The sequence below is a fragment of the Hibiscus syriacus genome, unplaced genomic scaffold (genome assembly GCF_006381635.1).
Source record: "Hibiscus syriacus cultivar Baekdansim isolate YM2019G1 unplaced genomic scaffold, ASM638163v2 tig00002793_pilon, whole genome shotgun sequence".
Classification (NCBI taxonomy): domain Eukaryota; kingdom Viridiplantae; phylum Streptophyta; class Magnoliopsida; order Malvales; family Malvaceae; genus Hibiscus; species Hibiscus syriacus.
Window position 1 is genome coordinate 503,295 of NW_024061944.1, and position 72,089 is coordinate 575,383.

Here is a 72,089-nt window from a genome sequence, read left to right on the forward strand (position 1 = left end):
AGAAGCACAAAAAAGAAGGAAAAAAAATATATTATCAAAATGCTGTAGCTAAACAACAGCAAGAAGATGATGAAATGAGCGGTGGCGTGCAGTGCTATTCTCCGGTAGCTTAAAGTGTTGATTTTATCACACAAAGCGTCCATGCAACAAACATTATCAGCACAAAGGGAGAAAAAAAGTAGGAAAAGAGCATCAACACAAAGACAAAAGCAAAATATTTCTTACAAGCAAGAAGCTAAGCTTTCTACTTCTTCTTATTAAAAAAAGAAAAAAAAAAAGAGGGAACTTTACGTGTGTGATTGTGTTGTTGTACTTTTTCACAATGAGGGGAAGAACAGAGATTCTAGCGTTGTTTGCTTTTTGTTTGGTTACTGCAACGACGTCGTTTGCATCCACCATCACGTACGATAGCCGAGCGATTGTCATCGACGGGAAACGCCGCGTTTTGGTATCCGGCTCCATTCACTACCCTCGCAGCACCCCTGATGTAAGCTTCAATTTCCTTTCATTCTCCCATCATTTTCCTTTTACCTGTTTTTGGAAGAGGAAAAAATGTCTGTATAATCATGGTTTCATGTTATCAGATGTGGCCAGACCTTATTAAAAAATCCAAAGATGGAGGATTAGATATGATCGAAACTTATGTTTTCTGGAATCTACACGAACCAGTTAGAAATCAGGTTCTGCCTTCTTCTACTTTTCTCTTCAGTTGCTGTGATAAAACTATTATGAAGTTATGGACTAAAAATGAATCCCATTGATTGTTTTTCTGAGCTTTGGTTATTGATATTTACAGTATAATTTCGAAGGAAGAAACGATTTCGTTAAATTTGTAAAGTTAGTTGCAGCAGCTGGTCTTTATGTTCATCTTCGCATCGGACCATATGTTTGTGCTGAATGGAATTATGGGTAAAGTTTTATTTATTTTTTTTTTTTTTTCTTTTTTGGGTATGTTTTAATTTTCTTTTATTTGTTGATAAAATATTTGCAGTGGATTTCCTCTTTGGTTACATTTTATACCCGGAATCAAGTTCCGAACTGATAACGAACCATTCAAGGTAATATATTTAACCATAAAAATATTATTACTTTATTAATTAACCTGTTCTTTATACATTAATCTCTTCTGTTTCATTAAGTTTACTGAAATTGTTGGAAGGACTGTTGGCTGAAATGATTAAGAACAACCGTAAAAATGTTGTTTTTGTAGGCAGAAATGCAGAGGTTCACGGCTAAGATTGTGGACATGATGAAGCAAGAGAAATTGTATGCATCACAAGGAGGACCCATTATTTTGTCACAGGTCTACTTTAAGTCTGCTTTTTCTTCCCCCACTTTCTTATAAACAATTCATACTGTTTTCGGTGCTATAATTTTCCCCCTAATGGTTTTTTGGTTTTTTCTTCAATACAGATTGAAAATGAGTATGGAAACATTGATTCAGCATATGGGGCAGCTGCAAAACCATATATTAAATGGGCAGCTGATATGGCTGTTTCATTGGATACTGGAGTTCCATGGGTCATGTGCCAGCAATCTGATGCTCCTGATCCCATTGTGAGTTTGGGTTTTCCAGATTTAAGCTTTTTAGTTTCGATCATAGTTCATTGTTTCGCTTGGAATTTGCATGTTTTAGTTGAAAGAGGTTTCGGTTAATCGGTTTCTTTCTTGTTTGTTTTGAAAATCTGGGTATTGGTTTGGTTTTTGATATATAATTTCTTCTTTTATCTTGGCGTTGACAGATTAACACCTGCAATGGATTTTACTGTGATCAATTCACCCCAAATTCTAATAAGAAACCGAAAATGTGGACCGAGAATTGGTCTGGATGGTAAGGTGTCCAACTCGCCATTATAATTAACAATCTGACTTCTACTTAGTTGCTTTTTTGGTTATATGGATTAAATGTCACCATCATAATGCTGATTGCTTGCTTCTCTTATTCAACTTTTTATCAAAGTGTTTCTTTCTCATTACTTCCCAATATATGACAAATGCTAGGTTCCTTTCATTTGGTGGTGCCGTTCCCTACAGACCTGTACAAGACCTAGCATTTGCGGTTGCACGATTTTATCAAAGAGGTGGAACTTTCCAAAACTATTATATGGTAATGATAATTGGAGTTTCAAATGCGTTTGTGCATTGGTTTTTATAGTAATAAAATTCAATCCTAGAATCAAGTACACAGTCGCATTTCGAACCGAACTTACGTGTCAAATCTGTTCTGATTTTCTTAAAACAGTACCATGGTGGAACAAACTTTGGCAGGACTACAGGTGGACCCTTCATTGCTACGAGTTATGATTATGATGCTCCGATTGATGAGTACGGTATGTCTTCAGCCAATCTATTAAAAATTGTTATCACTTCTAAGTATCTACTTGACCCTATAAGTGCCTGTATCATACTTGAGGTTATCATCTGTATGCAACTTGACTCGTATTGGTGGTTATTACGATAGAATGAGATATGCAAAACCATGATTATTCGGTTTATAATTTCGTATATGGCATCTTCTAAGTTTCACCTGTCTTCCAATTCACTGTTTTTTTTTCTCAGGACTTGTTAGACAACCTAAGTGGGGCCACCTAAGAGATGTTCATAAGGCTATAAAGCTTTGTGAAGAAGCACTGATAGCCACTGATCCTACCATTTCCTCCTTGGGTCCAAACTTGGAGGTATTTTCCATGTTTATTGTCTCTTCTTTTCTCATTTTAAAAGAGAGCCCTATTTCTTGGCTTCTATGTTGGTTATGAATAAGAACTCAACTAGGGCTGCCTCTTCGTTCCTTCTTTGTCTGATTCGCGAGCAAGGGTCTCACTGAAATCTTAAGGATCATAATATTTTGTACACATAAATGACAAAAGATAAATCACTTCTTTTCCGATCATAAACTCTTCTTAAGAATTTTAACGAGAACAAAATGTGCTCAGGTCATTGACCCATTATTGAAAGATATGGCTGAAAATCAATTCATAATGGTCAAACAGTTCCTTCTGCCTGATCTTGTTCAAATTAATCAGTTCATCGATGTATTTCCTTCTTCCCAGGCTGCTGTATATAAAACAGGATCAGTATGTTCTGCTTTTCTTGCCAATGTGGACATCAAATCTGATGCAACTGTTAAATTCAATGGCAGTTCATACCTTTTGCCTGCATGGTCTGTCAGCATTTTACCCGACTGCAAGAATGTGGTTCTGAATACTGCCAAGGTATGCTTCATTACAACATTCGCTTCCCACTTCAAGTTTTGGTTAGCTTCATTAGCAGCTTAACCAGTTTGCTTGTTGTTTTAGATTTTCATGCCATAACTAGTCAAGATTCTTGTTGAAAAGTTTCTTTGAAACAATTGAATGTATAACTTAATTACGTAAAGCTTGTCTTTTCTATCTTCTCTTACATAAGGATCATAGTTGGAAATTCAAATTGTCATTATTTTTGGGTTCATAGAACCTAACTCTGCAAAAGAGGCTGTCTGAAAACCTCCCTCGCAGTAGTGCAAACAAGGTAAGTGCAATGAACCTGCCTTATCGGTTGTTAAGTGTGCTGAGTTTATGATTATTTTCACTTCAGAACACTAATCGGATCGTTTCTCTAGACTGTGCCTGCTTCATCTGCTATGGATTGCCTGCATTTATATTTAATTAATTATGTCAATTTGTACTTCTTGTAAGTTTGTTCTTTCAAGTAACTCGTATAGTTTTATTCTTCACATGACAGATTAACTCTCAGACTGTGATTCCTAGCTTCATGCATGAATCTCTGAATATCAATGCCAACTCAACTGACTCAATCGGGACAGGGTGGAGTTGGGTAAATGAACCTGTGGGCATCTCAAAGGCCAGTGCATTTAGTAAACTTGGATTGTTAGAGCAAATCAACACTACTGCTGATAAAAGTGACTACTTGTGGTATTCGTTAAGGTATCCTGGTGTTTTATTTCAGAAGTTGTTGCCTAAGGGAATAAGTGCTACCATTCAAGTTTATACCATCCATAATATATATATTGAGGAAACTATTCACAATATATTTAAAAAGAATTGCTAATTGCTTTTGGCAGCATGGATATCAAGGGAGACGAGCCTTTCCTTCAAGATGGATCTCAAACTGTTCTCCATGTTGAATCACTTGGGCATTCTCTTCACGCTTTTATAAATGGGAAACTTGCAGGTAGATGGAAACAATATGTTTTTTCAAAGCATAATATCTTAGATTCCCACATATATATATTATGGTCATTTTCATCACAATTTATATCCCCTTTTGATTTGTCCTAGAGTTCTGCTCTGATATAACTATGAAAGGAATGGCATTTTGAGTAAAGGTGATATAACCATGGACCGTTAAATATTGATTGTTTGTGTGCTTCTTTTGAAACTTTCCACAGGAAGCGGAACTGGTAATAGCGGTAATGCTAAGGTTAAAGTGGATATCCCCATCACAGTTGTACCCGGGAAGAACACAATCGATCTGCTGAGTTTGACCGTGGGACTACAGGTTTAATTCCTCCTCAAGTTTTGCATAATCATTAACTGAAAAATGGAAATATTTATCTCCAAATTGTAGTGATGAAATTACTACTACTTCCTCTCTAAGTTGAATATGTTTTCTGTTGGACAAACCAGTTCCAATAAAAATAATTCGATAAGTGTATTGTCTAATTGGAGATATAAATTTCAGAACTATGGGGCCTTTTTTGACTTATCGGGGGCAGGGGTCACTGGTCCGGTGAAATTAAATGGTTTAAACAATGGTAGCAGCATTGATCTCTCCTCACAGCAGTGGACATATCAGGTCAGTGCCTCTTTTCTTTCAATATGCTCTGCCAATGCTGATCATTCTCAGAAAAACACTGCATTACTTAATAACCAACAAACTTAGAAAACATGATCTAAGAAATGGATTTGAATGATCTCCGGTGTAACTGTGAATGCAATTTATACTTTTTATTTGTGGTGAGATGGCACTTAATATAACATGCCGCACTCTTGCTGAAGATGAACCAAAACCCTGAACAAAGTTAATTCCTAAAAGAAACTCTACACTAATTTTCCTTGTTAATGTAATCATGAATATAGGTCGGACTTAAAGGAGAAGATTCAGGTCTACCAAGTGGAAGTTCATCGGAATGGATCTCACAATCCGGTTTGCTTAAGAATCAACCCCTAATATGGTACAAGGTAATTCTTAACTTTAAATTAAATATGAAACATTTGATAAGGTATTAAGTCTATCCTTTTTGCATTAGTTACTGTTATATACTTCATTTTTCTTTTTAGTCCTGAATACACACGCACATCCAGATTTTTTTCCACTTATCTATTTTGATCCAGCATGAACTTCCATGATACAAGTTAGTCTATGGTCTTTTATTATTCATAAAAATATCATGACGGATTGCTCAGTTGAATCGATTCTAAGCTATTAGTGCTCAAACTCTTGTATGCAGACAAATTTTGATGCCCCAACTGGGAATGTTCCAATTGCATTAGACTTCACTGGGATGGGAAAGGGTGAAGCATGGGTGAACGGTCAGAGCATTGGACGATATTGGCCGACCTATATCGCTCCAAGTGGTGGTTGTACTGACTCTTGTAATTATAGAGGACCTTACGGTGCAGACAAATGCCGCAATAATTGTGGGAAGCCATCTCAGAAATTGTGAGTACCAAAGAGTGTACGCTAGGAAAGCTTGAGAATAGCTACTACTTTAAAATTCTTATTTCCGTATATCCATCTCACTTGCAGGTACCATGTACCCCGTTCATGGTTACAACCGAGTGGTAACATTCTTGTATTGTTTGAGGAAATTGGTGGGGATCCGACACAGCTTGCTTTTGCAACAAGACAGACTGGAAGTTTGTGCTCACATGTATCTGAATCACACCCATTACCTGTAGATATGTGGAGTTTGGATTCAGAAACAAGAAAGGCTTCAAACTCTACTCTATCTCTCAGTTGCCCATCTCTGAATCAGGTTATTTCTTCTATCAAATTTGCAAGCTATGGAACTCCCCTTGGCACTTGCGGCAGTTTTAGCCCTGGCAGGTGTAGCAGCAGTAAAGCACGTTCCATCGTACACAAGGTTCAATCTTGCTCACTATCTGTATGCAAGTTTTTATTGTTGCAGCCAAACCATTCTCGTCCATGACAATTGTTAAAATGATAGGCTTGCTTTGGATCGACAAGTTGCAGTATCGGTGTATCAACTAGCATGTTTGGTGATCCTTGCAAGGGAGTAAAGAAAAGCTTAGCGGTAGAAGTTTCTTGTGCATGAAGAAATGTCAATAAGCATGCATTATTGGAACCGAGCGAAGCATTGTCCCCCAGTAAGTGTTCAAACCAAATAAGCTTTTCGGCAAAGGATTCTTCTCATTTGGGGGTGGGGGGGGCGCGTCTCATACCGGAAATATGTTTCTTCCTAGAACTAGAAAAATAAACGTTAGTGTAGTGGCAACGTTAATGGCATTTATGCATGGTATCTTTTAGCAGAGTACATGCCTTGTCACAGAAACAATTTCATTTAAAGAAATCAAAGTTGCTTCAGTTTGTCATCGTTGTTACTACAAAATTACATACTGACCGATTTCTCTATCATTTGATTGGCACAGCACCATTGTTATTACATCTTAGAAGTTGTAGATTCAAACGCTAGTAATTCAGGCATTGCATTAAAAAAATTATATGGAACATTTGAATTTATAGAAATGCGTAAATAGGTCTGTGATTTGAGCAGATGTCACCTAAAATGAGTGAAAAAAACTAGTCAAATAGGAACTTGGCTTTGAAACAAAAGATGAAACGTCCACAAACATGGTGGTACTATAAGTGACGAGTAGAACAAAATGAGGAAGCAAAGGAAAAGAAAACAAAATAATATCCTTGACGCTATTGATTATCGAAATATAGGAAGATCATATTTTGTTTGTGGGTCGAAACTTGAAGCCGCTTCACCGACTGCAACAATAGCATTTGAGGTTTCCTCTCCGAGGTCGCTTGCCATCTTTAGAAAGTAACTATGCCTGCACAAATACACCATTTCAACCTTGGCTTAGCAACCAAAAAGAGGAACATTTAAAACCTAAGATAATATCATAAGCAAAATTGAAGAACTCAATTGATGGTTAACATCTTTATACCATCTGGTGTCTGCAGTCAACTCGGGGTGGAAAGCAGTTCCTAGCAATTTTCCTTGCTTCACGGCAACTATCACTTTCTCTTCAGGCACAGCAGACTCCTAAAATTCCCAAAAATTAGATGACAAGAAGAGAAATAAAGGAAATAGATGGGCAACCATTTACTTGGAAATTTATAGGAAAGCATGATTAACAACAAATCTAGACTCCTTTAGTTAAAGGAATGTCTATAAATTTTTATTGTTTTTGTTTTCGACTATAGAATGAAGAATTCAATATACCTCCTGAATTTCAACGGCTGAACTCGAGTATAGCACCTTATTTGATGGGATAGGATAATCAGCAAGCACTTCAACTTCTGGCCCCACGTCAAGGACAGCAGGAGCACGGATGAAAACACCACGAAATGTCTCAGGGCCACCTTCTTTGGATGCAAGTTCTGGCACTACAAGATCTGCCTCAAAGCTTTGGATCTAAATAAAATTTGGTTTGTTTAAAAAAGAAACAATTCAGTTCAATGTTAGAACCTTAAAACAAACCCTCCAAACAAAAAGAAGCTTAAATAAATTGGGAAACAAGGATATGGGGGCATTGAAATCTTCATCACTGTAAATTTGGTTTCAGCAAGTGAAATTAGTAAAAGCAAGCTCTAGTTTTAGACTCCCGGATCATCCCCTACCTATTTGACATAAACATTTTGTACATCCATACAACACCATTATAGCATCATCATATCCATAATCATTTGAGGTTTTGGATCCATCTGCAGTGTGTGGTCTTTCTCTAAAGAACATACTTGTATTGTTAATGCTGATTAGAATACATGGAACATTTGCAATTTTTTGGATTTCCAGAATGCAAGTTCTTTATTCACCAATACCGACACACATTCCTGGACAGTAAAATATACAGTTACATAAGCATCATAGAAGTTATATGTAGTTACCTGACTCCCAAAGTAATTTCTATGGACGGTGCAATCCAGACCCCCAACCAGTTCCTGCCCCCCTTCTTTTTGTCCTGGAAAAGTTGCAAAATTTCAAATTCAAAATCTTTTATATAATCTAATTTTGGGCAATTGCATGGTGCAAAGAACAGAAACATACCAACTGCTTTGTTTGCCAAAAATATAAGACCTGCACAAGTCCCCCAAACTGGCTTTCCCATTTGCACAAACTCACGCAGCGCTGGAAACTGACCAGAAATGAAAGCAAAATATTAACCAAACAAATGCAAAAGAGACAATGGTGGAAGTTTTCAACTGAGGATGCCACGAAAACTGGCTGATAACGACACAAAGGAAACATATCGAGTTGTTTGGTCATCAGCTACTCTTTGCAAATAAGTCATCTGAACACTATAAGAACCTGAATCAGAGTTGGTTTTAGCAATTATTTCATTTATGATCAAAGTCCTCAGCTATATATCCTTAAAAATATCTAATAATGCCAAAGCATCTCAAAATCCAAAATACATATAACCAAAAACCACCAAAGTTGCACTTGTCTTTGTTTGAATTACTACTTCATTCTTATTAGTTGCTCATTCTCAGCCAAAATGACCTCAAATCTCAGCATTCGGTTTTTGCTTGAACTTCTAGCAAAAGGCAAGCAACAACAAAACAAGCCAAAGCGGCGTTCTGTGTCTTCCATGCTTTTAAAACCAGAATTATGGGAAAAAAGAAAACATTTTCTCGAAACGAGTCAGAAGTTAATCGCTTAAACTGAAACTAAAGGCAAAACAGATACATATAAAAAAAATTGAAGATAGAGAATATACAAGATTGTGAAACTCAGCAAGTTTAGCCATGGTGGTGCTTTCTCCACCAGGAATGATAAGAGAAGTGATACTTTGAAGCTGCTCTGGCTTCCTTATCTCAACTCCTTTCACTCCTAATCTCCTTAACGCTGCAAAAAAAAAAAAAAAGGTAAATAAATAAAATATAACGTTTTCAGCCAAACATGAAAACTCATGAATTAAAGGCATTTGGAATATCAAAGATTATATTGCCTGCCATGTGTTCGTTGAAAGATCCCTGTAAAGCCAGTACTCCCACAACTCCCATGCTTGATACTTGAGTCGACGAGAGAAGCAGAGACGTCGAGTAATTGTATTGTTTTCTTTACTTCTTTTTCTTTCTTTAGTTGTATTTTAAATCTTCAGCAGCCGAAATGTTAACCAATCAAAACATAATCGAAATAATTTGGGGGAAAAAAAACTGGAGGCTATTGCGCCGTTGGCTTCTTTGCCACCCCACCACCACTACTGCTTCAAATTAAGTGTTGGATAAAATTGGCAATTAGTCCTCAGATCAAAATTACCTTTTGGTTGAATCTTTTGATTATACAAAATTATAAAATAATCATCCAACTTAAAAATAACATTAATAGTTTTTATTAAAATTTTAATAATAATAATAATATGATAATGATAATGTAAATTTAATTTTAATTTAAATATTTTACTAATTTAAACACCACTTAACACATTTAATCATTCTCTCATATAAAATTCGTTAAGAAAAGCAAGTTTCATATCTTTTTCTTTCTTAGATTGTTAATAAAATTCGGAGTGACATTTTTTTGTAACTTTTTAAATTAGTTTAAAGTGATTATAGAATAATATTTATTTGAAAAAAATAATTTATTGATAATGTACATAAATACGATTATTTAAATTTAATTTTTTAAAGATACTAATATTTACTTTTACAATTGAAGCTATTCAATGGGTTCATATTGATATTGTAATGAGAAAATACAAAAAATAAAAATTTTATTTATTTTATTATTGTAATAGGTTGACTTAATAAGAAGTTGTAGGATAATTTGATGGTGAAGATTTTTATTTTGAAGTAAATTAATCAACCTAATATATTCATCTGTATGATATTGGCGAGGTTCATTTCTTCTTTAATCAAATATAAAATGTGACACACACATATATATATTTAAATTTATATAATTATATATAAACATTTTAATTTATTTATACACGTAAAAATTACATTTGAATTAAATTCTACACATAAGTTTTTTTTTTATTAAATAAATAATTTTTATACATAACATATATATATACACACACATAACATACAATAATATTATATTAATAATAAGGCTTAAATGTCCATTGTCTCTTAAATTATATCATTTGTACCGAGTTGTCCTTAGTATATTTTTCAGGACGTTTTGTCTCCTCATTTATCATTACTTCATTTGTCCCAAATCATTAACACCTCTAAATAAAAATCACGGACCAATCAGAACACACCAGATGATCCCTTTATTTTTTTTTCTTTATCTAAAAAATAAAAATTAGGGTAAAGTATAGTAATGGTCATTGAACATTTCTGAAGCTTGCATTTAGGTCCCCCAACTTTTAAAACTTACAATACAATCCCCCAACATTTATTCCGTTTGCAATATGATCCCTCAACTTAAACCACCGTTAGAAAATAAGGGTAAATTATATAAACGGTCATTGAATTTTTTAGGCACTTGAATTTAGGTCTCTCAACTTTTAAAACTTGCAAAACAATCCTCAATTTCATTCTAAACCCCAATTTCCAAAGTAATTCAATTTTATTCTAAACCCTAAATTCCAAAATAATTCAATTAAATTTTAAACCCCAAATTCTAAAATTCTTCAATTTAAGGTTTAGAATGTAATTGAATTATTTTGGAATTTAAGATTTAGAATGAAATTAAGGTGTTTTGAAATTTTGAACATGAATTTACTATTTGACAATATTTATTTCAATATAAATTTGAGGTTTGTTTAACTCTTTATATCAATTTTGAATAACAATATGCATTGATTAAACATCCCGAATAGCAAAATGGAAGCACTCTATTTGGTATTTCAACTTCCCATAAAACTCTGCTCATTTCTTCAACTTTTGACTATATGAAATTCGAAACACTCATTTAGAGCATTATGATTTAAGTACCACTATGTTCTTGCATGCTATTTTTTTATCAGATTTGAGTACCTAACCCTTTAGTGCTTTACAATACGATCATTTATGATTCACCTGAATTTGCTCATACATTGATCATTTGTGATTTAGTAGAATCAATGGTTTAGAATGAAATTGAATTACTTTGAAAATTGGGGTTTATAATGAAATTTAAGACTGTTTTGCAAGTTTTAAAAGTTGAGATACCTAAATTCAAGTGTCTGAAAAGTTCAATGACCGTTTATATAGTTTACCCTAATTTTCTAATAGTGGTCTAAGTTGGGGGACCATATTACAAATGGAATAAATGTTGGGGGACTGTATTATAAGTTTTAAAAATTGAGGGACCTAAATACAAACTTCAAAAATATTCAATGACCATTACTATACTTTACCCTAAAAATTAATAAATACAATAAAATAAATTCACTACCGAAATTACTCTTCTTCCCCACCCCAACCCAACCCAAAACCTCCATCGTAATTTTTTTTTATTCTGGCATTGCTCTGGAATGTAAAATGGAAGCTCTACAAGCAGTACCATCCTCCCACTCCATTCTCTGCAAGACCCTAAACCAAAAAGTCATCATCATTTTCACCTTTGCAAACACACCAATGCCAATTGATACTCCAAGAAAACAATTTCAATCCTCCAAACAAAAACCCAAACTATCATCTAACAATGTCAAATTACTGCAATCATTTACTCCTTCAATTCATTTTCCCCCTCAAACACCCCAACCTACTCTCCGTAGATCTTCACGTCGATCTCTCCAGTCCTTAGCTTTGAAAATCATAGACGAAATTCTAGATCTAAAATGTAAGCTCAACGAGGAGGATACGGAACACCCATTTACTTCTTTAACCACTGATATATTTATGTCCTAAAACTCCAAACTTATTTCATGGATTCACCCTTTTTCCGACCCTGAAATCCTTACCCAAAACCCTTTTCTTTCATCAAATCTTCATCTCAATTCTCAATTTCTTAGGAAGTATGGAGATTGTAAAGGAAGGTAGAGGGAGATTGGGATACAAAATGGAGAAAGGAAAAACAAAAATGTTGATTAAGGAAAAGAAAATTTACCGCCAATTTTCATTTTATATTGCTCTCTTCTCGTCCTCAGTGGTTAGGTGTTTATCCTCTCTTCATCTTTGATAAAGTTTGCGATTCCAGAACTACCAGAACTAAAAAAAAAATACGGTGGAGGGTGGGTGGGGGTGTAGAAGAGGGCATTTTTGACATATTATAGGTTTTATTTTTTAAAATTTATTTTTATTTATTCAGATAAAAAAAATTAAAACTAAAAGGTAACGTCGTGTCTTCAGCTTAGTCCGTGAAATTTTTATTTAATGGTGTTAATTATTTGAGATAAATAAGGTGTTGTTTGTTTACTGCTGAATAGAATTATTTAGTGTGTTTGATTCTCACCTCAGAATGAAGGTTGTGTTGAATGATTCAGTAAAATATTTGTTGAATGATTCAACATAAACCATTATCAAACAACATGTCACATTCTGAGTTAATTCATACATAGTCTTTGAATCATTCATGTCATTTAATCATTCAGCGTTTAATCAAACAACTCCTATATAACGATTTATACTTGAAGTGTAAATTGTCTCGAAAAATATTTTAGATAATAACTCGGTACAAATAATATAATTTAGGCGTAATGGGATATTTAAACCTAATAATAATTTTAGTGATATTTTAAAGCTAATTGAATCACAGTTTACAGCTCATCATAATGTAATTTTAATATGTATTGTTTTACATGCACATTATCTTTTTGAAAATTGAATTAGAATCTCATTATTAATTAATAGGAAGTTCTACAGTACAATACTTTTAATAAATCATTAAAAATAAATATTATCAGTTTTGTTATTATTTAAATAATAAAATTATTTAAAATATTAATGTTTTTTAATATTTCTGGTAAAGTATTCAATAATAATAAAATTGATAGAAAAATAACTAAAACGTCCAATAATAATAAATCCGGTAGAAATAATAATGTTTCTAGTAAATTTTTATTGATTTTATTATTTAAATAATAAAAAAACCGATACCATCTTTTTATAATCATATATTAAGACTGCTGCACGTGATCATTTATCTAAATTAAAAGATTTAACTATTTGAATGAAGTATCAGAATATCATACTCAATAGCATTTTCAGAACCGAATTTGGATTGCTTTATAGCCTGAACAATTTGGTCTATTGACGGACATAATTAGTCCAACGGACGGTGTTAGGGTAATCAAATAAAAAACAAAAGTTTTTTTAAGCTTAATATAAAAATAATTGATTAGGTTAAATTTAAAATTAATTTTAGGTGTTTAAAGATTTTTTTTTTGTTTAAAATAAGCACCTAATATTTTTAAAGTCACTATTTTAGAGGTTCGGACCATAACCGATGTTAAAAAACTCTATTAAAAAACTCCATTAAATAACACAAGTCATGTTCTAGTAATTTTAAGATTTTTATTTAAAATTTAACGAATTTATTATATTTAAAAAATTCTTAATTTTCTAAAATTACAAAAAAACTTTAAGTCCCTAAAATTCTTAACTATAAACTTACCTTCTCATTTGACGACCACGATCGTCAACGATGCCCTTGACATCTTTTTTGATTTTTTATCATCAGTTGATATCATCGTCGAAGTTGTCGTGTGTCACAAATTCCAATGGATTTTAAATTTTATTAGGTTTATCGTTGATTTTATCGTCTTGGTGTGATTTAAGGGTGACTGTTCTGGGAGCAAATGATTGTAAGTAGAGGCATATTAGGTTGACAACAATGGCGGCCGACGTGGGTATAAAATTGAAATTAGAGTTTTCAAAATTTTGAGATTTTTTTAAATATTTCTGAAAATTTTGATTTTACTAATAATTTTTTATTTTTAAATAAGTTTTTAAAATTACTAAAACATAACATATATCACCTATCAAAATTTTCAACAACAGTTATAGTCCAAACTTGGGGTAAGAAACATTAAATATTATTTTTAATGAATTTTTAAAATATTTAATTTTATATATAATTTAGTCATATTTTTTGCAATAAAGTTTTTTTATGCTCCAAGGAGAAAAGGAAAAACCTTGAAAATATGAAATAGCCACACTTTCTAAAGTTAACCTATTGAAATCGCATAAACTTAAAAAAGAAAAGAAAATCGTTTCTGTTGTTGGATTGTCGATACACGTCGCCTTCCATACTTTCTGAATTCAACCCCAAAAGGAGAAGAAATCGTTAGAAATTCTACGTTTTGGTTTCTCTGATTCATGCTCTGACTCGGAAAACAGAGACCGAAATCGTCCCTGGGATCCAGGATTCAAATTCCTCGGGTTAATCATATACGAATTATAGCATACTCAAAATTAGGTTTTTTCTTAATGATTGTTTTAGATATCTGGGGGAAATATTGTGAGAAGGGGTCAACTTAAAAAAACTGGAGGTTTAGCGATGTTGGGTCTCGTTCGTTGTGGCTTTGATGTTGAAAGATGTTCCTTTCATTTGGCTGAATGGCATCCTTTGGAATAGTAAAGCTGATTAGGGCTTCAAGCCCCCAATCCTTCTTTTTATTTTCAGAATCAGGTATATTTTTTTCCAAACTGTTTTCCCGTTTATTTTTATTATTTTTAATAGTGTAGCATGTATGTTTAAGTTACTTTGAATATTAACCTGAAATTTCCTTTGGCAATTTCTTGATAGGCTGCCTATTGATCTTAGCTTATGCTCTCTTTGCAGGGTTGAGAATCATTCTTCATTTGTAACTTACTACTTTCAAGGTTTCAAGTGTTCTGATGTTTAGTAACAGCTTTTCATTTGCTAGAGCAATGGGCTGCTTTGGTTGCTTCGGCTTCACAACAAAGCCCAAACAATCCCGTAGGCACAATTGCAGGCCAAATTTTCAACAGTCCCAGGAATTTTTGTTAGATGAAAAAATAGAAGAAGATGATGAAATAGAAGAAGATGATGATTTCTCATATAATGGTGATGTTACCTGCACTGTTCTTGGAGATGAGGCTGAATCTCTAGGTCGTGGCAAGCGTACTGAAGAGTTTTTGAGATCCAAACTTAGCAATGGATTAGCTTGCAGGCAGTTTCCTGTCAAGGAAACCAAACATGATTATTCGGTCCGAGGCAAGCATTGAAATGAATTATTTCACCTCATTGTCACTAAATGCTATTGTGTATGTTAATATTGTTGTCTTGTGGATGTGTGTTTCCAGCATGTGAAATATCTTTCCTGCTTTACTCTGATTATACAAGTAATCTTCATTTCATTGTTTCTGGCTCTTATGCTTATGAAGTTATTAAAAAACTAGATTCATTTTTCAGGATGAAAATGGGAATAAGATGATTAATGAGTACTTGCGGGAATATAAGATTGGTTCTGGTAGCTATGGAAAAGTGGTAATGATATTATTGAAATTAACTTTTTACATGATTTTCATAAAGGATTCAAATGTTAACTATTTTGTTTGCTTTTGTGGCAGGTTCTTTATCGAAACAATGTAGATGGGAAACAATATGCTTTTAAGGTTGGTAGCTTGTTTCAGTGGAGAAATGTGTTTTCCCTTTGAGAATAAAATGGCTGTAACAATTGAGAACAAATGCTTTCTGGCAATTCAGTTGCATTTATTTGTTTGGCAACATAGTTTTTAAAATTCAAGAAACATTTGGTTCATTATGTTCTTATAGTTATAGGTTAAATTTGGTTTCGTGTTTTTTGGATCTAGTCAATTTATGCCAAATTAAGTTCATCTTTCAATCATGGATTGTTTTTCATTGAATTACAGGTCTTTCATAAGTCTCATTTATTAAAGGCAAGAGTTGGTCCATCAGAGACTGCAATGAGTGATGTTCTTCGTGAGGTATTGTCTGGATAGTTTGTGGAGAGAGCTACGTTAATAATCTACTGTGGACATGTGAAGTAATTATTATTATATTGCTGAGTGGTCATACATATCTTATCCATTTCCCTTACAGGTTCTAATCATGAAAATTTTGGAACATCCCAATATAGTTAATCTCATTGAGGTGATTGATGACCCAGCAATGGATCAATTCTACATGGGTATTTATATTTCCTTTTTTTTTTCTTCTCTTCATCTAGCAGGTGATGTGTTTAAAATATTGGTTGAATTAGCTTTTCTTTTTGTTCAGTTCTTGAATATGTGGAAGGCAAATGGGTTTGTGAGGATTCTGGTCCTCAAGGAGGCATTGGAGAAGATACTGCAAGGAAGTACGTGCGGGATATAGTATCTGGGCTTATGTACCTCCATGCTCATGTATGATTTAAAAACCATTTTATTTTGCTTTATTTCGTTTATTTTTTCATATTTTCCTATATTCTATCAGGTGTGTGTGTTTTGTGAGTGATATGTCCTACTAAATTCATGTTTAGATAAATATGATAGCAGTTTTTTATGAACTTGTCCAGAGAAAATTTTCACCTGTGCTGCTCTTCCTAGTTTGTGTAAAACACAAAGAAAATACTTAAGAGTCAGTTTAAAGAAACATCCTAAAGAAGAGAGTTGCCTAGTTGTGAATTGTGATATCTATGATGTATATTGCAGCATATTCCTGCATGTCTGATTCTCCGTCTTTTGATATTTCTACGAGGAAATTGATTGATCCAGAAAACTTCTAATTTTCTGTGGTGTATAATTTCATTTCTTTGAGTTTTACTTTTTTATCCTTAATACTACTAGCATAGAAAGTTTTTGCATGCTCCCATTTATTTTACATTTTATATCCAGTGTCTTGTTTCCTGTGACAAACAATAAAATCATCTGTTAATTGGTGTGCTTGTGTGGATCTTTTCTTTTAAAAACAGAATATGTGCATGGCGCTATTAAACCTGATCATTTCAAATATAATATTAGACTGGCAGTTAGTGTAACTGTGTCATTTTCCTGTACTTAACCTGTCATAATTGTGTTTAAGGTTTATGTTGTATGATTTGGCACATCGTATATTTGTGTTATGTTCGTATTGTGTAATAACCAGGTTTATGTAATATGATCTAAACTACAAATTTTATGAATACTCTTTTTCTTATGCGAGCTAGGTTACTTGCACTTGAATAAGGTCATGCACATGTACTTGATAGGTGGTTACTTGCAATTGCATTAATAAGTTTAGTGCGTAAAAGATACATTTGGCTCATATATGTTTAAAATGATTTGGTTGAATTTTTTAACAGAATTTATCTGTGTCTGATGTTATTCGGTTGCAAAGTAAGTTTTACAGTTGTTTTATTTTTCAGGATGAAAACGATGAGCTTCGCCGTTCTCCTGGGACTCCTGTTTTCACTGCACCTGAGTGTTGTTTAGGTCAGTGTTCGGTCTGTTAGCTGAAACCTATACTCTAGTTTTGGAAAAATAATTTGAGAGCATAATATGCGTTTGTTTTTAACATGTTTGAAATCTATCGACAGGTTTAACATATCATGGAAAAGCTGCAGACACGTGGGCTCTAGGAGTTACTTTGTACTGTATGGTACTTGGACATTATCCATTTCTTGGTGAAACACTACAAGATACGTATGACAAGGTATGGGATTTTCTCACTGTCTCTTTTGCATCTAGCCATGCACGTGTTCTTTCTAGTTGCTCTTTTTTTTAATCTCTCCCGTGGCCAACGACAACATGGTTCGTTTTCTTTCTGCAGATTGTTAATAACCCTCTAATTCTGCCAAATGACATGAACCCGGCGTTGAGGAACTTACTCGAAGGCCTTCTTTGCAAAGGTTAGTGAAATTGTCCTTTCTGAGCTCAGGGTCCTTAATACCCAACACAAATGTTCATCTGCCCCACCACGTATTTCTCACATGGTTGTGCCGTTCTGAAACTGTGAACATTTTTTCAGACCCAAAACATAGGATGACTTTGAATGATGTAGCAGAGCATTATTGGGTTAGGGGAGAAGACGGACCGATCCCCCAGTACTTATGCTGGTGTAAGCGAAATAGCTATTATTACCCGACGGAAGATCTAATGGCAGAAGCGGAATTCACTCGGTAGATTATACTGGCGATCCCATGAATAAAGTTCTTATGCAAGAGCACTACAAAATTATTTGTCCTCCCTCTTACGATATAGGTAGTGTTTAAATATGCAAGGATGGCGAGAATGAGGAAAGCTTGTCTTTGGGTAAAACAGCCCAATGATTTAGGATTTGCATTCACATCACATGTCTCAACTAAAAGTGGTGGTCAATAAGGACTAGAAGTTACCATAGGATCTTATCATTATAATCTGATGGTTGTGAAATTTTGATTGTGGCTTGATTTTTCTGTTTATTCACCCTATTTAGATTATCATGAAAGTAAACATCGTATTATTAGTTGCATTTTCTGATGCCATTATAGCTTTTTTACTTTCATAATCAAAATGTAAAAATAAAACTGAATTCTACTATTACTAGCATCTCTTGTTATCAACTGTACTGGTTTTCTTTTACCATTCCCGATATTCAATTTGGTTCAAGAAATCTTATATTCTCAATGGTACTTGTATATCTGAAATTATGTCTTTCTTGATTCTGAAAGTGAATTTGATAGCATAAGGGGTACTCTTGATACTCTCTTCTTTTAAGTAATGTAAGACTCCACTCAAAATGATTTTTTTAATAAGTGTTTGATTTGAACCACTAGAAAATCAAGTGGGTTGAGTTTCAGAAGACGTTAAAAGAGTGAAGGAGTTGGGTAATACAGAGGAAGGATGAGGAGCCAAGGGATTTCAACTCAATGCTGAAAAATTATAATAATAAAAATAAAAGAGTAGGGAAATAGAGTATAAAAATCGGAAATATGTGTTATTAATTCATCAATACTTATTATCATATTTCCTATATCTACAGGGAACACAATCCTGTCCCTATATAAATTGTCTTTCTCCCTTTATCTCCTATTTATTTAAATTACCAAGACTAGGCTTAACATTCATACAGTCACTAAGAAGTCATGTTATCAAAGAAAATACTTGATGAACAGTTACTTGCTGCTCAAGCTTTTCTTTTAATTTCATCCAATACGTTATCTTACACAACTAGGGATTTATATATGTATACATAGGGAGAGAGTATCCTCGCACACAACACAGTCGGTCTTTTTTGTTTCTCTTATCCTCTGCTATCTTTTGCGTCAGGTTTGATTTTGTTATGTGTGATCGTGAAGAAGTTCTCCACATGATCAACGCTGGGAAGCGTGAAAGAATGCGATCTCCCAAACAAGAAGTTGCCGATGATGAAGACGATGGTTTTAGTTGCTTAATTTGCGTGGAAACTTTCTGCTATGCCGGCATATGAGAATCCATCGTGACAATGTTTTCGACTATAATTCTTTAAGTAAAGCTGAGACCATCTTCAAACAAGGGATGGGAAATAAGCAGTACATAGATTTGCAGAAAGAGATGACCATCTGGGATCGAACTGGTAAAAGAGGGTTAAGGAAAAGTGCAACCGACGATGTACTTCACGATGCAGCTTCCTTTATGATCTGTTGTGAACCTGCAACGAAGAAGAAGAAGAAGGAGAGTGAAGAGAGCGTGGGCTATCAAGTTAGCCCAATGGAGGGAGCTGGTGAGAGCACAGTGGAGTTATTACCCTATTTCTAGACGACAGCCTTGAAGTTTGAAACTCAAGGTTGTAACAAGTCCAATCAATCCTATGGAAGAAGATCAGGGAAGAAAAGCGTGCAATATTGTGAGATATGTGGCAAGCTTTTCGCAACGGGTCAGGCACTGTAACATCCTCTATACCGGGTTAGTGATTAAATTGTGAGATTTAAAAATTCAATGACCAAATGGGATAAATTGAGAAGTTCAAGGATTTGATTGAAATGTTTTGTGTAGGATCAATTAGCAAAGAAGAAGAATTACAAGGGCAAATTAGTCTTTTAGCAGGGAAGTAATTAAATATTACTTTTGAAGGGGTATTTTAATACCCACGTGGAAGACAATTGGGGAAAACCAAAGTTCTATATTTCTCTTCTTCATTTTTCTTCTCCACCGTGAAGCCAAGCTAAAGGTGAGTTTTCTTGTTGATCAAATTCTTGATGAATTTAAGGTTGCTTATGGATCATTAGATGATAACTAAGCTTAAGGAAAACTTAGGTTATCTTAAAATCAAAAGATGATGGAGTTAGGAAGGATTAAAGAAAGGAGGTGAATAAGTGAAATCTTGACAGAAAGGTATTAATTAGATTTTAATACTAAATTTGACTTGTCATTAGTGGAATTAAAGGATATGAAGTGTCAGAATTAGATTTAGAACATGTTGAATTTGAGTGAGATTCTTAAATTCTATATGGAGGATTGGATTTCTAAGTTTTAGAGGTATTGAATGGATAATAATTAGTTTAAGTAAGTGTATGCAAGTTAGGGATATAAAGGAGGTGAATTATGTAGTGTTGAAGGGATTATGAAGGGATTTCATGCTAAAAATGACATTTTGGGCTATGTGCATTAATGCATATTCAATGTGTACCGATGCATCAAGGATAAAATCCCAGAAATTGTTCAAGGTGTATCGATGCACTCCTTTAAAATAAAAACATCGAATGCCATCAGTGTATCGATGCACCCCCTTAAATACAAACATCGAATGAGATTTATGTATCGATGCATAGATAGTGCATCGATGCACCCGTCAAGGGATGCATCGATACATGGTGTAGTGCATCGATGCATACCTTCATTAAAAGATGAAAATGACTTTTCTTTTAGCCTAAGGAATGATAGTTTAGAATATATTAATTAGTATACTGATAAGTATCAATGATGTAGATACAGAGCCTACACAAGTTCCAGAGCGATTGCCCAATAAGATCGATCGAGGAAAAAACAAAGAAATATAGGTGAGTGTATATGCATAACATGATTATAGATATATATTCAGTTCTAGACTTGTGAGAAGTCTAGATTCAATACACTGATGCATGATTCATTTCATATTGTGAAGCATGATATAAATTCATACTATGTGCATTGTGTAACATGTTTTAAATGAATATGTATGCAAAGTTATATGAGCCATGTGATGAAGGTAAGGAAATGATATGTCTATGTGATATACTATGTAAATTGGGAAAAACCCATGTTATGTAGATGAAAACTATAGGTATAGTTGGCATGCCAAGAGTAGAGGGTCTACGCGGTCCTTTGGGACATATATGTATCCTTTGGAACATGTGTGAGGTCTTTTGAGACACATACTTGATCCTTGGCATATGTATATGATTCTTAAGGAATTTTCTATGTGGTCCTTAGGGACAATCTTATATGGCACTATGGTGTAATTCTACACGGCACTTCGGTGCAATTCTAAGTGGCACTTCGGTGCATTTATCAATTTGGGGTGACAGCATAGTGCACAACCTCACAGTACTCACATACCTTAGGTTCTCAGTATGGTATCATGGGCCAATAAAGTTATTGATATGAATTCATGAATGTTAATGTAATATGCTTATAGGTAAGGAACATGGTGATATAAACTGCATGGTTAAGTATTTGATTTCATCTCATTTCATCTTGTTATGGCATTTTCATTACATTTCCTTGTTGTTATTATTATTATATTGCCTCACTAAGTCGATGACTTAACGTGTGAGTGTTCCACACGTAGGATCCGAGAAAGTAGACGAGACAGGTTAAGCAGTTGGACAACACTACTCCTGCAACTATCAGATCAGAGGCGACTTAATCAGTAGGTCCTTTTGTTATGTAAATGAATGTTGGCATGTAATCAAAGAGTCAAGTTGTGTATGCTCTGAGTATTTTGATAAATTTGTATTAACATATGTATATTATTGTATTTTAATAACATAAGTTCAAATGTTTGATCATTTTTTAGAGCATTGTTTTGTATAGTTAATGTGACATCCTGGACTCGTATCCGGGTCGGGTACGGGTTAAGGGTGTTATATTTAATGATATCAGAGCTATGGTTTACTCGATTCTAGGCATAAACCAGAGTCTATAGAGTCTTTAAATGAAATACATGCAACACATAGCGAGAACTTCTGATCTGGTATAGTATGAGTATGTTGTTTTGCTAATAGAACAATGTGTTTATTTTATTAGATGTCCGGACATAATAGCTCCCGAGTGAAGCGGAAGAAGATATGCCTGCTGAAAGCAGTAATTCACTTGCCCTGGACAGACAAGGTAAAGGACATGCATATCAGGGAGTGCCTGTACAAGACCAAGACACTTTCTTCAGGACGTTGGACGCTATTCTGACGTGTCTTCAACCTCTTGCCCCACAAATTCAAAGAATGAATGTAGCAAAAGAGTTGAGAAGTTTGGGAGCTCCCAAATTTAAGGGAGAATCTGAGAAAGGTCTGGTTGCGGCAGATCTTTGGTTAAATGATTTGAAAATCATGTTAGATAGTCTCCACTGTTCTGAAGTGGAGAAGTTAGATGGGGTTATCTCTTTACTAAGGGGTCAAGCGAGGATATGGTGAACGAACGTCACCATGAGGATGTCTAGTGACCAGTTAACTTGGTCTTTGTTCTTAGATGAATTTAAAAACAAGTACATTGGAGATCAATTTATTCGGCAGATGAAGAAGGAGTTTATGAATTTAAAATAGATGAACCACTCTGTATATGAGTATGAATGCGAGTTCAACAAGCTGAGTCGGTTTGCATCTGAGCTTGTGCCTATTGAAAAAGATGAGTGTGAGTGGTTTATGGAGGGCTTACGCCCTAGGCTTAAGGAAATGTTGATAGTATTAAACTTGTCCTCGTTTCAGGAGGTGATTAATCAGGAAAAGGCTCTTGAAAGGGCTTAGAATGAGAAATTCGGGGACTCAAGAGTTCAGACATCAAAGAGGACGGGTGCTTTTTACAACTCAGCCCCACCAAAAAGATGAAGAGATTCAGGATTTCGATCACAAGTTAGATCAGAATTAGTTGCATCCTCTGCTAGAGGAGTAAGTCAGGCAAGACCTAGACAGACACAGTTGGTGGGATCTGGTGTCGTGAGATCCAATCAGGGTCAACTGAGACAATGTCAGCACTGTGGGAAAAACCATTTTGGGGCGTGTCGGATGGCTGGGGGGACTTGTTTCCGATGCGGAGATGCTAGATATTTTATTTGGGATTGTCCGTTAATGGTTAAAGAGTCTGCACCATCTGAAAGAGTTGATTCTGCCTCACAGAGAGAGGTCAGGGAAGAGGTAGAGGAAGGAACCAGTCTGAATCCTCTGCTCAACATGAAGTTCGGTCAACCGCACGGGTATAAAATTTAAAGACAAGTGAAGACCGTGATGATCCCGATATTATAGCATATACTTTCCAGCTGTATGATAAATTAGTATTGGTACTGATTGATCCGAGTTCTAATTATTCTTACATTACAAGTAAATTAGTAAAGGAATTGGGGATCCCCTTAGAAGCCACGAGTAATGAGATTATAGTAACTAATCCTTTAGGGCATAGTGCTCGGGTGAACAAAGTTTGTAAGAGGTGTCCCATAAAGATTCAGGGAATTGAATTCCCTGCTAATTTGATGGAATTACCCTTTGACGAGTTTGAAGTAATTCTGAGAATGGATTGGTTGTTCCGTTACTATGGGGATGTTAATTACAGATCGAAAAGGTAACCCTGAAGAGTCCAGGAGGAACATAAATAAGTGTGATAAGTGAAATGTTTAATCTTTTAGCAAATGTAATATCAGTAATGTCTGCTAAGAAGTTATTGCTACAAGGATGTCAAGGTTTTCTTGCAAATATGATAGATACAAGAGCTAAAGAGAAGGGATTAAATGAGATTTCAATAGTTCGAGAATTCCCTGATGTTTTTCCTGCTGAGTTGCCAGGATTACCTCCAGATAGAGAGGTAGAATTTCAAATTGAAGTAATGCCAGGAACAGTTCCGATTGCAATGGAACCTTATCGGATGGCTCTGAAAGAATTGCAAGAGTTAAAGAATCAATTGCAAGAGTTGTTAGAGAAGAGATTTATTCGACCAAGTGTGTCGCCTTGGGGAGATCCAGTGGTATTTGTTAAGAAGAATGATAGGTCAATGCGTCTCTGCATTGATTATCGACAGCTTAATAAGGTGACCATCAAGAATAAGTATCCCATCCCACGTATTGATGACTTGTTTGATCAGCTAAAAGGAGCTTCGGTATTTTCGAAGATCGATCTACGTTCGAGTTATCACCAATTGAAGATTCAGGAGGACATTCCAAAGACTGCTTTTAGAACGAGATATGTCCATTATGAATTCATTGTAATGCCATTTGGAGTAACGAATGCACCTACTGTTTTCATGGATCTCATGAACAGGATTTTTCAGCCCTATTTGGACTAGTTTGTTGTTGTCTTTATTGATGACATACTAGTTTACTCGAAGTCCATTGAAGAGCATAGCGCACATTTGAGAATAGTTTTGCAAATTCTCAAAGATAAGAAGCTTTATGCCAAATTGTCCAAATGTGAATTTTGCCTAAATGAAGTAATTTTCTTGGGGCATGTAATCTCTGCAGATGGGATTCGGGTGGACCCTCAAAAGGTAAAAGCTAATGGATTGGGAAGTTCTAAAGAATGTATCAGATGTTCGGAGTTTCCTTGGACTTGCTGGTTATTATCGAAGATTCGTTAAGAATTTTTCGATGATAGTGATGCCTTTAACGAAGCTGATGAGAAAGAATGTACCGTTTGTTTGGACTTCTGAATGTCAAGAAAGTTTTAAAGCTTTAAAGAGAATTCTGACAGAAACTCCTGTATTGGTTTAACCGGAATCTGGCAAGAATTTTGTCGTATACAGTGACGCGTCCCATAATGGGTTGGGGTGTGTATTAATACAAGAAGGGAAGATGGTAGCGTATGCATCGAGGTAGTTAAAACCACATGAAAAGAATGACCCCACCCATGATTTAGAAATTGCTACAGTGGTGTTCGCTCTCAAGATTTGGCGTCATTATCTGTATGGAGAACGATGTTACTTGTATACGGATCATAAGAGCTTGAAATACCTAATGACTCAAAAAGAGCTTAATTTGAGACAAAGGAGATGGGTTGAGTTTTTGAGAGATTATGATATAATAATTGACTATCATCCCGGAAAGGCTAACGTGGTAGTAGATGCTTTGAGTAAAAAAACGTTTGCAGCTTTACGAGCTATGGATGCAAGGTTAACTTTGACTGGAGACGGTGGTCTATGTGCAGAGTTAAAACTTAAACCATCATGGTTGGACCGAATAGGAGAATTGCAAAGCCAAGATGAAATATGTTTGAAAAGAATAGAGCAAGTAAAGAATAAAGAAATTAAGGATTTTGAGGTGAAGTCTGATGGGAAATTGTATTATAAAGAAAGAATTGTGATACCAGACGATGAAGAGTTGAAGAAAGATTTATTAACAGAGGCTCATTGCAGTCCATTGACGATGCACTCGGGTGGAACCAAGATGTATATGGATTTAAAAGATCGGTATTGGTGGCCAGGGATGAAACGAAGCATTACTGAATTTGTGTCAAAGTGCTTAATATGTCAGCAAGTCAAAGCCGAACATCAAGTTCCGTCTAGATTATTGTAAACACTTTCCATTCCACAATGGAAGTGGGAAAATGTAATGATGATTTTTTTCGGGGTTACCCCTGACTCCAAACAAAGAGATTCGATTTGGGTAATTGTTGATGGAACCAAGATGTATATGGATTTAAAAGATCGGTATTGGTGGCCAGGGATGAAATAAAGCATTACTGAATTTGTGTCAAGTGTTTAATATGTCAGCAAGTCAAAACCGAACATCAAGTTCCGTCTAGATTATTGTAAACACTTTCCATTCCACAATGGAAGTGGGAAAATGTAATGATGATTTTTTTCGGGGTTACCCCTGACTCCAAACAAAAGAGATTCAATTTGGGTAATTGTTGATCGATTGACTAAGTCAGCACATTTCCTTCCTGTCAGAACATATTTCTCTATGGAAAAGTATTCAGAGTTGTATATTAGAGAAATTATTAGATTGCATGGAGTGCCTGTTTCTATAATTTCTGATTGAGATCCTCGATTCACCTCGAGATTATGGAAATCCTTGCATGGAGCGTTGGGGACTCGCTTAAACTTTAGTACCGCCTTTCACCCCCAGACAGACGGACAATCAGAAAGAACTATTCAAATATTGGAAGATATATTGCGAGCATGTGTTATGGAGTTCAAAGGGTCATGGGAGAAATACTTACCACTGGCGGAGTTCGCTTACAACAATAGTTATCAGTCCAGTATTAAAATGGCACCCTATGAGGCGTTATATGGAAGGAAATGTTATATGCCATTAAACTGGTATGAGCTCAAAGATCGGAATGTACTCGTCTAGATTTGATTCAAGATATGGAAGAGAAAGTTCGGGAAATTCAACATAACCTAAAAGTGGCATTTGATCAACAAAAGTCTTATTCTGACCTTAAAAGAAAGGAGATTGAATTTGAAGATGGGGATAAAGTGTTTCTGAAGGTATCACCATGGAAAAAAGTATTACGATTTGGTCAGAAAAGAAAGCTAAGTCCTAGATTCATCGGGTCATATAAAGTTGTTAAAAGAATAGGACCAGTGGCATATCAGTTATTTTTGCCACCAGAAATGGAGAAAATCCATAATGTATTCCATGTGTCCATGTTAAGAAAATATAGGTCCGATCCCTTTCACATCGTTGCACCAGAACAAGTAGAAGTTCAACCTGCTTTAACCTATGAATAGGAACCAATACAAATATTGGCTCACGAAGTCAAACAATTGAGAAATAAAATGGTTCCATTGGTCAAAGTTCTTTGGAGAAATCACAAAATAGAAGAAGCAACGTGGGAACGTGAAGAGGATATGCGATTCAATACCCCCATTTGTTTGTGCAATAAAATTTCGAGGACGAAATTTCTTAAGGGAGGGAGATTTGTAACATCCTCTATATCGGGTTAGTGATTAAATTGTGAGATTTAAAAATTCAGTGACCAAATGGGATAAATTGAGAAGTTCAAGGATTTGATTGAAATGTTTTGTGTAGGATCAATTAGCAAATAAGAAGAATTACAAGGGCAAATTAGTCTTTTAGCAGGGAAGTAATTAAATATTACTTTTGAAGGGATATTTTAATACCCACGTGGAAGACAATTGGGGAAAACCAAAGTTCCAGATTTCTCTTCTTTTTCATTCTTCTTCTCCACCGTGAAGTCCAAATAAAGGTGAGTTTTCTTGTTGATCAAATTCGTGATGAATTTAAGGTTGCTTATTGATTATTAGATGATAACTAAGCTTAAGGAAAGCTTAGGTTATCTTAAAATCAAAAGATGAAGGAGTTAGGAAGGATTAAAGAAAGGAGGTGAATAAGTGAAATCTTGACAGAAAAGTATTAATTAGATTTTAAGACTAAATTTGACTTGTCATTAGTGGAATTAAAGGATATGAATGTCAGAATTAGATTTAGAAAATGTTGGAATTTGAGTGAGATTCTTAAATTCTATATGGAGGATTGGATTTCTAAGTTTTAGAGGTATTGAATGGATAATAATTAGTTTAAGTAAGTGTATGCAAGTTAGGGATATAAAAGGAGGTGAATTATGTAGTGTTGAGGGGATTATGAAGGGATTTCGTGCTAAAAATGACATTTCTGGGCTATGTGCATCGATGCACATTCAATGTGTACCGATGCATCAAGGATAAAATCTCAGAAATTGTTCAAGGTGTATCGATGCACATGAAGTGCATCGATGCACTCCTTTAAAATAAAAACATTGAATGCCATCAGTGTATCTATGAACAAGTAGTGCATCGATGCACCCCCTTAAATACAAACATCGAATGAGATTTATGTATCGATGCATAGATAGTGCATCGATGCACCCGTCAAGGGATGCATCGATACATGGTGTAGTGCATCGATGCATACCTTCATTAAAAGATGAAAATGACTTTTCTTTTAGCCTAAGGAATGATAGTTTAGAATATATTAATTAGTATACTGATAAGTATCAATGAATTACTATGTAGATACAGAGCCTACACAAGTTCTAGAGCGATTGCCCAATAAGATCGATCGAGGAAAAAACAAAGAAATATAGGTGAGTGCATATGCATAACATGATTATAGATATATATTCAGTTCTAGACTTGTGAGAAGTCTAGATTCAATACACTGATGCATGATTCATTTCATATTGTGAAGCATGATATAAATTCATATTATGTGCATTGTGTAACATGTTTTAAATGAATATGTATGCAAAGTTATATGAGCCATGTGATGAAGGTAAGGAAATGATATGTCTATGTGATATACTATGTAAATTGGGAAAAGCCCATGTTTATGAGAACTATATATATAGTTGGCATGCCAAGAGTAGAAGGTCTACGCGGTCCTTCGGAACATATATGTATCCTTTGGTACATGTGTGAGGTCTTTTGAGACACATACTTGATCCTTGGCATATGTATATAATTCTTAAGGAATTTTCTATGTGGTCCTTAGGGATAATCTTATTTGGCACTACGGTATAATTCTACGTGGCACTTCGGTGCATTTATACGAGTTGTGGTGACAACATAGTGCACAACCTCACAGTACTCACATACCTTAGGTTCTTAGTATGGTATCATGAGCCAATAAAGTTATTGATACGAATTCATGAATGTTAAGGTAATATGCTTATAGGTAAGGAACATGGTGATATAAACTGCATATTTCATCTTATTATGGCATTTTCATTACATTTCCTTGTTGTTATTATTATTATATTACCTCACTAAGTCGATGACTTAGCGTGTGAGTGTTTCACACGTAGGATCCGAGAAAGTAGACGAGACAGGTTAAGCAGTTGGACAACACTACTCCTGCAACTATCAGATCAGAGGCAACTTAATCATAGGTCCTTTTGTTATGTAAATGAATGTTGGCATGTAATCAAAGAGTCAAGTTGTGTATGCTCTGAGTATTTTGATAAACTTGTATTAACATATGTATATTATTGTATTTTAATAATATAAGTTTAAATGTTTTATCGTTTTTTAGAGTATTGTTTTGTATAGTCAATGTGACATCCTGGACTCGTATCCGGGTCGGGTACGGGTTGAGGGTGTTACACACTCGGTGGCCACAAAACGTCCCATCGGATGAAGGATCCATTCAAGGCCAAAAACAAACAAGGAGCGTGCGGTGAAGCTAGAGATTGTGTCACCAGAATGCTGTTTCCTGGGTTAATGCCTGAACAAGTTCATCCTAAGAAGATGCTGGATTTTGATCTTAATGTCCCTTATCAGGATTAATTTTTTTTCCTGTTTTAAGTTTGTCTACATTTAAACTCGTGGTTAAAAGAAACTTTTCTTTGTATATATTACGTCTTGTTATGAGTAAACACTGGTAAATCCGAATGATTTTTCAGTAATATCATCGATATTTTATCTATTAACGATTAATTCAAATTGAATCTTATAGAATCCTTTCAATTTTTTTTAAGATATTAAAATCCGAATGCTTAACATTTACTTATGAAATCTAACTTAGATTTTCGAGAGATTAGTAAAGGGACCACATAAAACTCTTTAAACTAAACCTAAAAGCATGTGTTCTTTTTTTTTTCACAAGAACAAAATTAAATATTTAATTACCTTGTATACACTCACCCAAGATTTCTTTACATATTCAATTGAAACCAAAAGTATTGTATAGTAGCCCGTAGGTTATCAAACTAACGAATTTTCCGCATCCCTACAACGGCATTTTATTGAAGGTTATAAAGTTATAACATCTGAATGTATGTTTAGTGTTTGAATAATGAAATACGAATCTTTTAATGATGTATGTTATGTGATGCATCCATGTTTGAATATATTGTTAAGTACATGTGTTGATGTATATCAAAGTAGAAGATTTATGATATTGTAATGGTCCATTATCCTAATGTAGTGATAGTGAAGCATGTTAAGTGATAAAAAAAAATATCAATACTGTAATATTACCATCCACTATGGTAAACATGATACTTTTTCTAGGTTAGGATTTGATCTAATCCGATTTGGCGGGCCAATTTATTATTCATTCATTAATTAAAAATTGTATTTATATTAATATTTGTATATATTTATTATTAAATTTAAACAAAAACTAATCATTTAGTAGTAAATTATCTGAATTTCAAAAATTAGGCATAGAATAAGAAACAATAGTAGCGTTCGTATGGTCAGAAAGAAGTATGTTTCCAGGAAATTACTTAATGAACCTCACTTGCTAATCAAGTTATATTTAAATTTCAGTGGAGAGAGTAAGCCCAGCATGACTAGGCGGTTTATCTTGTTGTATATATTTATGCAGAAAGCGAGAGAGTATACACGCCGCCCACAAACACACAGTCGATCGGGTCTTTCTCTTTCTTTCTTTCTTTGTATCGTCAGTTGATATTTCATACGTGTGATCCTAAAGAAGAAGAGCTTCACATGTCTCATAGCGCTGATTCCTTGGCCGCCCCCGCCCGTAACTGCTTGAAATCCCTCAAAACTGCTCATCAGGATTCAACGATCATATTATGTACATATTGCGGCAAAGGCTTCAAATCCAGAAACGCCTTGCACGGTCATATTCGGATCCATACTGAGTATCAGCCTAGGTCCAAACCTGGACCCCAAGATGATGGTTTTGCTTGTTTGGTTTGCAACCAAAGTTTCTCGTCGATGCAGTTACTGTGCCTGCATATGAGCCAGCATATGAGAATCCACCGCCGTACCCTTCCCAACGGTGTTCACCACCCTCCTGCTGCAACGTCCCATGAAGCCGACACCACGGTGAAACTATGGGTTGAGAGCACAGTCTCTTCACGTAATGACCAAAACCTAGATTTGCTGAAATACATGCCCACCTGCTCCCAAACTGAAAAAAGAGGTTTCAAGAGAAGTGCTAGTGACGGCCACATAATCTACGATGCAGTGCCGTTGAGATTCTGTCACGCTCGCCATCCTCAGATGAAGACTGAAGAGAGCACCAGCTATCGAGATATGGATGGAGTTGCTGATTCTGAGAGCACGTTGCTTGCCAATACATGGAGCTTGATACCCTATTGCGAGCCGATAACAACGGTGAAGTTGGGAACTCAAAATTCTAACAAGTCCAACCAATCCCATGAAAGAAGATCAATGAAGAAGGCTAAATTAGAGAAGAAAAGCGTGCACCAATGTGAGATATGTAGCAAGACTTTCGCCACAGGTCAGGCACTCGGTGGCCACAAAACAGCCCATCGGATGAAGGATCCATTGAAGGTGGAGTTAGCACAGGCAAAAACCAAACGAGGAGGGTGTGGTGAAGCTAAAGAGAGTGTCGCCAGAACGCTGTTGCCTGAACAAGTTCATCCTAAGAAGTTGCTGGATTTTGATCTTAATATCCCTTATCAGGAGTAATTCTTTCTGTTTTAACTTCTTCTACATTTGAGCTTGTGGTTAAACTAAACTATTCTTTGTATAAATTTCAACGTCTTGATACGAGTAAAAATTGATGTGCCTATGCAGTTCAACATGTTTCTAATTATATGTCAAATTTTCATATGTTGCTTTTTAATTAAAGTAGGCTATTTTCCACGGCAACTTAAACTCTTGTAAACCATTATAATAACATCTATCATATACCAATAGTTAATTTAAGTGTTTAAACTCATTATTAAATAAAATTAATTATTCTTAATTCATAAGTTAATCTTACTGGAGTGATCGAAGACTAGGGTGAGCAAAATGCGTCTTGATCTGAATTTTTTTACAATTTTGAGTTATTTTTAGTTGAGTTCTTCGAGTAAACTCGAATTATCGAATTAGTTTTTGAGTTCGAGCGAGTTGAAAATTTGGGTTGACTATTTTGATAGTTTTCTATTTAGCCCATGATTTCCTTATTCATTCAATTACTCTTTCATTTTAAGTTATTTTTTTACTAAATTTGAACCACATGCTCTTAGACCATCATAGAATAGCTATGAGATTTCAATTTCTCTTTTTGATAACAATTTTTTATTTTTCAATTTAGACCCTCAACTTTTCATGATTTCCTTATTTCTTCAATTCATCCTTCATTTTTAAGTCTACTTTTTTTTTACCAAATTTGAATCACATATACCACTATAGAATACATATACACTTCAATTCCTTTTTTTTTATTTAAAACATACTCTATTTTTTTTATTTAGTTCCTTAACTTTGTATTTTACTTAATTTAGTCTTTTGATTGCAATTGTTTGTAAATTCTTTCTTCCCATCAATTCCTTGACTCTTTTATACTTCAATATTTTACCCTCGAAATAGATATTTTTAAATATAATATTATAAATATATTTTATAATTTTAGGTTGTATTTGATATATTAAATAACATTATAATGTGAAAATAATATGAAGAAATATATGGTTAGATAAAATCGAAAAATTGGAATCAATCCTTACCATAAAATTTGCATAGAAACTTGAACAATTCAACTCTGATTTTTTAAACTCGACTCGACTTGAAAAAAATTAAGTTAAGTTCAAGTTACAAAATACGAGTCGTCAACTCGAATAACTTAAAATTTATTGACTCAACTTGATCGAATGCTCATCCCTATTAAATACGATGACCAATGTCTGATATTAAGACCCATGATAACTTCTAATTAACTTGTAATGTAGTATTACCATATCAACCTCTTTTCTTAATCATTATTTTTTTATTCATGTGAATTACCAAAATTGGCCTAGAATATGAAGCAAGAGTTGCTATAAATGCATTCACAACAAAAAAACCCAACTTAAAAGTTCATACTCAATTTCTAATCTTTCTTTTTTCTTGTTGAACCTATATTTTAATATAATAAAGAAGGGTAAAATATTTTTGGACTTAATTGGATTTAATCAAATATTTCAAATATAATTCCAAGTCCAAAATAACTTGAAAAAAATGTTTTCTAAATTGATATTTATATATGAAATATTTTTGAGTTAATTAAAATATGTTTAAAGTGTTTACAATGTCTTTAAAGCTCTTAAAATATGAAAAACAATATTCAATTACTATTTGGCACTGCTAACGACATGTTCACTTAGGTACTGTTCATGAATAGTGAGTTTCGAAACTTTACTTAAAGTTTCGAAACTTTGCCCCGTGAAACAATTTTAACGGTATGATTTTCTTCAACGTTCATTTTTAAGTAATAGTTTCGAAACTTTCATCAGTATGTTTAAAAGTTTCGAAACTTGCATCAAAGTTACGGACTCTTCTTAAAGTTTCGAAACTTTATGTGCAGGTAGCCACAATTATGAGAAATGAATGCTTCCAATGACTCTAACTCATCCCCAACAGGTCATAAACAACTAGCACTCATTCCACACTACAAAAACAACCCAATGACACTTAAAGAAGGTTACAACACCTATCCAAACAATCAATACCAAGAGAAAATCTATTTCAATCTTATTTTTCCTTTTCTCTTGTACATAGAGTGTTTTAGTGAGCTTAATTGTATACATCTACTTTGTGAGGTTTTCTTATTTACAATCTTCTCATCCTTTTGTAAAAGGGCTTTGGTTCTAGTTTAGCCATTGAAAACTAGGGAGTTGTAAAAGGTTACTCTTGAACCTAGAAAAAGAAAAATAAATTAGTAAATTTGTTAGAAATTCTTAGTGTGTAGCTAAGGTAGTGGTTGTAGGCTTCATTTGAAAAAGTTGAACCACTCTAAATGCTTCTGCAAATTTTATCATTTCTCTACATACGCCCAAAATTTTATTTGGTCAATTAAGCTCCTCTTGGAGTTATTTGGTTGATCGTTTCGAGCCCAACATTTCTATTTTATAAAACCTAGTTTTCTCTCATTGGTGTGTTATTCATCTCTTTTCTTTTCATCTTTGTTGATTGGAAACAACATCAACTTTAATGTTGGTTGCCAACCGTCAGTATTTCTTTATTGTCTTTTCCATTGTATCTCTATTTTCTTTTGTTTTTTGATTTTCAGTAAGTGCTTGTATGACACTTTTGGCACGCTTTCTTTTGTCTTTTGACATATTTTTCGGTCGCTTTTTTCATATATCTTTTACAAGGGTTGATTAGACATCATCACGACTGATCAAGATGTTACTTATCTGATATTTTATTGATCTTCCCTGCTTTGAACCCTCAGAGTGAATTTGGATACCCATTTCATTCGTGGATAGTTTTTCACTTCGCTTGAGTTTGATTCATGATTTTGTCGGTAATCTTTAATAGTTTGATCCTCTTTTGTAAATCATTTACCGATACAATAAGATCTATTAATATCTGTCTTTGTTCGAGCTTCTTAGTTAAAATTTTAATCTTATTTCGTATGGTCTAATCTTAAGTTGCTAATTTGTTTAAATGATTATAATAAATTGTCCTAATTATATACTTAATTGATTGTAAAATTTTATTGTAATTTGAGATATTTTTTCAATAAAATATCTTTATTGTAATTTGAGATATTTTTATTTTCAATAAAATTAGTTGCTTCCTTTCAAAAATAAAAATAAATGTTCATCAAACTTTCTGTCACTTAACACTAAAAAATATTGAATAGACTAAATTAAACATTTAATTATCATTATCGCAGCAACAATAAAAGTGTAAACAATCGATGAAATATAATGAACCTGAAAATTCCTTTTAAGTTCCAAAACAGAGATTAATGACTTCCGTTTCCATCTATAGAGTTGAACCGCTTATGCAATCTGCAAGGTCACTAAACCTGCTTTGGAAAACTTAAATTAAATCAAAGCATATAACGTCCTTAAATACTCAATCTAGAGCAGAAGCAGTTTCTAGCACAGCTCAAGCAAAAAACATATATTATGGAGGGGAAAGCAAGCAAAAAAGTCTATAACATTGCCAATGGCAGGCTCTTTAACGGCCGTGGAACAAAACAAAGTCGTCTAGATTTTGTTGAATGCAACAATGTCACAGCTCTGAATGTGTTCATTGCGTGGCTCCACTGTGAGGTGCTCCTCTATAAGGGTATCAACCGAAACAAGATCATCCACTATAGTAAGCATGATCTGTAGTTTCTTAATGCCATAACCAACGGCAACCAGCTTTGCTGCAAGTATAACAAAACAAATAATCATTAGGATAGGCGCTGTATGTAATCCATCCATGTTACTATGACTCTTCAGGTCATCTAAAATACCTGAGTATAGCATATTCGGACATGAATATGAATAAACAAATTATACTTGTATCAGACAATCACATCTGACAGTCACGTTAGAGTCCAAAGTAACATAGATGCAACAGATTAATAGAAATTATAAACCAAATCATACATGCTCCCCACAAAAGCCCAGGCATCTCGACAGATCGAACAGCTTCTTCCAACTTCTTCATGTCAGTCTCATCATCCCATGGTTTAACATCCAAAAGTACAGAAGATTTTCCGCCTTCAAGAATCAACCAATGTCAAAAGATTAAGATCATCAAAGCAGCAAAAATGCATCTTTAACATGAAACAAAAACACAAATACTTACTTTCTTTCTTCTTAGCTGACTTTTTAGAGGCTTCCCTCTCCTCTGCTGCCTTCTTTTCCTCCTCTGTCTCATCACCAAATAAATCCAAGTCATCATCATCTGCAGCCTGTCAGCAGAAAACAGGTAAAAACAAGTAAATAAGCAATTAAATAATAAAACTGATAATAGAGGAAGAATACTAGAGGTTATACTCTCAACATTAGCATTTTGAAATTAAAAAGCTTCAAGGTCACAAGCACTATGTTAAAGGCAATTGCTTTTCCTTTCCTTGAGATACATTTGAGGAAAACGAGGGGGGACAGAGAATTCAAAATATAAAATTTAAACCATTGAGGAGTCGAGAGAAGAGCAACATAGAGTTATCTAGATAACAAACAAAATGTTCACAATTCATAGAAATCAAATCGTAACTGAAACTGATAGAGCATGTTGAATAGATCACATAAATAGATTTTTCTTTTTTAAAACCAAACTACAATATTAGGAAAAATCTCACTGCTCTTCAACTAATTATTCAACCATCCCATAGACACACCTCTATTCAACAAACTACTTGCATATTATTGATATACTCTCAATTAACTATTCAGCGGATGATTTCACTCTAACAAACTATATCTTAAAACAGAACTATGACTTGGGTCCAATAAATCAACTTGAAACACACCTCATCTTTGGCAGATTCAGCTGGAGCAGCTTTGCCGCCAAATCCAACCCCAGCAGCTTTCCCAGGGAAGCTAAAAACCATTGAAAATAAAATGGATTGTTCTAAGACAAATCTGTAGATTTAATAAAATTTCCAAAGACAGATATTAACAATCAAAGAAAAGTGTATCATGAACAACACAATAAATAAGAAACATTACCTGGTGGCAAGTTGAGATGAAACAGAATTATACCACTTGCTAACATTGAGAAACGCATCACCAGGATTATTCAAAACAGCAGCGTAAACTTTTATGTCATCCTTGCTCAGCTTATTCCTGGAAAAGAAAAGAAAAACATAAAGATCTCATTGTTAGTGCTTTAAAAATTGAGAAACAACTATTGAGTTCTGGGAAAATAGTAAGATAATAGGGGTTTACCCAGAGATGTAAGATTTGCCAGAGAGGAAGTCATTAAGGGATTTAAGGCCAGACTCAGTGTGGAGGTTAGAGAAAGTGACAGCCATTTTTGGGAATTCGAAGGACAAAAAAAGAGGGAGAGAAAAGGAGATGAGATCTCAGTAAAAGTTGAGTAAAGCCGGATATACGAGCTTACAATGAAATGGGTGGTATATATATGGCGGACTCACTTTGTGAGGGTGTACTAAAACCCTAGATATTGCAATGCAATGGCATATTCCCATTTTTAATTAAAGGCTTAATACCTCTTTTGGTCCCTTTATTATAGTTAGACTATTATTTTAGCACTTGTATATTTTTTATTTCAATTTAACCCTTATATTATAATTTCGTCCATCAATTTAACTCTTGTTCTCGTACAGTCGGCTTATTTTTTTCCTTTGGCATTCTTTTCCTTTTTGAACAATGGCAACTGATTTTAATTAATAACATAAGGAATCAAAATTATAAAACATTAAAGTATTGAGAGAAAATTAGATATAATAGTCATCAAAATATTCATACAAAAATAAAAAAATAAACATTTCATTGAGAATGACAATCAACATCAAAACTCAATAACCTTTATAATAACTCATTATCTTTGTCGAATGATACGCTTTACGAAATGATAAAGAAGCAGTGAGCGAACCAAACAATCTGATAGACTGCTTCGTTACACAATTTCGATTAGATCGACAAACTACGTTTTACTAAAGAGGGATCTGATTATACATGACTACCGACAAACCAATTAGAAAATAAATACCGTGATGATTTTTGTACGAGTACTAAAACGACATCAAAAGTATGTGAAAAACATACCAAAAAGTAATAAGGATCGTGCCACAAGAGTGGAGAAAACGTGTGCTATAAGAGTAGAGCAAAACATGTCACAAGGATAGAGATTCTTATTCAAATTAAAAAAAAAAATAATAAAAAATAAAAGACATAATATAAAAAATAAAATAATAATAGTCTCCGACTATCTACCACCAATATTAAGATTAATGTCGTTGCTGGTTAAACAAGAATCAAAGAAAAGAAAAAAAACACAAAGATATTAAAAATTAGATTAAAAAATGGGAGATGAGGCTTTCCTTTAGCATTCTTAACTACTAATATGATTACATTTACGGATGACAAAAGTATAAGCCTATCATTCTAAATATATTGATGTTTGGAGAAACAATTGTTAATTATCTCTTGAATGTATATTACTTCTCGAGGAAATATAATTATAAATAGATTTTGGATTCATTCGTGCAAGGATATTGTTGCTTACATGCATCATGCACATTTAAAACAACACTAATGTTATTCATCATTCTATCATGTTTGATGTTTAAGCCAGGATTTAAGAAAATTGTTATATGTTAAAGTTTTTTCTCTGTAATTACTGCAGCGATTAATTAAACAACTATCTTGTTTAATTTAGGTATTGTAATTACATTTCAAAGAAAATATCATGAGAACTAGATTGATTTATGTTATTCTTAAAAAAGGGTTCACTTTATGATTTATGATTTAGAGGGACATGGACTACTTAGTATTTTCACCTAATAATTTTTATATTTTTCATTTAGAGAACACCAACAATATCAGTGGACGCCAACAATATCAGTGGGCTTTGTTTAATTGGTAAGCAACTTGATATCGTTTAAGTAAGTCTTGAGTTCGAGTCTCTATGTATGTAGAAAATTCTTATTGAGATGTTCACCCACTAAAATTAAATATACGATACGAATCAATTAAGATGACCGGACAAACTCGGGAAACCGGGAAGGAAAAAAACAACAACAATATTCTACGTGACTAATAAAAAAGTTTAAAACTCAACGGTTTAGGACTATATTTGCATCATTGCGATTTTGAGGACGCTAAGGGCCTGAAGCAAAGAGTAATTAGGTTTGGGCTGGTCCAGCAAACTTCATAGGCCGAAGAAGACCCGTCAAATCAAATTATTCGAGTTGATCAAATCGAGTTGATGAGATCTATTTTACAATAAGAAATTGAATTGATTCGATTTAAAGTTAAAAATCAATACATTAATTATTAAAAATTTTGAGTTATTCGAGTTAATATTCAAGTTATATTTTACAATTCGATTTGAACTTAAATTTTTTCTAAATCAAGTGAGTCTTTGAAATTACAATTCAAAGTTAATTTGTGCAAGGTGAAATCAGAAAAATTGATTTTTCAAATTACGTTTGACTTCCGCTCCCCATAGCATGGACTTGAGAACAAAGAAAACTGGGAACTCATAGGAGTAATAAATTTGTCATTTACTTACTTTAACTAAGGCCGAGCAACAAAGAAGAAAGAGCAAAGTTTTGGAAGTAGGAGAAAGCAGCAGCGAGAAGAAAGATGAGCAACATAGGAACTGGTTACGATCTCTCCGTTACAACTTTCTCTCCCGACAGCCGAGTTTTTCAGATCAAGTACGCCGCCAAGGCCATCGATAATAGCGGTTCGTTCTACTTATTTTTCACTAATAACTAAGTATACGTCTTTTATGTCAATTAGATTCTCAATTCTCTTATTTTTCAGAACTGTAATTGGAATAAAATGCAAAGATGGGATCGTTATGGTATACTTCTTTTTCTTTGATTGCTTATTTTGAAATTAAACTTAACTTTCGATAAAAATGAACATTATTTTTTTCAAGGGAGTGGAGAAGCTGATAGCGTCAAAGATAATGTTGTCTGGGTCTAATCGTAGAATCCATTCCGCTCATCGTTTTTCCGGAATGCTATGCTCTAATATCCCCTCTCCCCCCATTTTTTAACTTCAATTCATTGTATATTTGCATCTTTAGCCACATTGATATTTTTCAACGCTAGATTTGAATTCTTAGTCTCTCGCTCTCTCATCCATATTATACGCAATACTATATTTTTTAGGCAGTGGCTGGATTACCTGCTGAAGACAGACAAATTGTGGCCCGAGCTAAGTCTGAAGCTACTAATTATCAAAGGTTTTTCTTTCTTTTCTGTACTATCAACTCCCTAAATCAGCTTTAATCCTATTGTCATATGCTCATCTAATTGAAAGTTTATTTTGTTGACACTGGTGTAGTGTTATTGAGAGTTACTGCATGCTCGTGATAACCAGTTCCATGCATGCTCGTATACACCCATGCATGCTTATGCATGAGGTGATTTGAGATGATTCTAGAAATGATCTAGATGATAGTTGGTTGAAGGTTGTTATTCTTAACAATGTAACAAAATGTTGTTAAGCAGTTTTAGCATTGTAAAGGCTATATAAGTTGAAGTAAAGCCAATGTATCTTCATCTTATTTGATTGAATAAAGAATGTGTATAAGTTCTTGAAGTCTTTTCTGCGTTATTGAACATTGTATCATTCAATTTCGGTCCTGGAGCATTCTGATAGCTGTGATGGTGCTATTTGCTTATTCTTCCTCCTCGCAAGCTTGGACGTTTACCGAAAAACGTGTAAATGTAGTGCTTGACGAGATGAACTTCCTTTTGTGGAAGCAACATGTCCTGCTTACAGTTCGCAGTCACCGTCTTGAACGGTTGCTAAATGACTCCTTACCAATTCCGCCGGAGATAGTTGTCAATGAGCATGGTGAAACAATAGCCAATGAAGCTCATGAAGACTTTATAGCGCAAGACAGTGCGCTTGTGTTCTGGCTTCTATCCACGATTAGTGCTCTAATGTTGCCACAATTCGTTGGTATTGAGTCAACTGCCGCCATTTGGAATACGATTCTGCAGTTCTTTGCAAATCGATCTACAACTACAATCATGAATCTACATTACAAACTACAGTCTATGAAGAAATGTGATGATTCAGTCCGGGTTTATCTCACCCGAGTTAAAGAGATATACGATGCCCTAGCTTCTTAAGGAAGTCTGGTGTCTCAAGTCGAGCATATTGTGAGCATTCTTAAAGGCTTACCACGGGAGTATCAGTCGTTCATGGCAGTGATTACCACAACTCGTGAATCCCTCTCATTAGATAATGTTTACTCTATGTTGGTTGATGCTGAAACACAGATTACTGGGTTTGATTCTCAGCCTGAGAACTTTCCAATGAACGCTTATGTTGTTCAAGGGAGATCTGTAGCTGGCACAACTGAGTCAATTCGAGGGGGTCGGTCTGGAGGACGTGGTCGAGGTCGTGCTCGTCTCCAATGTCAGCTCTGTGGTAAAAATAAACATTCTATTGATCGGTGTTGGTATAGGTTTGATCGAGACTTTCCTGGTGTCAATGCGCCTTCTAGTTCATCACGGTCGAGGGATGAGTCTAGTACTGCTAATTGTGCCATACTTGATTCATCAGGTTGTTCTTGCTGCAGTGCTAAGTTTGGCATGTCTGTTTCTAATCAACCCCAAGCATATGTAGTTTCAGGTGAGCATTGGGTTGTTGATTCGGGAGCGACCCATAATGCAACCCCAGATGCCTCCAAGATGATGAGTTCTTCCGAGTTTACTGGACTAGGTAACCTTCTAGTGGGTAATGGTGTGTCACTAGGGGTAAACTCGATTGGTACATCTATTTTACATGCTTCTTCTCAAGCATTAATATTGAGTGATCTTTTGCATATACCCAAAAAATAAAGCATTTACTTTCGGTGCCCAAGCTAACTAGGGATAACAAGTTCTTCTTAGAGTTTCATGCTGATGAATGTTTTTTTCGAGATGAAATGACTGGTGTAGTGGTGCCTCGAGGGCAGCAACGTGAAGGTCTTTATACATTTTCTATGGAGTCTAAATTTCTTAATGTAATAAAGCTGAAGTTCATAATGTTGTTCATTCCAGTGTGTTTGAGCTTTGGCATAGGAGATTAGGATATCCTGCTTTTCATACCTTGAAGGATGTGTGTAATTCGATCAATGTTAACATTTCAAACAATCTTAATACAAGTTGTGTTGCTTGTTGCATGGGGGAAAGTCACAAGATGCCCTTTGATTCTTCTACTACGGTGTATAATCTTCCATTTCAACTTATCTTTACTGATCTTTGGGGTGCTGCACATATTTCTTCCTGTGGTTATTGATATTGCGTGTAATTTTTAGATGCATGTACACGTTATACCTGGGTATATATATGCTAAAGAATAAGTCTCAGGCTCTTGATGCATTTTGATTATTTCAAACAATGGTTGCCACTCAATTTTCCTTGTCCATTAAATTGGCGTAGAGTGATTGGGGATGTGAGTATAGGCATTGTCTTGTGAACTGACTCGTACAGGCATCTCTCATCGAATTACATGTCCTCGTACTTCTGAACTGAATGGTGTTGTAGAACGTAAACACCGTCATTTGGTCGAGCTAGCTCTTGTGTTACTAGCTCAAGCGGCTCTTCCATTTCATTTTGGTCCTATGTTGGGGCTACAACAACACATTTGATAAATCGTTTACCTACAAGGGTGTTAGGTAATATTTCTCCATTTGAAAAGTTGTTTGGATCCAAGCCAGACTACAAGACACTACGAGTATTTGGTTGTTGTTGTTTCCCCTATTTAAGACCCTTTTAGCAGCATAAGTTAGTGCTTCGTTTTGCACTCTACTTGTTTTAGGGTACAATTCACAGCATTGTGGTTTTCAATGTCTTGGTCAGGATGGTCGAGTGTATATTTCAAGACATGTCAAATTTGATGAGAATGTATTTCCTTTTGCAGAAAAACAACAATCTGCATGTATTTCTAATACTCATGTATGGCGATCAGCACCCTTACAGGTTGTGTCTGAACGTGTGAACACAAGGGTTATGGTTGACTCTTCGATACATCCTAACACGTCTTCCCATGCTCATGAAGATTCTATTAGTCAAGATGGTGCAAGTTCCAGTATTCAAGGTTGTGATGATAACTTAGCAATTCAAGGCATCACAGTTGAACCTATTAATCTTGAGCCTACACAGTTGCCAACTGCAATACCTGAAGACTTGTCTAGTGGTCACATGTAGTTTTCTCTTGAGCATAATGTAACCTCTGCAAATCAGTATCCCATGCTAACTAGAAGCAAGTGTGGGATCTTTAAGCCCAAGGTTTTTGTTAGCTCCTTGGATGATTCTCTTCTTATATCTATTAATGAAACTATGAAGTCCAAAGAATAGAAGGCAATTGTTCATGCTGAACTTACTACTTTTCAGAGTAATGGCATGTGGTCACTTGTGCAGCTACTTGAGGGGCGAACCACTGTTGGCTGCAAGTGGCTTTTTAAGATAAAGCGTAATTCTGACGGGTCTGTGCAAAGGTATAAGGCGCGTCTGGTGGCAAAGGGATACTCTCAGGTACCTGGGCAAGATTTCAAGGAAACATTCAGCCCTATTGATCGGTTCTCCACATTGAATGTTATACTTGCTCTTGCTGCTTCTGGAGGGTGGTCATTGATACAGGTAGATGTCAATAATGCATTTCTTCATGGTGATTTGAATGAGATGTCTTCATGCAACAACCACTTAGTTTTGAGTAATACTCTCATGATGGTGGTAGGCTGGTTTGCAAACTGCAAAAAACTCTCTATGGACTGCGCCAAGCACCACGAAATTGGCATGCTAAATCGAAAGGTAGTCTGCTTCATATTGTTTTAACAGAAGATGAAATGTCAACATATGTTTTGGTCTATGTTGATGACATAATAGTCACATGACAGTCATCGAGTGGAATTGGGAAGATGTTTTTGCTCTTAAAAAATCATTTTACCTTAATAGACCTAGATGAGCTAACACTATTTCTTAGGCATTGAAGTCAAACGATGTGGTCAACTGTTGGTTCTTAGCTTAAAGCAGTATATCTTGGAACTACTTGAGAAGGAAAATATGGTCAAGGCTTCATTTACTTTTACTCCTATGGTAGCTTCCTCCAAGCTGAACAAGGATAAAGGGCACTTGTTTGCTGATGCTCGAGAGTTTCGCAGTTTAGTGGGGGGTTGTTTATGTGTGTCACACAACGCCTAATATTACCTTTAGTGTGAACAAGGTGGCCCATATATATGCTCCTAGAGAGCAACATTTGTTAGATGCTAAACATATTTGTGTTATCTAGCATGAACATTAAACTATGGTCTTGAGTTTGTACCAGGCAAATTGCAAGTCTCAACCTTCTCAGATGCTGATTGGGGTGGCTGTACTGATGATAGGCGGTCAATGTCTGGTCACTGTGTTTTTATTGGAGAAAATCTTGTGTCGTGGAGTGCAAAGAAACAAAAGGTGGTGTCGCGATCAACCTTGGAAGCTGAATATAGAAGTCTTGCAGATGCTGCAGCAGAAGTAGCATGGGTTGATGCTTTGCTTGCTAACTTGAAGGTGCCAAGGTATAAGCAGGCAATGATATGGTGTGATAATACAAGTGCAATTGCGTTAATGCTAATCCAGTGTATCACTCGCAGTCCAAGCATGTGGACTTAGATGTGTATTTTGTTTGAGAAAAAGTTGTTACAAACTAACTTTTTGTGAGTTATGTTCCAGCAGCTATCAAGTTGTAGATGGCTTGACCAAGCCTTTGTCAAAAGCAACCTTTGCTAGCTTTCGTGATAAGCTAATGTTTGTTTGATTGCTGAAGGCAAGAAGAAGCGGGAAGAATATTGTGAGTTACTGCATGCTCGTGATAACCAGTTCTATGTATGCTCGTGTATACACTGTTGGGACCGTCAGCGCACCCCATGGCGCAGCAGCAGAAACAAAACTCGACGGTATCACCAACGATCCAAGTACGAAAACCTGAAATCGGGAGGAAGGGATGCGAATACTTACAGCGGGTTCCTTGAAAAACAACAAGGACAACAGTGAATACTGGTGGTGTAGATCGGTTCGAATCGTAAGCCTCCACGAAATCATGTCTCGGCCTCTACTCAGTTCACCCGATTGAGAGCAATATTTTTCTTCCCCAAAACCATTTTGAGAGAAAAACGGCTGAAGGTTTGGTTTGTGTTCTCTTAAAACGGCTGCTAGACCTAACACACCATTTTATAGCCAAGTTACCCTAATCATATTAGGGTTTTTATTATTTCAAATTAATTAAATCTATATTTAATTAATTGGAATTTAATAATCCTTTTATATCCAAGTTACCCTAATCATATTAGGGATTTTATTATTTCAAATTAATTAAATCTATATTTAATTAATTGAAATTAAATATTCGGGATTATTAAAACATATATTTAATTAACTCTAGATATATTTTAGTAACATACAATAAATTGTACATCTTTGCTCGTTTCAATCCTAGGGTGTAACCCTGTAGGTTCTTGTAACGTTAGCAATAATTATTAGAACAATTCTAATATTACATACAAAGAGTGACATCTAGCAATATATCATTGTCACCTAAGTTACAAGAAAATATGATTCGATATATCATTTTGGTGATTAACTCTTTTATGTATGACATCCTTATGTCCTTTATATCTAGAATAGGCACAAGTCTTGGAATAGTCACACTTGTATAGCACATCTATTGTTTCTTGATATCTAGAGTAGACTTTAATTAACGAATAGGTTTATGATATCTCATATCAACTTATTCGAGCATGGCCATGCATTTCTAGTCTTACTCAATCAAGTGGCCTAAGATATATTTCCTATTATGTAAGAAGGACAAATCCTATCTTAATCATACACACCCACTACATATATTGAGATATATTCAATAACAGTCCTTATAGAGCAACTAGTTACGGAGCTTGTTTAGCTGTATCAAAACATACAACAATATATGTTGGGATAGTATTTATCTCAAGTCTGAGGATCATACATATAGTCATCACCATGAGCAATGTTATGACTGTCACATAATAATCCAAGACATATGCTCATGGTGGGTCAATCCAATACATTATTCTCTAACAATATAATCATGTATCAATTATGACATCTCTATGTCAATGATAACTCGTTGTCATCAATCAATAACATTTTAGTCTTAAGCGTATTATTATTGTCCATGCCCATAATAATACTTGACTAGGGATCTTTTAATAATAACAATTATGTCATTATATGGACTTTATTATCTTCCAGTTTATGTTAAACACATATATATAACTGAAAATAATAGTGGCAATGCCTTTATTCAATAAAATCGGTAAATAAATGTATTATTACAATCATCATATGATTAGTCTTTGGGCATACTCTAACATACACCCATGCATGCTTAATGCATGAGGTGATTTGAGATGATTCTAGAAATGATCTAGAAGCTAGTTGGTTGAAGATTGTTATTCTTAACAATGTAACAATGTAACAAAGTGATGTAAAGCCAATGTATCTTATCTTATTTGATTGAATAAAGAATGTGTATAAGTTCTTGAAGTCTTTTCTGCATTATTCAACAAGTGTGTACGCTGAACCCATTCCTGTAAGAGAACTCTGAGCGCGTTGCAAGTTATGTCTATTTATGCGCTCTTTACTGCTGGCTTAGGACTTTTGGTTGTGGGGTAATTCTCGGAGGTTATGACAGAGATGGACCCCAATTATACATTGTTGAACCGTCTGGCATCTCCCATGTAAGTTCATTTCTTGCAAATTGAGCTTCAACTTTTCCTAGTTTTGTTGCTAGTTCCATTGCTATATTTATCCCTTTTTTTTATAGTAAATAATGTATCGCTTCCCATTTGTCTGTCACTTGTCAAAATTGATCTAGATGTACTTTGGCGCTGCAATCGAGAAGGGAAACAAGCTGCCAAAACGTAAGTTCTCACAATGTGGAGTGGATGTAGCCTGTTGGATTAAGGAAAATGAAGTACAAGTGATGCACCTTCTTGTGTTCCTTACCTACCATTCACCTGTAATTATTCAACTCAAGTCAACGTAGCCATTACTTGAAACTAGCTGGGTCTAGCTACATGATTGATTTTCTACATTCTGTTTGGTGAGGGAATATGTACACCGAAGGATATAAAGGAGTTAAAAACCTTTCTTATAATCACTCCCGCTGTCATCTTTGATTACTTTCCTCTCTTTGCAATAATCTTCTTAACATTCACATAATTTAATGGTTGAATGGACGACAGAGATATTGAAAAGTTGAAGCTGTCCGAAATGACATGCAGAGAAGGGGTTATTGAAGTTGCCAAAATGTTACTCTTTCCTACCTTAGGAAGATTGCTGCTTGCATCATCATTTTAATCATGAATCCTGTTTTGATAATGGATTGTTGTGTGTTCGTGAGTGGACCCTACTCTATGATCCTACATATTACGACAAACAGAAAACTTCTTTCTCGCTTATTCGAAAACTGATAAAAGAAACCTTACTTCTCTGGAAATAGTAAGGGTTTGCTACATTGTTTAGATTTCTTGTTTGTTGTGCGAGTGCCTTCACTATTTGATCTTACATATTACAACAAACTGAAACGCAACTTCTCGAAAACATTTATGGAATAGTTTAAATAACCTCCACTGAACTAGCAATGTATACTGCCATTTTATTGCAGATTGTAGTACTCAAAACAATAAGAAGTGAGCAAGAGCCTCGAATTTTTTAAGATGGAGGTGCACAAGGTGTACCTTTTTATGTTAAATTTCACATTCATCGCGCATTGCTGTGCGTAGTATTTTATTTGCTTTTCCATCGGAACACAAGTACTTATGATAGAACTAGATGTAACCATGTGAGTTGTTCTTAAAACAGCATCTACAAGGTAAATGATGAAGCAAAGGATAAAGCCTTTGAACTTGAGATGGGCTGGGTCTATGATTAGTCGAATAAACAACATCGAACGGTAATTATTTTGAACTTTTATATATGCATTTTATTATAATTATTTAAAAAAAAAACAATTATGACTTTATTTAAAAAATTGATGATTTTAAATTAATTTAAATTAAATTGAACAGGAGTCGTCATCGACCTTTAGGTTAGGTAGACCGAATACCTAAAATCGTTTTTTAAAACAATTTTAAGAAAAATCGTTTTTTATACAAAAATCAGTCCGCGTTATCAAATATTCAATTTAAAGGTCCGGGAGTCGATTACACGTGGGGAAGGATAAGTATCCTCACAACACCAAAAAATTGGTAGTTAGTCGCTTATATATTGTCGTGGTAGTGGAAATAAAAACGAAATAATTAGTAAAATAAATTCAATTTTTCAAGTTCATATTTCGTTCGAATGTCGTATCGGATCACATTACTTTGACTAAGCGATGCTTTCCACGTCCATTCTACGATTGATACTCTTTAAAAATACGCGAATAAAAAATCTTAACAAGCAAAGATATTTTATAGGAATTAAATTATAGAATACGTAAAATACGTACACATGTACACATTTGAAAAACTATATATAAATATGGAAACAACATATATAATAATAATACACGCATACATATGAAAGACAAATAAAACATAAATTTACAGCTAATGTTTGATATAATAAGTAATAATACCATAATGATAATAACGATCAGTGAAAAATAAATTTTATATTATATATCTACCTACCAACTAGAATCAAAACATAGAAATTAAAGGAGCATGAATAAATTAAAACAATAATAAATTGGAAGGTGAAAATTTAACCACGACGCAAATCAACAAATAAAAACAAATCTCATACATTACATACATTGAAATTTTAATGGAATAAATAATTGAATACATGACAAAATTAAAGATATTAACATAATGTAAAGAGATATAACAAGTCCAAAAATGCGTAAATGGGCTACTATGAAAAGATCCAAAATAATGTGTCATAACATGAAATACAGTTGACATGCAGATAATTGAAAACATGACATAAGCATAAATTGATTAACTAGACAAACAAGGACTAAAACAAAATAAGTCACAAATAACAGGTCCATTGCATAGTGTAGTCGTGCCGGTTGGAACAATGTCTGTCGCATTGGAAGTATCGGCGATGAGTCCCATAGAGTCCAAACACCTAACATCCAATGGGTCATTTGTAAAAGCATATGCTTATTGGTTAGTATCAAATGTCAATGGAAATAAATGAGATGCTAAGTGAGTAATATAAGGGACAAGAATGAGCAGGCGATCGGACTGCACAATGCACTCGAAGGCGCGGGCGAACTAAAAGCCTAAGTTTACATTCACAACGGTTTGCATACTCCACAAGAAAAATAGTTTGACTTTACTTAAGCTGAACGTAGTGTCATTACGCCTGGAGTAGTTGTATGCTAGGAATCGGTTACGTAGAGGAGAGTTGGATCATGAATGTGCCTCCCTTTGGTGGTGCGAGTATCGATAGTGGCACCCGCCAAGCCAATGAGTACCTCATAAGCTATGTTTGTATCGAAATCCCGTGGGATCTCACCAAAAGGAGTTATAAAATCATGATCCGTGACATCTATCACGAACCACATAGAAAAGTTGAAATCTATCAAATACATAGTAAAATATTCATTAAACAATCTAAAAGAAATTACACCTTGCATGTCATTTGAAACAATACGATTGGGTAAAAATGTAAATGTAGAGTAAAATTCAAAGACTAATTCATAATAAGTATTGCATCTAATTTCATAATATAATCTCCAGCCAATCATATCAAAATATGTTATAATCGATTCACGCAAATGTAAAGTATCAACCGTTCGATCCAAACCTGAAATTTACGGTGTAGAATGCTATTAAACCGCCAAATTTCCTCATTATCAAAGTCGAGATAACCTTGTAGAACTTTGTCGATAGGAACAGAATAATTTCGGCCACGACGATGGCGCTCGGATGAATGAACATGCTCGGGTTCATGAGCATCATGTAAGGGTATTCTTCCAAATTTGCGACAAAAGATGGTGAGCGAGGGTGTTGGCCACGGGTTTGACGAGAGGAGGAGGCGTGGCCAACAGCCGGTTGTGGTGGTGCATCATTCGGAAATCCGCCCACGAAGTCATTTGTAAAACCATAAACAGTATGTCATATTAGTAATGGTTCAATATCGGCTGGCTTAAAATTTACCTCGGGTTGTTTTAGGTGAGGTCGAGTGGGCTGAAAACTAAGGGTGTAAATGAAACTAGCTTGAATGAACAAGGTTATGTTTGTGTTCGTTTATTTATTTTTGAAGGTGTTCGTGTTTGGTTCGTGTTCGTTTAAATTTTCAATATTGTGTTCATGTTCGTTTATTTATTTTTGAAAGTGTTTGTGGTCATTTATTTATTGTTCACAAACATGTTCATTTAATGTCCTCGAATGTGTTCTTTTATATGTTCATGAATATGTTCGTTTAGCGTTCGTTTAATGACCGCTAACGTGTTCGTTTATATGTTCATGAACATGTTCATGAATATGTTCGTTTAGTGTTCATTTAGTGTTCATTTTAGCGTTGCTTTAGAGTTTGTTTATTGTTCGTTTATATATTCAAATTTTAATTTCATTTCAAGCTAAAGAAAAATAATAAATTTACGTCACTGGTACTTAAACTCCTTAAAATTCATAGTTAAAATGCATCTTTTTATCATGTGTTATATTTAATCCTTATCTTCATCAATATTTAAAATGTAGAAAATAAAAGGAAAAGGAGAATAGGGTAAACGAGTTTGTTCATGAACATAAATGAACGAGTTAATAAATGAGTCCATAAACGATCTCGTAAATGAGCTTGTACGTGAACATAAACGAACCGAACACACTTATGTTCGTGTTCGTTCGTTTATTAAATGAACATAAATTTTTTGTTCATGTTAGTTTATTTAGCATAACAAACGAACATAAACGAATATTATACGAACATAAATGAACATAAACGAAGATTATACAAACAATTCACAAATAGTTCACCTAATGCTCTGTTCATTTACACCCCTATCGAAAACGATGGAGTGACATCCGACGTCGAAGGCGACACGAAAGGCATGGAGTAGAATGTTAGGTCGGCCGATGAAGAAGTCAGGTTCCGCCACGGTCCAGATTGATTGATAGAACCTTGTGGTGGCATCATGCAGTCGGTAGAAGAATAGGTGGCGGAGGCGGATTGTATCGGCTCGGGAGTGGGTGTTCACGCGCGCGACTGATGCTTACGTCACACTTCACAGCGAGCAACGGGTATGAGAACATGAGCGGGTGGAGGCTGGGGCATTAAATCAGAGTTGCTCGGAATGTCGATTACCAGAGGTGCAGCAACTCGACGACGGCTACCATTGAGAGTGACCGGCGGGCAAGATGGATTCCCCGATTGGTTTCTCATCATCACCATAGGTTCTTGATAAGAGGAAAAGAAAATAAAGATGTTAGAATGTTCAGTGTAAAGTGCGAATGGAGACGGCGCAAGGAAATAGATGGGGTGATGGCTTTGGCCTGGTTGTGCGGCTAAGGAAAAAGAAGAAGAAAGGGAGACGAGCGGCCGAATGAAACAAAGATACAGGGGTTGGGCATTTGTATTAATCACGTGGAAGTTGAATTTGGTGTGGAGTCTTAATTTGAAGAGATAATGGAATTTGAAAAAGAGAGTGATAAGGTGAATGGATTATCAAAAAATAAAAAGAAAAAAAAAATTGGAATTGGTATTTTGGTGGTGGAAATAAATAATGAAGGGGGGGGGGGAATTTGATTATGACGACGGGAGGGAAGCCAAAAATTGAGGATGGGATATGCTATCTTCGTCGGTTCATGTGAGGGCTGCTAACGCGCGCCGTTTAATGAAACGGTGCGCAAGTGAGAATTGGACACAATCCTTAGCTGATGCGCGACTATGCTGCTCCAAACTTGGCCAATTTCATGCGATTTTTAACTCCAAATTGGTAATAAATTTGGTCGATTCTCCTTTGTTACTTTATCCAAATTTGATTAGGATTGACAGGGCACCTACAAAATGTAAATTAAAAATTGAAAACTTAAAATAAACATAAATTAGAGGAAAATAACTAATGAAAATTTAAATTTCAAAGCTAATAAAATTAAAAATTAAAAATAAGTTGCCTCCCATTAAGCGGTGAATGACCCAATTTTAAAGCGTAGGCTCTTCTAATTCGATTTCTTCGACTACTCTAATTGGAGCGTTCTTATAATACAACTTCAACCTTAGACCATTCACTTTAAACTGAGCTCCTAAATTATCTTCTATCTCCACAGTGCCATGAGGAAATATTTGAGTCATCGTGAATGGTCCTAACCACTTTAATCGAAGCTTACCTGTAAAAAAGTTTAAGTTTAAAATTAAACAATAAGACCTTTTGTAACACCCCCACCCCGTATCCAACCCGAATACAAGTTTGAGATGTCACGTTGACTTTTCTAAATGTTCACTTTTCTAAATGTTCACTTTTACAAAAGAACAAAATTTCTAATTTTTATTAAAACAAAATGCATAATTTATACCATTTAGATCAAAAAGTTTACAAACTTATCAGAGCTGATATAACTCAAACCTTTTATTTACATGCCAACTACTTTCCTTATAACAAAATACATATTATTCATATACTTTTCTGATCTGATCTTTAGGAAGGAGAAGTTGACTTGTCTTACCTTACCTATCATTGCTTTGCTCCTCTTCTTTCTTTTCGGAACCTACGTGTGAAACACCCATACGCTAAGTCGATGACTTAGTGAGGCATTAAATTTATAAAGGAAACTCTAACTACTTAACCATGCATGTGTGTCGCAACCGTCTTTCGGTTGCGCCCCGCAATTGGGCTTCGACTTGGATAATTGATTTGGGTTGGAGTCGCCACCGACCATTTTAAAACGAAATTAGGTGGGTCGGACACCATCTTACCTGATCTGCGTTGTACCAGAAACGTCGAGTTTGGGAGTCGGTTACAGTCAATGAAGGATTAGCACCCTTGAACCGCCCTTTCGGTACCAATTAATTTATCGGTTGTCTTTAATTGCGAAAATTAGAATTTAAAATTAAAAAATTCGATTCGAATTACTTTCATCTAATTATTAAAATTGACCCTTAAAAAAGTCAAAATGTTAGATTAAAAGATAAATATTAAATAAATTAAAGAGAGAGGAAAAATAAATAAATAAATATATTGAGAAAACAAAAAAAATATTAAAAAAAAAAAGAAAATAAAATAGAAAATATTCAGTCTTGAAAATAATAAAATAAAAGAGCGTAATATATATATATATAAATATGAAAAAATATTTTTAAAAGAACAGAAAAAATAAAAACATATTAAAATTAAAAGTAATAAAAAATAAATTAAAAGAATACATATAATATTTTTATTCTAAATCCACAGATACTATATATATATAATTTTAAAGGTTTTTTTATAAAATATTTAATAACCATGTACTGATGAGAGCAAATAGGGTAGGCAATTGGAAAAAAGCAATGGTTGTAGCATGTAGGGTAGACTTTCTTTCTTTTCAGCTACATTTATTATAATAAAACAAATATTAAAGGGATCTTCAACATATTCAAAACAAAGAAACGTGAAAAGTTGGTATACACATTGCCTTAGCATACGAAGTTGGAGAAGATGTCAACTGTTGGCCAAATCTTGAGTCGGCAAAGCAAAGTAATTTCAACATACCCAAAAGAGGAGTGATGAAGCCACCCTGAAGCAAAGCTTTTTCTTTTTCCTTCGAAACTCCTCAGAAACCGGTGACCTTTGGACTCCACCACCCGGTAAGAATCTTCCCCTTTTCTGTATTTTCCGCGTGTATTTTGCTTTTTTTTCTCCCCCCTTGCAAATGGTGTTACATGTAATATTTATAGTAAAGTAATTTACTATTTTAGGGCAAATAGATTTCTAATCGAACTCTAATTCTTGTTTCGTTGGTTATGGAGGAGTCCCGTGGAACCACTTCGTTGATGGCGCCGTGAAGATCGGTGGTGGACTCGGGTTTGGATAAATGGCGCTTGGGTGAGAGGATCGGCTGAAGCAAAGGATGCAACGCTAATGCGGGTTAGCTTGGAGAAGGTCCTGGATCCGGGTTCGGGTCGCGTGTTATTGGGTAGCTGTACTGGGCTTGGAGTGCTCTTGGGCTGCCTATGTGAAATGGAGCATTATTGGGCCATTGTATTGGGTCTGTAGCAAGAAGAATAAAAATGTGTAAATAACATATATATATATATATATACATTATAATATATATACATTATATAATCACAAATTTAGGATGAAATATAGTGTCTAAAGCTGCCCCTCTTTGCTCATTATCGTGTAACGAAAATAGAGCAAAGATTTCAAGACACAAATTTCATCCACATCGAATATACTCTGTTGTTGAGTTGAAATTCGATGTTAAGACTAATTTATAAATCTAAATTGAAATATGAAATGACTCCCTGTTATTGAGTTACAGATGGCTCCTCCGTCGCGAAGTCGAGTCCATCTTGAAATGATGTAGAATTGAAGCCATAGTTCGGAACTTAATTGGAATGTGGCTTCTCGCCAAATTGTAGTCCACTTAGGTTTTCTTCTCGATTTAAAGACCTTGGTTCAAATATTCGACTGAGAAATAGTTTCTTGACTCCAACATACGGTTGACAGGCCCTCGAGCTGAATGAAATCGAACTTGAAAGGTTTTCGCTGACAGATATCTTTTCTCAACTTAAGCTATACTGCCGAAAATAGTTGCTTGTCACTAAGGCACGGCTAACCCAGGTCCTCTTCTCGACTTGAAAACCTCGACTGCAATCGAAAAGTAGTGCGATTGATGTGTCATCGAGTTGAATGTATCGAACTCGACAATTTTGATGGCAGATAACCCTTCTAGCCTTGAGTTATGCTGTAAATGATGTGCCTTGGAGCTGAGCGTAGTCGAACTCGAAGGTCTTTGTTGACAGATAATCCTTCTTTGAGTTGGATATCCTTCGTCGCGAGGTTGAAATCCAATCTAAAGATGGATGATGCTTGTGTGCATGATTCCCTTCGTCGTGAGATTGAAACCGCGGGTGGCCTCTTCATCGTGAAGTTGAGCCTGGAATTGGATATCCTTCCAAGTAAGTAGCATTGTTCCGAGTCCAATATCCTCCGTCGTGAAGTTGAAATTGGCTTGGAACCGAGAAATTGTTTGTTGACCAGCCAGCCGTCCCTTCGTTGTGAAGTTGAACTTGTGTTGTCTCAAGTCCAATATCCTTCGCTGTGAAGTTGAAATTGGCTTTGAAATTGGGAAGTTGTTTGTTGACAACCAGCCGTCCCTTTGTTTGTGAAGTTGAACTTGTGTTGTCTCGAGTATAATATCCTTCGCTGTGAAGTTGAAATTGACTCTGAATAAAATTTTGTTGACAATCAGCCGCCCCTTCGTCGTGAAGTTGAGCTTGTGTTGTCTTGGGTCCAAGATCCTTCGCTGAGAAGTTGAAATTGGCTCTGAAATTGGGAAGTTGTTTATTAACAATCAGCGGCCCCTTCGTTGTGAAGTTGAACTTGCGTTGTCTTGAGTCCAATATCCTTCGCTGTGAAGTTGAAATTGGCTCTGAAATTGGGAAATTGTTTATTGACAACCAGCGGTCCCTTCGTTGTGATGTTGAACTTGCGTTGTCTGGAGTCCAATATCTTTCGTTGTGAAGTTGAAATTGGCTCCGAAATTGAGAAGTTATTTGTTGACAACCAGCGGTCCCTTCGTCGTGAAGTTGAACTTGCGTTGTCTGGAGTCCAATATCCTTCGCTGTGAAGTTGAAATTGGCTCTGAAATTGGGAAATTGTTTGTTGACAACCAGCGGTCCCTTCGTCGTGAAGTTGAACTTGCGTTGTCTGGAGTCCAGTATCCTTCGTTGTGAAGTTGAAATTGGCTCTGAAATTGAGAAGTTGTTTGTTGACAACCAGCGGTCCCTTCGTCGTGAAGTTGAACTTGCGTTGTCTGGAGTCCAATATCCCTCGATGTGAAGTTAAAATTGGCTCTGAAATTGGGAAATTGTTTATTGACAACCAGCAGTCCCTTCGTCGTGAAGTTGAACTTGCGTTGTCTAGAGTCCAATATCCTTCGTTGTGAAGTTGAAATTGGCTCTGAAATTGGGAAGTTGTTTGTTGATAACCAGCGGTCCCTTCATCGTGAAGTTGAACTTGCGTTGTATCGAGTCTGATATCCTTCGATGTGAAGTTGAAATCGCGGATGCCCCCTTCGTTGTGAAGTTGATCCTTGACTTGAATATCCTTCGTCATGAAGTTGAAATCCAAGTATTGTATGTTGCGGGTGGACACAACTCCCTTCGCCGTGAAGTTGAAACCGTGGAGACCCCTTTATTGTGAAGTTTGGCTTCGAGCTAGATATCCTTCATCGTGAAGTTGAAATCCACTCTCGAGCAAATTGTGTTGTTTCGAGAGAAACTTTCAATCTGTTGAGTCGGTCGAAGTGTAGTTTCTTGCTGCTGAGTTAAGCAACCAACATGAATCTTTAAAGGTGCTTTTGAATCGAGCATCCTTCGTCTTGAAGTCGAAACTTGACTCTAAAAGCTGCAAAAAATTATGTATGTGGAAAATGATAAATATGATGCTCTAAAATGTATGCATAAGATGCATGTAACATAAATTGGTTATATTTTATCTCTTGAAAAAGGCCTGATAATTCGCATTAGTATGTTGAATCTTCAAAGATGCCTCAATATCCAAAAATGCCCCAATATTTGATGTTGAATATTCAAAGATGCCCCAAATGTTCCTCATTTCTTGCTTCATCATTGATTTTGAGCATGAGTTTTGTGTCTAAGAGTCACTTGTCATTTACCAAGATCCACTCTAGAGAGACTGTCTTTTTGAAAAAAATGTTTTTCTTTCTCTTTTATTTGCAAAGTTATGAAAATATCAATTAAAAGAGTTTTTGAAAAATGTTTGATCCAAAGTTTTGAAAATATTGTCACTTTCACGGTTTTACAATTGAGACGAATCATAAAACTAGAGTTCATTGGATATCAAAGAATTAATTACGATGTTAATCCTTTAATAAATTATAGCTATTTGACAAGTGCCAAGATCAAAGCTATTTTTGGGAAATGGTCAAGTAAAGAAAGGATAAAAAAGTCTCAGGTTATTGTGTTTGGTCAAATGTTTGACATTTTTGTTCATTTGATGCTCAAAGGTTTGGCATTGGATGTTCAAAGGTTTGATGGGGTAGCTTGTATGCTCTTCTACTGGTGCGATGCCTTATCAAGGAATTTGTGCGATCGTCTCAGCTGCACAATTTTTATATTCGAGCCGCCTTTTCAGGTTTTCAACTCGAACCCTCCTTTGGTTTCAAGACGTTATTCAGGATTTATGTCTTGAACCCCCCTTTGTTATTTCTATCATACATTAATTACATTGTTTTTTGCAAACAAAGATTAATCCTGATGGGCGGGATGAAATATGAAGATAATCTCTTCTGTTTAGAAATTCATGTATGATTAGAAGGGACTTTTAAGGCACGTAATGTAGGCCATGGTTCATGGTTATGAAAGAAAAGGATAAATAGGCCCAAACAAGTGTTTCAGGGTGTTGAACCAAGGATCAATTCATTCTGATGCCATCAATCATGTCTTGCTCAATTTAAATCTGCTTATATGTGTTTCTCTTGATTTTCTTTGGATGTTCTATGATCTTCGAGTGAAGTGATTCAGAGATTCAAGAATGATTGTGCTTGATCAATCTCATAGTTTGAAGCTTGATGTGCCATTTGTCTTTAGGGAATCTTTGCATGTGTTTTTTGTCCCTTTTTCTTGTTGATTCATTTTTTCCTTTTGTTCTTGTTTCTCTTTTTTCTTTGTTTTTTGCTTTTTTGCTTATTTTCTTTTTTGTTCTTGATTGAATCTTCGCACTTGTCGTTTGGTTCACCTTTGGATATCTCATCTGAATCAATGTCTTCACTCATACGAGCAGAATTTCTCCACCTTGCCCCCCAGTGTAGAGGGTGATCCTTGGTTAGGGTTGAATTATAAGAAAAATACTACAGCTCAAAAGGGGACACAAGGGATATATATTTTCTCCTGTTGTGAAGGTATAAAGAAAGAAAGCCGTTCATCATTTCATACATGGAAGTCCTCACAAAAGAGGTATCCCCAGGGGGATAGATTTTCAGGATTAATTTCATTCACATGAAAACAGTATAGTTAATGAGTGATAGAATTATTTCGAATGAATTGTTTTTTTTGCTCATTGCTCCCAACATATCTCAATGTTCAGGCTCCCGGCGAGATGTCCCAAATTGTGTCTTAGAAGAATGCTCATGTTCAAATGAACAACTCAATGCCTTGGGTTTTAATGGTAAAAAAAAGTTAATTTTGAGTCTAAAAAAAAGACAGTGGTGTGATCTTATTGACTCAAAGAAAGGTATGAGTGTATGAAAAAGATAAATGTAATGTTCAAGAATTTCAAAGGGAGGTAATGTCAAAATTTGGTTTTTTTGGTAATGACCATGAGTTATTTTGGGTAAATAATCAAGGTATTTTATTTTGGGGTTTGAGACAGGATAAGAAAGGTCTAATCTTGTCACATGTCAAAAATCTAAAATTCTTGAAGAATTAAAAGAATCCTTAATTCATTTTATATTCAAAGAACTAAAGATTAAAATTTGTTCAATTGCTCCACCTTAGAAAGTAGCATAAATTCAATCGTTTAAAAGATTAAGCAAAAGATCAAAGACGTGTTCAAACAAAACAATCCTCTAGGTGCAAATGGTATACACAATACCCCCTTCTTCGGCTGTCCATGCCCTTGAATCCATCAGGTTTTGGATCTTGCGCTTCAGCGCCTTATAGTTCTCAAAGGAATGTTTGGATCATCCTATGTGGCAACTGCAAACAGCTTCAACATCGTAGCCCTCAGGATATGTGGACTCTTTTCTCAGATCATCCTGGCAAGCTTAGTCATATAACCAACTGATCGGGCTCCCATTGTACTGATTTCAGTTTTTTCTTTTGATGTTACAATCTTGCTTTCATGTGGTGTCATGTGGTTAAAACCACTTCATCGAATCCTCCATGAAGAAATTTCATGTTTATGAAAATGCTTAAAAATGAAATGTAGATGCAAAATGGAAAATGCAAAAATGCATGAAATGTTCGAGGCATTGATCTAAAAATATGTCTGTTATTATAGATAATCTTTATTGGGACAAAAGTGTTTTATCTTTTAAGAGACAATAAACATATTTAAAGGTACATCCGGACTAAATCCTCTAGACCCCGAAACAAGTTGACTAGTCTTCTACCTTCGTGTGTCACCGGTCGAATGCCTTACCGAACCGCTCCGGCTTCTCTGGCTAAACCATGCAAGTGACGAGTTGTTTTTTGTACTTGTTCCCAAAAGTATCGAATGACTGCATCTCTGGCTTTCATCCTTTGCTGAATCGGAAACTCCATTGAAATCCTCCATCAAAGGGATTATCCGAAGTTCATTTGCTTGTTTCTTCCAATTCAGCTATCATTTTGCCATCTTGTTTTTGTCATCTTTGAATGGACTCTCGAGGTTAGTAACCTTTTTTCTCGTCTTGCCCCTGCCACCTTTGTCAACCCAATTTTGAAAAGTTAACTTTTGATGTATTTGATTATGGGCGTCATGTCTTCTTGATCGAATGTGACACATAGTTGTCTTGCAGATTATCCTCATTTTCTTTATGAGTCTTTTCTGACCATAGCCGGACCCTTGCATTTTTCACCTCTTGTATTACAACCCCTTTGTCCATTAATGCGAATTATTTATGTTTTAACAAACAAATTTTTGGTTGATCAATACCTCTTTTAAATGATGCAAATGATGAAAACAAAATAAAATAGAACAAAAATGAAAAAGGTTAGTGAGGTGAAAATAATAAAAAACAATCATGAAAATAAAAGTCCTACCCCACATGATATCTACCCCACATGCTTATTATTCCTACCCGGACATGATCTTTATCCCGCAAGTTGATTTTGAACAAGTCCTAACCGCATAAATTTCTAGTTCACATGCTTTGAACAGAAAGTAAACAGGAAATAATTTCGGCATCATAGGGTTTGAAATGAGGTTTTGGGGTGGGCTCTAACTCCTTCAAAGTCTCCCAGTTTAGGTTCTAAAAAATGGTACCCGAGTTCTCCTTGCCGGTGCCCCCTTAGGCTTACCAGACCCTTAGTCCTAAACCTATCACAAGTTTGTGTGGACTAAGTTAAACTCGAGAGGACACATTCCCTTATGTCTGTGCGGTGAATAAATTCACACGAAGACGTAAGGTATATGAATCCCGAAGGCTACTTGCTAGGCATATGCGGTGAATAAATTCACACGAATGCGTCGCTTTGACCCCCACTTAAAACGGGTTCGGAGCTCGGGTTTAGAGCTTAGAGATGACAATTTTGAAAAAATCTGAAATCATTAAAAAACGTCAGTACAACTATATATTTGAAAAATAATCAAAGATAAATAATTGGAATCGAATAAATAAATTAAAATTTACCATTTTCACATAAAAAGACAACCGAAAATTAATTTCGGCCTGACTCACTTACCTCTCCCCAGCGGAGTCGCCAAGCTGTCGCAACCGTCTTTCGGTTGCGCCCCGCAATTGGGCTTCGACTTGGATAATTGATTTGGGTTGGAGTCACCACCGACCATTTTAAAACGAAATTAGGTGGGTCGGACACCATCTTACCTGATCTGCGTTGTACCAAAAACGTCGAGTTCGGGAGTCGGTTACAGTCAAGGAATGATTAACACCCTTGAACCGCCATTTCGGTACCAATTAATTTATCGGTTGTCTTTAATTGCGAAAATTAGAATTTAAAATTAAAAAATTCGATTCGAATTACTTACATCTAATTAATTAAAATTGACCCTTAAAAAAGTCAAAATGTTAGATTAAAAGATAAATATTAAATAAATTAAAGAGAGAAGAAAAATAAATAAATAAATACATTGAGAAAACAAAAAAAAATATTAAAAAAATAAGAAAATAAAATAGAAAATATTCAGTCTTGAAAATAATAAAATAAAAGAGCGTAAAATATATATATATAAATATGAAAAAAATATTTTTAAAAGAACAGAAAAAATAAATACATATTAAAATTAAAAGTAATAAAAAATAAATTAAAAGAATACATATAATATTTTTATTCTAAATCCACAAATACTATATATATATATAATTTAAAGGTTTTTTATAAAATATTTAATAACCATGTACTGATGAGAGCAAATAGGGTAGGCAATTGGAAAAAAAGCAATGGTTGTAGCATGTAGGGTAGACTTTCTTTCTTTTCAGCTACATTTATTATAATAAAACAAATATTAAAGGGATCTTCAACATATTCAAAACAAAGAAACGTGAAAAGTTGGTATACACATTGCCTTAGCATACGAAGTTGGAGAAGATGTCAACTGTTGGCCAAATCTTGAGTCGGCAAAGCAAAGTAATTTCAACATACCTAAAAGAGGAGTGATGAAGCCACCCTGAAGCAAAGCTTTTTTTTCTCCCCCCTTGCAAATGGTGTTACATGTAATATTTATAGTAAAGTAATTTACTATTTTAGGGCAAATAGAGTTCTAATCGAACTCTAATTCTTGTTTCGTTGGTTATGGAGGAGTCCCGTGGAACCATTTCGTTGATGGCGCCGTGAAGATTGGCGGTGGACTCGGGTTTGGATAAATGGCGCTTGGGCGAGAGGATCGGCTGAAGCAAAGGATGCGACGCTAATGCGGGTTAGCTTGGAGAAGGTCCTGGATCCGGGTTTGGGTCGCGTGTTATTGGGTAGCTGTACTGGGCTTGGAGTGCTCTTGGGCTGCCTATGTGAAATGGAGCATTATTGGGCCATTGTATTGGGTCTGTAGCAAGACGAATAAAAATGTGTAAATAACATATATATATATATATATATATATATATATATACATTATAATATATATACATTATATAATCACATATTTAGGATGAAATATAGTGTCTACAGCATGAACATATTATACAATGCTATCACACAAAACAATATAACATTACATATAATCAAATGTACATATATACAGATCTTGTCATTATTATCAATAACCTCATTTCATTATCAATATTATATTCATTCATACCTTTTAGTTATATATTCTTATAGTTAACCTTCTTAACTATCATATGATTCATTTAACCAAACAACACATTTCATATCACAAAGCATATACATCACATATATTGTATTTGTTGTTATCTCTTTATTAGCCCATGTACATATATGAGAACTAAAGATATACGAGTACATAGAGGTTGTGCACCTATACTGTCACCACATCTCGTATAAAAATCCACTGAGTGGCATGTGAATTTGTCCTGAAGAACCGTGTAGAAATGTCCCGAAGGACCATATATAACACATATGTCCCGAAGGACCACTCCTTAAAGACCACATACATATTCCAATGGACTAAATAAGTGTACCAAAGTACCACATATATGTTCCAAAAGATTACATATATGTCCCGAAAAACCACATAGAACCCTCGAATCTTGGCATGCCAACTATACCTCTAGCTCTCTTGACAAATAACATGGGCATTATCATTTATATCATTTCACATATTCACATAGGCACGTAGTTCACTTACACATAGTACATTTTCATATAATTCATATATCACAACAATCTCATGTCATATTCTCATATTGTCACATAGCTCATGTCACTTAATCTCTTATGTTCACATATCACATGATCATATCATTCCTTATGTTCATATCATATAACTTATACCGGTTCATACGGCTTATCACACTAGCATATATTCTTACAAATCATGTAACACATGCAATAACATATAACACATGCACTCATATCAAACATATGCTTACATTCATGAATTTATGCATTCTGCTATAGGAAATAAACTCGTCACAAGTCCTATTTCCATTAAACATCATATATCACTAGTATGTACTCACTTGGCCTCACTAGTCAATACCGATCTCCTATCTATTTCTCGATGATTATTAACTTCGTCGACTTGTTTGGACTTTTCTCTCGATCGTTATCTACACGAATACACAATCCAATAAATATTGGAGTTCAAATTACTTGAAAAGATTCTTACTATTGCAAGCTAATCAAAATACTACTTTCTAATATCCAACTCAAGTAGTATCGGTACTACAAGCACACTACCGATACCTCTATGCTTGTAGTATTGATACCCTTCCACGATATCGATACCCCATTTCGATTATGTTATCCTTATTTTTAAAGCGGTACCGATACTTGCTAGATGGTATCGATACCCTCAGTATCGATACTACTCCTTTGGTATCGATACCCCTTGAATGACTTGTCAAATTTTTTCTTATGGTATCAATACTCATTCATAGAGTATCGTTACCTTCTCACCATTATAACCCTTTTTTCTTTGAAGTATCAGTACTGGATGAACAGTACCGATACCCCATGCCCAAAATTCATTTTTTAGCTTGAAAATTCACTCATACTTACATATACCTTCCATTTATAACTCCTTTCATACTACTTAACTCAAATATACTTATTAGAACTAACTTATATCACTTAAGCACACTTTAACAAGCACAATCCCCATAGAATACTTAGAAACAAAATTCACACCAATTATTCAACATGTTTATAATTCACTTCTATTACTTCCAACTTCTTAATTAGACCACTGACAAGTCAAATTCAACTTAAAAATCCATTTACTTCTTTATTTTCAATAATTCTCTTAAAAACTCTATTTACTTAATCTCTCATAACTCATCTACCTTTGAGTTTTTACTTATATTTAAGCTTCCTTAAGCTTTCTTAATACCCAAAGAATCAAAACCCATCATAAAATTAAGGAATAATCAACTTTTAAGAAACTCGCCTTTTACTTGAACTCACTGGAAGAAGAAGAAAAAGAAGCTAGTTGAACCCATCTCTCCGGACTTTTCTTTCTTTTCCCCCCATTCTCCACGTAGGTATATCCTTATAAAGGAAAAATAAAAATCTTCCTTATGAAATGTCCATTATACCCTCTTATCTTTCTAACTTTTCTAATCAATCCAATCATCAAAATTCTCTAATTAAATCCTTGAACTTTTAACTCGTTTTGAAATTGAGCATAAAGTTTTCAAAATTTATATTTTAGTCACTAGCCCTGTTTTGGGACGTTACAAATCTCCCCTCTTTAAGAAAATTCATCCTCGAATTTTCACTGCACTTATAGATAAAGATACTATCTACAAATCCTATTCATATTCCCATGTCGACTCCTCAATTTAATCTTTTGTGTTATCGTTAATAACATGCCTTTCATTACTTCAGTTCTTTAACTATTTTTTCCTTTATACATCCATATGTTCACTTATCATATAGACAATAACATCAGTTCTTATCACTCAAAATCATAAATCAATCAATTCCCTCATCAATCTCTAATTACCTTACAATAACAGCCAAACTTTTATTCCATCATCATTTGACTGCCTCTAAACTTCCTTAATACATATAAATCATTCTTTATCTCTCTGACTACGTCTACTTGACCAAGAACATAACCTTAAATCTTCCTCATAGATGATTAAGACATATATTTTGTAGAATCAAACAATCTTTCATATCACCCGACGTACCTTTCTTACTTTTAATCAAACTTATAATCTATACCTCAACATAACCTTTATCATACCTGATTCTTTAAACTCCATCCTTTTTATTTCCTTATTCCATTATTTTTCCATAAATAAAGATCTCCTTATAACATAGGTCATATATTTCCTTCATACTCCTATACTCTTTTCATATCACTTATACTTATCCCTGATTACCAATCGTTATCACATCTTCATAATTCTGATAGTCAATACTACTGACATAAACCTTATTCTTGAAAATCCTTGTTCGAAATCATCTCAACTTTTCTACTATACTCTTAGCTTTCTTCATACATACAAATTCTTATCTCCTTCACTACATCACATTTACATGGTCAAGATACACAACCATATCCATATCCACTTCTTATTTGGTTAACTTAACCTGACAATATCCTCAAATCTTTTAACTCTAAGACACTTTCCATAACATAATCTTAATAGCCAGCACTAACTCTTTCAATCTAGGATACAAACCCTTATCAAATCCACATTCTTACTTATACAATACTATTTTCTTGTTTCAAGCTCATAAACTCTGGTTTCCTTTATCTTATACACTTGTCACTGATGAACTTATTCTTGAACTCTTCTACAAATTCTAACCACATCAGTTGATCTTTTAACGTTTTCCTTTATCTTATACACTTGTCACTGATGAACTTATTCTTGAACTCTTCTACAAATTCTAACCACATCAGTTGATCTTTTAACGTTCTTATGGTGATACTTTTCCAACATATTCTATCTTATCCATGTAATAACGAAACTACACCATATCATTTTTCCAATTCAAAACAATGGAGGCCTTGTAACACTATTCTAACATGGTTTCAACTTTCTGAAATCAACCTCTGATCTTACGAGGCACTTTCTAAGGTGTCCGCTCTTCATCCTGCATGGTCAGGGCAGATGAATTGCTACCACCATCAGGTTCATCACCTCTCGATTCACTTCAACAATTCTCATAATCATATTTCTTCTATATTCTACTAATCTTATTCTATTAGCAACACATAATACTCCTTACACTATCAGATAAAAAAATTTCACTATGTGTTGGCATGTACACATTTTAAAACTCCTTTAACTTCTGTTTAAACTTAGAATCAGCTAAACCATAGCTCTGATACCATTAAATGTAACACCCCCCAACCCGTATCCAACCCAGATATGATTTCGAGATGTCACATTAACTTTTCTAAATGTTCACTTTTACAAAAGAATAAAATTTCTAATTTTTATTAAAACAAAGTGCATAATTTATACCATTTAGATCAAAAAATTTACAAACATATTAGAGCTGATACATCTCAAACCTTTTATTTACATTCCAACTACTTTCCTTATAACAAAATACATATTATTCATATACTTTTCTGATATGATCTTTAGGAATGAGAAGCTGACATGTCTTACCTTACCTATCATTGCTTTGCTCATGTCCTTACTTTTCGGAACCTACGTGTGAAACACCCTCACGCTAAGTTAATGACTTAGTGAGGCATTAAACTTATAAAGGAAACTCTAACTACTTAACCATGCATGAACATAATATACAATGTTATCACACAAAACAATATAACATTACATATAATCAAATGTACACATATACAGATCTTGTCATTATTATCAATAACCTCATTTCATTATCAATATTATATTCATTCATACCTTTTAGTTATCTATTCTTATAGTTAACCTTCTTAATTATCATATGATTCATTTAACCAAACAACACATTTCATATCACAAAGAATATACATCACTTATATTGTATTTTTTGTTATTTCTTTATTAGCCCATGTACACATGTGAGAACTATAGATATGCGAGTACATAGAGGTTGTGCACCTATGCCGTCACAATAGCTCGTATAAAAATCCACTGAGTGGCATGTGAATTTTGTCTCGAAAGACCGCGTAAAAATGTCCCAAAGGACCACATATAACACATATGCCCCGAAAGACCACATACAAATTCCAATGGATCAAATAAGTGCACCAAAGTACCGCATATATGTTCCAAAGGATTACATATATATCCCAAAGGACCACGTAGAACCCTCGACTCTTGGCATGCCAACTATACCTCTAGCTCTCTTGACACATAACATGCGCATTATCATTTATATCATTTCACATATTCACATAGGCACGTAGTTCACTTACACATAGTACGTTGTCATATAATTCATATATCACATATCTCATGTCATATTCTCATATGGTCACATAGCTCATGTCACTTAATCTCTTATGTTCACATATCACATGATCATATCATTCCTTATGTCCATATCATATAACTTATACCGGTTCATAAGGCTTATCACATGAGCATATATTCATACAAATCATGTAACACATGCAATAACATATAACACATACACTCATATCAAACATATGCTTACATTCATGAATTTATGCATTCTACTATAGGAAATAGACTCGTCACAAGTCCTATTTCCATTAAACATCATATATCACTTGTATGCACTCACCTGGCCTCACTAGTCAATACCGATCTCTTATCTCTTTCTCGATGATTATTAACTTGGTCGACTTGCCTGGACTTTGCTCTCGATCGTTATTTACACGAATACAATCCAATAAATATTGGAATTCAAATTACATGAAAATATTATTACTATTACGAGCTAATCAAAGCACTAATCTCTAATATCCAACTCAAGTAGTATCAGTACTACAAGCACAATACCGATACCTTTATACTTATAGTATCGTACTCTTCCACGATATCGATACCCCATTTCGATTCTTCTATCCTTATTTTCTAAATGGTACCAATACTTGTTAGATGGTATCGATACCCTCAGTATCGATACTGCTCCTTTGGTATCGATACCCCTTGAATGACTTGTCAAATTTTTGCTTATGGTATCGATACCCATTCATAGAGTATCGATACCCTCTCACCAATATAACATTTTCCTCTTTGAAGTATCGCTACTGGATGAGAAGTATCGATACCCCATGCCCAGAATTCATTTTTTAACTAAAAAATTAACTCATACTTACATATAGCTTCCATTTATAACTCCTTTCATACTACTAAACTCAAATATACTTATTAGAACTAACTTATATCACTTAAGCACACTTTAACAAGCACAATCCCCATAGAATACTTAGAAACAAAATTCACACCAATTATTCAACATGTTTATAATTCACTTCTATTACTTCCAACTTCTTAATTAGACCACTGACAAGTCAAGTTCAACTTAAAAATCCATTTACTTCTTTATTTTCAATAATTCTCTTAAAAACTCTATTTACTTAATCTCTCATAACTCATCTACCTTTGAGTTTTTACTTATATTTAAGCTTCCTTAAGCTTTCTTAATACCCAAAGAATCAAAACCCATCATAAAATTAAGGAATAATCAAATTGTAAGAAACTCACATTTTACTTGAACTCATTGGCAGAAGAAGAAGAAGAAGAAGAAGAAGAAGCTACCTAAACCCAACTCTCCAGACTTTTCTTTCCTTTTTCCCCATTCTCTACGTGGTTATATCCTTATAAAGGAAAAATAAAAATATTCCTTATGAAATGAACATTATACCCTCTCATATTTCCAACTTTGCTAATCAATCCAATCATCAAAATTCTCTAATTAAATCCCTGAACTTTTAACTTATTTTGAAATTAACCCTAAAGTTTTCAAAATTTATATTTTAGTCACTAGCCATGTTTTGAGATGTTATACCTTTTGATTAACATTAAACAATTTAAAAGAAATCATGTGATCATGGAATTCTTTCATCTTTTATTTGAATATTCAGGCATTATTGTAAGCGTTTCTTCATATTTCTGCTAATTCTTAAATATGTAGCTTCTGCGCTGCTCCAATTGCTTCCATTTCCATTTTGCATTGCTTTACTACCCAATAAGCTTGATGTTCAAGTTCAACCGAAAAATGACTCATTTATCGAAAATAAGTCAGTAAGGTGACATTCCGTTGAGACCTTTGTAGGTGGTTCGATATGCCCATAATGCATCAAATAATTTAATGCTCCATTCCTTCTGATCCAACTTGACAATTTTCTCAATAATCGCCTACGTATTTCCAAATGAAGAAGTAAAGGGACCCATATAATTGATTCCCCATACATAAAAAATCTAACAAATATGAATCAAATTTAAAGGCATTTCATTTCTCTACGACCTAAATTACATGCTCGTTGACATTTTTCACATATTTTACAGTAAATATAAGCATCTTTATAAATAGTTGGCCAAAAGGAACCACATTCTAAAATTTTGCGAGTAATTCACTTTGGTCCCAAATAAGCACCACAGGAATACGAATGATAGAAATTAAGGATCTAGTTTACCTCTTCTTCGGTGATTAATCACCCGATTACCTGATAAGAGCAATACTTTAAAAGATAAGGATCATCCTAAATGTAAAACTAATATTCTCTCTTAATCCGATTAATTTCTTATCTTGGTAGATCTGATGGTATTTTACCTGTGGCTAGATAGTTTACCATATCGGCGAACCATGGGGAAGTTCCTTTCTGTGCCAACATCAAATGTTCTTCCAAAAAAATTTTTCAATCGGCAAATTGGTCATGGAGAGAGGAATTCAGATTAAGTGATCGACCATTAAATTCTCGCATGATTTTTTATCCTTGATTTTCAAATTGAATTCTTGAAGAAGTAAAATTCATCGGAAAAGTCTCAGTTTCTCTTCCTTTATGCTCATTAAATATTGTAATGATGCATGGTCAAAATAAACAACAAATTTTTGTTCCCAAAAAATACGATCTAAAATTTTCAAAGGCAAATATTATAGAAAACAATTATTTTCAGTTGTAGAGTAGTTTTTTTTTGTTGGATCTAAGGTGTAGGACGCACAGGTAATGACGTGTGGTACCTTGCCGACTTTCTGATCGAGAACTGTGCCAACACTAGTGTCTGAGGCATCACATATGAGCTCAAAAGGATAATCCCAATTTGTCTGTTATACAATCAATGATGATATTAACTTTTCTTTCAAAATGTCGAACAATTCCTTGCATTCTTGGTTAAAATCAAAGATTTGATCTTTTTGGAGTGGATTGCATAATGACTGTACTATTTTTTAGAAGTTTTTGATAAATCAGCTATAAAATCCTGCATGGCCTAGAAAAGAATGTATTTCCCTTCCCTTTGTAGGGTAATAGAGTGAGCGTATAATACCAGTCTTGGCTTTATTGACCGCAATTCCATCAAAAGAAACTATATGTCCTAGAATCAACCCCTTATCAACCATAAAATGACATTTTTTGTAATTCCATCAAAATGTTGAATTCTAGACATCATTTCAATACATTTGTTAAATTAATAAGGCATTCGTCAAAAGTGTTACTGTAAAGCGTCAAATCATCCATGAAGACCTGAATGACTTTCTCGATATAGTCCGAAAAGATGCTAAGCATACATCTATGAAATGTGGCGGGCACATTGCAAAATCTGAAGGACATTCATTGATAAGAAAATTTTTTGAAAGGGCATGTGAAAGTTTTCTTTTCTTAATCTTATGACGCCACTGGGATCTGGAAGAAACCTGAAAATCCATCAAGACAACAGTAGTGAGTTTTTACCAAAAATGTCATATTCTCTAAAAAAATATATACTTTAAGTGATTCAGTGACTGCTTCAATTCAATTTGAGGAGCCTGCAAAATATAAGGTAAAATTTTAGAATTTGAAGGTGAAATAAGTTTATCGAAATAAATAGAATTTTTTTCGAACTCTTTGATTTCCCAGTCAAACTCATCTAATTCCCTGCATGGATCATAAAAAAATTAGTTTCTATAAATTCATCAACTGTAGGATCAATGACATTAACAAAATTTAAGCTTTGAATATTATCAGTATATCGCATTACTTTGTAAACATTAAATCTAACGACCTCACCATCGAATTCCCTTATAATAATTTTGCTTCTTATATTGATCTTTTTGTTTTTCATACTAAGGAAAGGTCACCCAAGTAAAATTTCAGAAAAATTATTTATTGGATTGTTTTCCATTTTAATGACATAGAAATCTACTGGAAAGATGAGTTCATTTATATTCACTTCATTTACATTCACTAAGAAAATCTCCAGAACTCATTCGGGATAAATAATTGAGCGGTCCGCTAACTGAATTGTAATTATAATATATTTTAATGGCTCGGAAGAAAGCAAGTTATAAACAGATAAAGGCATCACATTTATGGATGCTCCTAAATCACACATTGCACATTTTATGTCAATTTTACATGGAATAGTGAACATAACTTGGTCCTTCAACTTTGGTGGAAGCCTTCGCTGAAAAACAACGGAAACATGTTCTTTTAAATTGACTTTTTCGTTCATGGTAAGCCTCCTTTTTGTGGTGCAGAGTTCTTAAAGAAATCGGGCATACTTCAAAACCTTCCAAATTACGTCAAGAAGTGGAATGTTGATTTCTACCTTCTGAAAAAACATCCAACATCTCTTTATCCTTGGCTTGTTTGTCATTTTTTGCAAATCTTGAGGGGAAATGAGATGAAATGTCATAGGGAGATGGTGCTAGATCAGATTGTGAATATTTTTTATTTCTTTAGGATCTTATGCCATTTTTATTTATTCTCTGGGAGTATGAGCCAATTGTTGTTTCTTCCCTCTCGGATTTCAGTTCATCATCTTTTTTCTGAGATTCTGTGCCTAACTCTTATGGGACTGGTTATTCAAAAATTGTTCCACTTCAGAGGGTGATATCACTTACATTCTCTTGTGGATTTATCTCAATTTGAGAGGAAAATTTACTTTGTGATTCTAAGTGCCCCATAGCATGAGCCAATTGACTAATCTGATTGTCTATTTCTTGTAAATGTGACTCAGTGCAATTTTGGAACTTCTCATGTGATAAAGACAATTTCTTAATGATCGAATCAAGCGATGATTTTTGTGGCTGATCAGGATGTCGTGAAGGTGGTCTCGGTTGATAACCTTGATTAGGCCTCAGGTTTTTTGCTTAAATGAAGTTTTGATGATCTCTAAACCCCAGGTTGTATGTATTGGAATGAGGGTTGTAAGGCCTCTATGGAGGTCCCAGAAAATTCCCCACAACATTAATTTGTGCGCTAGTTTATTCCTGTAGCATCGAGCAATAGTTTGTTGGAAGATCCAACATTGTGCATACCTAGAATACTCTTACTGGTCCAATCTTACTTGCGATAAGATCATTAACTACATTAGTTAATTTGTCGATTTCAGTTTCAAGGGAAACAATACTTACCTCGTGAAGCCGTCAGATGGGTTCACTTATAGAGCCAAACTATTGAGAGTTGGATGCCATCATCGAGATTATTTCCCTTGCTGTGTTTGGGGTCATATTAACAAGAGCTCCTTCGCGAAAACCTGCCAAGAGAAATATGATTTAAATCAACCCATTTTTAATTGAATTCGAAGGAAAATAAAATATATTTTTGCTAAGCCAGATAAAGAAAATAGAAAAACTCGTAATTTAATTTGGGCTTCAGATACTCCCTATGGTTTCATACTAGAACACACCATATGGAACTCTCTGAGATATGTATGTAGATTCTCATTGGGAAGTCTGTAGAAGGTAGGAAAAGATGAATCAACCATATTTTTAGTTGAAATGGGTTTTGCCTTGAGGAAAGGTGATGCAAAGAGACTGTTGAACCGCAAGGGTCGCAGCCAAATCACTAATGGTGCGATCACCCATAGGTACTGGCGGAGTGTGATCGACATTAAGTGCAACGTCAGTTTCGGGTATTGAATCAGTGGTGGGCGCAACACTGGGTGTATAATGTGATTTTGCTAAATTTGATTCGGCGATTGGTTCTCCCTCTTGAGTTGAATGTAATTCAGTTTACTCTTCTTGTGAGATGGCGTCGAATGTTTCTTTGAGATTTGATTATTCTTGTCGTCTTCTTCTTTTCTCTCAAAGCGTTTTACCGTGAGTTCTTCTT

General features: G+C 34.6%; 4 protein-coding genes and 2 pseudogenes across 7 annotated transcripts in view; 4 read left to right on the forward strand and 2 right to left on the reverse strand.

Moving 5' to 3' along the window:
- Nucleotides 1-6,554, forward strand: part of LOC120150069 (beta-galactosidase 8-like) — a 6,564-nt gene extending 10 nt beyond the window's left edge. Inside the window, exons 1-19 of one of the 3 annotated variants that reach the window (XM_039162780.1) lie at nt 1-487; nt 585-680; nt 797-909; nt 992-1,058; nt 1,211-1,303; nt 1,414-1,557; nt 1,743-1,831; nt 2,002-2,107; nt 2,243-2,330; nt 2,560-2,678; nt 3,051-3,212; nt 3,721-3,923; nt 4,061-4,170; nt 4,388-4,497; nt 4,681-4,794; nt 5,079-5,180; nt 5,450-5,661; nt 5,749-6,085; nt 6,170-6,554. The exon at nt 1-487 is cut by the window's left edge and continues 10 nt beyond it. In XM_039162780.1, coding sequence (XP_039018711.1) covers nt 323-487; nt 585-680; nt 797-909; nt 992-1,058; nt 1,211-1,303; nt 1,414-1,557; nt 1,743-1,831; nt 2,002-2,107; nt 2,243-2,330; nt 2,560-2,678; nt 3,051-3,212; nt 3,721-3,923; nt 4,061-4,170; nt 4,388-4,497; nt 4,681-4,794; nt 5,079-5,180; nt 5,450-5,661; nt 5,749-6,085; nt 6,170-6,277 — 2,538 coding nt within the window. In that variant the 5' untranslated portion in view covers nt 1-322 and the 3' untranslated portion in view covers nt 6,278-6,554. The remainder of the gene's footprint in view (nt 488-584; nt 681-796; nt 910-991; nt 1,059-1,210; nt 1,304-1,413; nt 1,558-1,742; nt 1,832-2,001; nt 2,108-2,242; nt 2,331-2,559; nt 2,679-3,050; nt 3,213-3,720; nt 3,924-4,060; nt 4,171-4,387; nt 4,498-4,680; nt 4,795-5,078; nt 5,181-5,449; nt 5,662-5,748; nt 6,086-6,169) is intronic. The other 2 variants (XM_039162784.1, XM_039162792.1) reach the window with 2 other exon arrangements.
- Nucleotides 6,555-6,813: 259 nt separating this feature from the next.
- Nucleotides 6,814-9,324, reverse strand: LOC120150089 (probable pyridoxal 5'-phosphate synthase subunit PDX2). Its single transcript, XM_039162803.1, has 7 exons — nt 9,147-9,324; nt 8,916-9,043; nt 8,243-8,330; nt 8,083-8,156; nt 7,418-7,609; nt 7,140-7,237; nt 6,814-7,022 (listed from the first exon to the last, which is right to left on the reverse strand). Exons 1-7 carry the CDS (start codon nt 9,199-9,201, stop codon nt 6,896-6,898), a joined length of 762 nt encoding a protein of 253 aa, XP_039018734.1. The 5' UTR covers nt 9,202-9,324; the 3' UTR covers nt 6,814-6,895.
- A 4,953-nt stretch (nt 9,325-14,277) lies between these two features.
- LOC120149382 lies at nt 14,278-18,456 on the forward strand (annotated as a pseudogene).
- Nucleotides 18,457-19,425: 969 nt separating this feature from the next.
- Nucleotides 19,426-31,509, forward strand: LOC120149390 (zinc finger protein 480-like). Its single transcript, XM_039162192.1, has 2 exons — nt 19,426-19,702; nt 30,434-31,509. Exons 1-2 carry the CDS (start codon nt 19,426-19,428, stop codon nt 31,507-31,509), a joined length of 1,353 nt encoding a protein of 450 aa, XP_039018123.1.
- A 3,423-nt stretch (nt 31,510-34,932) lies between these two features.
- On the reverse strand, nt 34,933-36,863 carry LOC120150097 (elongation factor 1-beta 2-like). Of its 2 annotated transcripts, none has more exons than XM_039162814.1 (6): nt 36,684-36,860; nt 36,465-36,581; nt 36,266-36,335; nt 35,599-35,704; nt 35,397-35,510; nt 34,933-35,170 (listed from the first exon to the last, which is right to left on the reverse strand). In XM_039162814.1, exons 1-6 carry the CDS (start codon nt 36,767-36,769, stop codon nt 35,007-35,009), a joined length of 657 nt encoding a protein of 218 aa, XP_039018745.1. In that variant the 5' UTR covers nt 36,770-36,860; the 3' UTR covers nt 34,933-35,006. The 2 variants fall into 2 exon arrangements, with proteins under 2 accessions (XP_039018745.1, XP_039018754.1); XM_039162823.1 differs by lacking the exon at nt 34,933-35,170 and adding an exon at nt 35,237-35,294 and having other exon boundaries at nt 35,375-35,510; nt 36,684-36,863.
- A 2,172-nt stretch (nt 36,864-39,035) lies between these two features.
- LOC120149401 lies at nt 39,036-49,547 on the forward strand (annotated as a pseudogene).
- Nucleotides 49,548-72,089: the final 22,542 nt, after the last annotated feature.

Coding starts and splice junctions, on each gene's coding strand:
- LOC120150089 (XM_039162803.1), bottom strand. CDS start 9,201: ATGGGAGTTGTGGGAGTACTGGCTTTACAGGGATCTTTCAACGAACAC. Junction 9,044..9,146: donor TTTCAACGAACACATGGCAG/GCAATATAATCT, acceptor TTTTTTTTGCAG/CGTTAAGGAGATTAGGAGTG. Junction 8,157..8,242: donor TTTGGCAAACAAAGCAGTTG/GTATGTTTCTGT, acceptor CAACTTTTCCAG/GACAAAAAGAAGGGGGGCAG.
- LOC120149390 (XM_039162192.1), top strand. CDS start 19,426: ATGAGAATCCATCGTGACAATGTTTTCGACTATAATTCTTTAAGTAAA. Junction 19,703..30,433: donor TAGCCCAATGGAGGGAGCTG/GTGAGAGCACAG, acceptor ATATTTATGCAG/AAAGCGAGAGAGTATACACG.
- LOC120150097 (XM_039162814.1), bottom strand. CDS start 36,769: ATGGCTGTCACTTTCTCTAACCTCCACACTGAGTCTGGCCTTAAATCC. Junction 36,582..36,683: donor GGCAAATCTTACATCTCTGG/GTAAACCCCTAT, acceptor TTTCTTTTCCAG/GAATAAGCTGAGCAAGGATG. Junction 35,705..36,265: donor CTGAATCTGCCAAAGATGAG/GTGTGTTTCAAG, acceptor TTCTGCTGACAG/GCTGCAGATGATGATGACTT.